Source organism: Spea bombifrons, chromosome 1, assembly GCF_027358695.1.
Source record: "Spea bombifrons isolate aSpeBom1 chromosome 1, aSpeBom1.2.pri, whole genome shotgun sequence".
In the NCBI taxonomy this organism is placed as follows: Eukaryota; Metazoa; Chordata; class Amphibia; order Anura; family Pelobatidae; genus Spea; species Spea bombifrons.
In genome coordinates this window covers 149,106,936-149,158,207 of record NC_071087.1, presented here as the reverse complement: position 1 = coordinate 149,158,207, position 51,272 = coordinate 149,106,936, and the positions used below count along the sequence as shown (strand labels likewise).

The window sequence follows — 51,272 nt, the reverse complement described above, 5'->3', positions numbered from 1 at the left end:
GGAAGATGTCAGGGAGAGGAGTTTGGAGCTTGCAGAGTTGTTAGATATATCTAAAGGGATGTTAAAGTCACCCAGAATAAGACAGGGAATATTAGTTGAGAGGAAGAAAGGGAGCCAGGCAGAAAGGTGGTCAAAGAACTGCGAGGTAGGGCCTGGAGGGCGATATATGACAGCAATTTGAAGAGAGAGTGGAGAGAAAAGACGGATTGTGTGAGCTTCAAAGGAACCGAATGAGAGGGAGGGAGGGCTTGGTATATTCTGGAAGGTGCAGTGAGGTGAGAGAAGGATGCCTACACCACCACCCTTTCTGCCATCAGGCCTAGGAGTGTGGCTGAAGTGTAGTCCTCCGAAGGAGAGTGCAGCAGAAGCAGTAGTGTCTTGGGAGGGGATCCAGGTTTCAGTAAGAGCTAGGAGGTTAAAAGCATGAGATAGAAAAAGGTCATGTATACCAGCGAGTTTGTTGCATACCGAGCGGGCATTCCATAGGGCACAGTTAAAGACGGGAGGGAGTTTATGGTTGGAGATGATAGGAATAAGATTGGTTAGGTTGCGCATGTTGATTGAGTTTGCTGGTTGAGAATGATAGGAATAGGACAGGAGTGGTAGAGCAAATGCAGGTAGGTTTCACATATACAGGTTAAGTGTTGAGGTACTGGGATAGCTTTGACAGCAGAGAGATTGGGAGGGATAGGATCTGGAATGCTTTAATGGGGAGTAGTGGGTAATAAAGGGCTCCACAGTGTGGTGCCCCCTACTGGCGTGATCCAGTAGATCCGGTACTTAACTGTCTATATATTAGAACAGCACTGGGGCGGGTGGGAGAGGGGCAGGGAGGGCAGGCAAAAACCCAGTTGATTGTGGGGAACATGAAGGTGGGTATTGCAGGTTGTGAGAGCTGTAATAGAGAGTGTTAAATAGTGTTAAAGTGGACGGGGGCAGTAAGAGGGCAGATATAGGAGATAAGGGGTCAGTGTAGCAGAAAGATAGAAAGTAAAATATAACACACTTAAGTAGTGACAGGCATGACATAAATTTTACCAAATAAAAACAAATAAAACAATCAGTGGAAAAATGCTGCAACTCCCAGTAAAGGCATTCCTAGGCCATAAAGCATAGATAGAAAAAAGGGTAATAGACAATTCAGGCACAGAAACAGGAAAATGATAATAACAATACAGAAAACAATAACAGATAATAAAGGAGATCTCTTGGTCCACTCTGTATACCTTGTAGCAAAGTATGCAGGTTTGCTTGGGCTTCAGTTGATTGTGGGGAACATGAAGGTGGGTATCATTATCGTTAACAAACGATAATGAAGCAGATCTCCAAATTCTCACTCTTACTCGCTATATCATGCTCAATGTCTCCCTCCCTTCCTCGCCGATCACTTCCGTGTCCCTGTCTCGTTTTCCATATCTCTACTTCTTCTTTCTTCTTGTTCTTCTGTCTTCTATCTTCATTTGCTTCTTCTCAGTATCAGCTCTGTTAACCAGACCCCCCAGAGTATTTCCATAAAAGGGCAGAGCCTCTGCGCACACCCACTCCCCTGATTGGAGGAATGGGGGAGAGGCTGTGCAAAAGGAGAGAGGTACACAGAAGTGGTCGGTGACGAAGGTAGGGAGACATTGAGAATGTGGAAGACAGAGTGAATGAGAGGGAGGGAGTGGCAATGAGAATGAGAGGGAGGGGTGAATGACAATGAAATTTGTTTCTGAATGGGAAAAGCCCTCTGAATTTTGTCCAAATTGGAAAGACAGGAAATTACATTTATGGATAAGATGGCTATAATGGATATGAGCCAAAATACGTATGGCCCCTTCCAGTGGGTGCTGACTGTGTTTCCAGAGGAGGAGTAGGTACAGCAAGCCTGGGGCTGTGCTCATGCTGGGCACTTGCCAACTTACCCCCATCTTCAACAATATCCTGAACCCAGTCACAAGGGTGAAAGAGATTTGGAGAGAGTGAAATGACCGTACTGGATCTCCCTAGATCTTAGACTGTAAAGTGTTAGGAGCAAGATCATTATCTTATAGTTATATCATGTTTTGATGTTTGTTAACTATTTTGTAATTCAGGTGAACTAATCATGTGTGTGGGACATGGTGCCAAAGGTGAAGGCAGTCACAACCCACACTATAAATTGACCATGTCATGACAGTGGCCCAAATCTATATGCTGTTATCAGTTAGCTTTATGACGCCACAAATATGACATCAATCAGGATCTATTTCAGAATTAACAAAATACAGGTTTTTTGCTCATTTCCAGGTTGAACTAAATAATCTGTGGCGTATGATGCATATCTCCCGAAGGGAGTTCAAAGTTCTGTGTATGGAATGGAAAATGAGACTACAAAATGAACACTTAAACTGATAAAAGAAAAGGGAAAAACACAATCATAATTTCTACAGGATAGTATAATCACAGCGGACATTGTAAATTTAATAATCCTAAAAAATTTTCCTTAGCCTTAGATTAAATGTCTATCGCTGTGAGTATTGGGATTTTGTAAAGACAATGGGGCCAGTTTTATAAAAAAGTGCATGCTAAATGAAGGAACTCCCCACTTCCCCTGCTATCACTTTCAGTTTTTGGCACATCACCAGACCACCCACTCTTGTCAATGGACCGCCTACTGATGTCAGTAGACCTGCCTACATCTCAAAAAGGCAGGGGGTCAGGGTAGCCGGAGCCTGAATGTTCCCAGGTGTGGTGATCGAGCCGTTAAAAGAACTAATTTATTTATATATATATATGCAGTGGTTTTGTTGTAAAATACTGCAATACAAATAATAAAAAACATATAAAAGAAAACTTTCCTGGTGATTTCCTGGCATGCCTGGGAACTCAATGGGTTTTGCCGCTTCTCCACATCACTAAGGGAAAACTCTGGGTGCAGACATGCGATACACCTCGCTCCCCGCCCACTTACCAATTAAAAATACAGTGTGTCATGGACTACCCGCAACATGAGCAGGGCTTTTTCGGTGATGTCATCGGGACCGCCTACATCATCAGCTGAACCTCCTACCCACATTCCGCAAAAGGAGGCTCCAGCTAGCCGGAGTCAGAAAGTTCCCAGATATGTATGATATATCATTCGTTTGACTATTATACAATGGAAGCAAATGCAATAATAAAAGGTGTAGAAGAGGAAAGGTAACATTTAGTAAACTAGAGTGACTGTAGTCCGAAGTGAACAACTTTACATATTGTGGTAGTTTACCATTTGTACCTGTGGACTGTGAGAGGCCTCTGATTTTTTTGTTAATTTGAGGTTCAGCTCAATGAAGCAAAACCTAACATAATAATAAAGCCCTGAAAAAAAGAGACATACAAACTGATTTACATATGCACATTAATACATTTATATTATATAGATTTATTAGGAAACCATGTTGATTTCATGTTTAATAATATATTTATATTATAATATACATACAGTGATTACCAGCCATGAGCAGTTTCAAAGAATTAACCCTTTATTACCACTCATCCACAGTTTCAGAGAATTAACATCTCTATTACCAACCATGAGTGGTTTCAGAGCATTAACGCCTCTGTTCCCAGACATAAGCAGCTTCAGGTAATAATCACCTCTAGTATCAGACATGGGCAGTTTTAGAGAATTACACGCTGTAACAGGAACGACCTGTACCCCGACTGGGTACACCCGCCAGACATTTCTTCCTTCACCCCATGGCTACCAGGAACATGAAACTTCCACCGTCAGGCAGGACTAGTGTCGAAGACAGCAGGAAACATAGCTCTTTGGGATCCTCGGCAGCACTGTAGTATACAGAAGCATAGCAATACAGTGCTTTACCGCCCTGCCAAGGGCAGCACTGAGGCTTACCCCAATAACAAGATAGAACTCATATTGAGGTAAAAAAGGAACTAGCTTTATAGAGGAAACAATCACCACCAGCCTCCAAGAGCCTTTCAATCGGCGGTGAGTTACGACCAGCATGCATCACACCATATGTAAAATGCAATATGCAGATCATTTGCAAATTATGCAACCAATACTTATTTACATAATCCTTCCATCAGAACCAATCATATTGGTCAGACAGGCAGGAGAAATGGGAAACTGGGATCTAGAGAGCTCTGGCTCTCTCACTGTTGCCATCCTGTACCCCTAATCAGGTCCAGGGCGACTTAGACATGAATCCAAGCAAGGGAACCAGATATCGCACTGCAATTAGTGTCCACTGTCGCCTGCTGGAAGTATGTAATGCAATCCAGGGGTCCACCGTCTATAACGGGAAATACAGCCTCCAGGCGTCCACACACTGTCACACAAGCAAACACACACAGTCATACACCCAGACAAATTACACACGCAGTGGTCTTCTTACCTGGTGCTGGCTGTAAATTACACTGGGCTCTAGTGAAGGAAAGACTCTCAGGCAATCAGAGTGGCTGAGACCTTCACTCTACACTCTCATTCCAGGACAATGCATTGTCCCGGACGGAGGCTTCTTGGGCACCATTGCATAAAGTGACGTGGCTTTCGAGAAATCGCATTGATTAAATATGCTCTCAATAGCTATTCTTGGAAGTAGAACCTAGTAACATCAGAAGAGTCTCCAGACAGTACCTGGTAACATCAGTGATTTGTGAGAATCTCCCAACAGCCTGGTAACATTATTCTGTGTAAAAATATTCTCACTGAATTGGTGACAAATTTGTTCTATGACAATTCCCAGACAAGACAGTTTGATAAACAAAATCTCCTGAAGGAACCTGGTAACATAAAAACTCTGTTATAATCCCCTTGACAATGGTAATGGTAACATCACACATCAGGGTTAATGATATCACATTAGAATACCAGTAATAAATACTGACAAATATATAAATATAAAAGTGGCAACTTATTTGTTCAGTATTTGTAGTATTGTGTTCCCTAGTTAAACAACCTGCTTGTGCGATATTTAGACTAAATAACTTGTGATTTCCTTCTAATATACGAGAATTTCCATGAAATCATCCTTGTCGGTCACCCATAATCTCTATTGTGGCCTTTGACCTGGGTGACTATAATCAAGAGACAGGAAACAGGTTGAAATGACATCATTATAAGCGGAAAAACCTATAAATGATAACTATAGTCATCGCAAGTGCTACGACAGTTCGGTATCAGAACATAACTTCATATCTTTTGAAGTTAAGAGTCCAAAAGAGTTCAAATGTTATCATTTATCAGGCTGGTGATATAAGAATGCATGGGATCAGATATTTTCTGATTCAGACACACTGGAATAGTATAGAAGATTGGCATTTTAAGTATGTTTAGGCTATAAAAGTGACAATGCATGACAGGAGATGTATATACAGTTAGCATGTATTTTTGCCCCTTAAAGTTGTCAGTTCGCGGCGGCCAATTCGCTTTGGTTTTATGTGGCAGCATCAGAATATTTCATAATCATTAATATTTCCATATGAAATGGAATTTTGGTGGCTGTCAAAGCAGGGCTGGACAATTTTAATCAAACAATCCAGAAACAACATCACAGATGGGGCACAAAACTGATCCAGTCGTGGTCTAAATCACAGGTTCCCAAACCTATTTGGCTTACCGCCAACTTTTCAGATAAAAATTACTCGATGCCCCATTGTCAATCTACCTGGATGGTTCTAGTGCCCCCCACTTTGGGAAGCACTGGGTTATAGTTACCTTGCATTTTGTGTGTTTATTTGGAAAAAAAACTTTAATTCTATGTTACATGAAACATGTACGAACGTTTTTTTCAATTTTTATTTCTTTATGCTTCCACCGTCCCCTTATTTTTATTCAACGCCCCCAATTGCACCCAAGACTACTACCGCCAGTATCGCCCACTTTGGGAAGCACTGGTCTAAATGCAAGCTAATGCCTTTGTAACCCTAAACAGCTGTATGCGAGATCACAAGTAAAACACCAAAAGAAAAATATTTAATAGGGGCCTAAAACTTTCAAATCAGAGCAACCGCGGGGACAATTACTGCCCTGCCCCTATGTATTCCATTGTGGATGACTATGAATAGACAGCCCAAACATATACAGGAACTCTATCAGGGGTTTATAGGAGTGTCCCATAGATTTAAGTGAATCACTTCCCCTCGCTACTTTTTTAAATCCCTTTCTTTGTCCCGTAACAGCAGATCTAGATTTCTGAGCGCCTCTTGTGTTAAAGATTTATTTTTAAGTTTTCATTGTTTCCATGTCCAAATAAACTCCTCATCCTATGCCAATTGTATATATACAATGTGCATTTTTTAGCCTTACGTTACTGAGAGAGTGTAAGCGGAACAGCCTCGCGGCAAAAATGATGTAACATGCATTACGTAACACCTCTCGCTAGTGGCGACACTGTGGCCAAGAGCTTCCTTGCTCTCTCAGGTAAGATGGTGCCCCTGCATAGTGAAACATATTTAAAACCAAAGTCTATTACCATCTATGTATGGTGGAATTAATCAGCTCAAAGCCAGCTCTCTACACTCTTTCTATATAAAATGTGCTATTTTATTGCTGGATGTACATTAAAGGAGGAAGCTCCCTCACAGGGTTGGCCCTACCATGGCCCTACTTTGCCGCCCCAAACGGCTTTTTTTTTTTTTTTTTTTTTAAGCGGAGGTGAGAGAGGGGCGCCTCTGCGAGCCCTCTAGCTCGGTCCCGGTGCCGGCTTGTAATGCTGAGCGCCGGAATATGACGTAATTTCCAGCACTCAGCAGTAAAGCAGCGCGCACCGCGACAGAGCAGGGAGACTCACCGCAGGACTGCTGAAAGGTAAGTGAATTCCAAGGAGGGGTTGTAGGGTAGATAATAGAGAGGGAGGGAGAGGAAGGATTGATAATGACCCCTGGCGTCGGCAGGGGGGGTGGCATTTTAAACTTCGCCCCAGGCGACATTATGTCTTGGGTTGGCCCTGCTCCCTCATGCACTTATATTACAAAGGCCCAAATGCAATAGGAACAATGGTGGCAAGAATGTCTCATCTGTTTATGACACTGTAAAGGTAATGTTATGCGATATCATATGACCTTTATTTAATGAGCTATTATGCAATCTTTATTGGGCTACAGAATTTCACTGCACAGACCTAGTTTGAGCTGATTAGTGTTAATGAAAATGTCCAGTTTTTATGTGTGTGTTTTTTTTTTATTTATGACCATATGAATTGACAAACTTTGCCCTATTCTTATCAAAGTGCTGAGAGGAATATATGAGCTGTGCATGTAATATCTTTGTGTATTTCGTCATAAAAAAGGCTGATACCAGTAAAAAAACAAACCTCAAATGCATCCTCAGTCACATGATGTCATATCCCATCACTCCATACCAGTATAACTGAGTCAGATGATTAGCTGTAAGGAAGAAGGTGATAGATAAGCTGAACAGCCTCCCAGCAGCACATGCATGGGATAGGCATAAGGCTGCCCTGAATCTCAGATGAGACCAAGGACTAATTAAGATTTAAATCATAACATAAAGAAAAAATGGACACACTATATCGGCTGATTGTCTCATCTCTGCTGTGAAACCATGGGGAGGGCTGAGGAGTTACTGCCACCCTGTTTCTGGTCTTCTTTCAAACTCATTACTCTCTATGCTAAGAAGGGGTGAGACTATGCAAAATAGATTGCACTTGTACCCTCTTCTGATCAGCAAGGACCAGTCGCAACCCCAATAGCAACAGTCTACATAAAGCAGAAAGGCCGAGAACACTCTTGATCTAGACCAAAAGGCTAAGAAGTGATCTAGTGTCCACACAAAGTTTAGGTTTGAGTTAGTACTATATACACACATTTTGTACCTGGAGTTGAATTGTTAAACTCTCCTGCAAAATCCCAGTTCACTGCATACATGGGTCACGGGGAAAAATCATGTTATGTGTCCCGTGTATCCATTTCTGAGGTTCAGCCCTAGAGGCTTTGGATTGGTCCCCCTTTTTCCATCTAGATAGGGTTAAGACTCCATAACCAAAACAGCAGTGGAGATGGACAGCAGAAGGAAAATGTGTATATATATATATATATATATATATATATATATATATATATATACATACACATACACATACACATACACATACACTATATGGACAAAACTATTGGGACGCCTGGCTATTACACCAACAGGGACTTTGATGACATCACATTCTGAATATATAGACATTATTATGTAGTTGGTTCCCCCTTTGCAGCTATGACAGCTTCCACTCTTCTGGGAAGGCTTTCCACAAGATTTTGGAGTGTTTCTGTTGGAATTTTGGCCATTCATCCAGTAGAGTATTTGTGAGGTCAGGCGCGGATGTTGGACGAGAAGGCCTGGCTCGCAATGTCTTTATGGACATTGCTTTGTGCGCTGGGGCACAGTCATGCTGGAATAGAAAAGGGTCTTCCCCAAACTGTTCCCGCAAAGTTGAAAATGTAGCATTGTCCAAAATGTCTTGGTATGCTGAAGCATTAAGATTTCCCTTAACTGGAAGTCAGGGGCTGAACCCCTGAAAAACAGCCTCATACCATTATCCCTCCTCCACCAAACTTTACAGTCGACTTGCCCATCAGACTTGTCACTCTACAGAAAACATTTCCACTGATCCGGAGTCCGGTGGCGGCGTGCTTTAAACCACTCAATCCGACGCTTGCCATTGTACTTGGTGATGTGAGGTTGCATGCAGCTGCACAGCCACGGAAACCCATTCCATGAAGCTCCCACCGCACAGTTTGGAACTCTTAAGCAATGGAATCAGCAGAGCTTTGGCGACTTTTACGCACCATGCGCCTCAGCCTTCGGTGATCCCGCTCTGTGACTTTACGTTGTCTTCCCCTTAGTGGCTGAATTCCTGCTTTTACTGAATGCTTCCACTGTAATAATACCACTTACAGTCGCCCGTGGAATATCTAAAGGGATGAAATTTCATGAACTGACTTATTGTAAAGGTGGCATCTTATCACGACCCATTGTTTTCACAAATGTTTGTAAATGCAGACTGCGTGGCTAGGTGCTTCATTTATAAATCTGTGGCAATGGGTCTGATTGAAACCTGAATTCAATAATTAAGAGGTATGTCCATTACTTTTGTAAAAATAGTATATATATATATATATATATATAGGCTAACATTCTTTTCCACCATCACCGTGGATGTGAAATGTCCTGGTTAATGTTTCCAGTGAGACCTTGTATTCCAGGAGTGGAACGCTATGATTGCAGACAGCACTGACACTTGGAAACATACCCTGTTCGGAACAGAAAACCCTCTTAAGACAACATTATGGTTTCTCGCCAAAGGTTAAACTTCATAATGTTCCCATATGTGGTGTACTGATTCATTTTCTGTTACTGCTTAGCTTTACATTCAGTGCCAACAGAGAAATGCCTTGGATCCAGGTGTCCTCTGCTTCCACATAATTCCACTTATTGGAAGCTACTGCCCCTCAGCACACTTTCCGTGACCTTTTCCTTGTGCGGCCAGCTTTATTTTTACTATGTCTGCTCAGAACCTTGGTTTAACCCCTTCAGTGCCATGGCACAGTACATGCTGTTATCCCCTCATGCCTTCCACCTCAGCCGCAGAACTCCCAACAGTTCCACCATCTCTTGCGCTGCTGAGTTAACTGAATTCAAACGTCAATTTTTTTCTTCTTATATTTTGATTCTTAACTGCTATCAAATTCTGTGTTCCTGTAGTTTGTTAAAATATTAGGTAACATTCCCATTGGGCCCTATTGTAAGAACAAGTACTATTCTATTAAATCATTGGGACCTTTCTATTGTCAGAGGTGAACAGCTCTCTGTGAGGATAATAATAAATTAAAGTGATTCAATAAAAAAATAATCTTTAGTGTAATCAAAAATAAAAATAATTTTGTAATAAATCTGCTCTTTTTTTTTGCAGTGAACAAATACACTATTTTCAGAAAGGTGTTGTACTAATAATTTGTTTTATTTAGCATAATCCTATAGACATAGATCCCAAATCTCCCAGGGTAGAGAAGGTTACACGAGTTCAACGTACTTGCTTGCACAGTTCAATAACCACACTTGGACTTCAGTAGGTTGAGGAGCTTGGCTCTGGAGCCCTTCCCATTAGGAATGTTAGGAGTTATGTATGATAGGGTGGGCATAAGGGGAGTGGGATCATTTGTGAGAGTGTCCACGGGAACAGCATCAGGCTTCCACATAGAATAAAGGTTAAGCCAGGCTGCCCGTGCCAATTCACTAAGAGTAATACAGAGAGTGTAGGCGCTCCTCCGATTGGCTACCCACCCCAACTTGCTTAACATTGTTAGTCACCATTCTCCCTCGCATACCATGGAAAAGATAGGCGGCCCTCTGATATTTTACCCCTTAATGGGGCATTGTTTTCAATGGGTTTAGGGACCGCCCATTGTCGTTAAGGGGTTAAGAAATGGTGAATGTTTACACATGCGCACTTATATTCCTTTGTTTCTCTATGTAATCCCTCCATGTTTAATGGATGTCTTGTATTAATTTAAAATCTGAATTGTTATCTACTTGTTTTATTCCCCACTTTGATCTATACTGGATAAAAGCCATGTTTTTTTTCCTGACAAACAATGCCTCTTGTTATCTCCCTTAACTATGTCTCGGTTAGTTCTTGCTGGGATACAAAGCCTCGCAAAGAGCTATTTTACTACGTCCACACAGCAGCCAAGCTTCCCCTAAAACCTGGAAAAGGGACAGCTGGCCTTTATGGAGTAGTCTGTACAACCAGTTTTCTCAGAAGAGCTGAGCTGTTTGGCGTTGGCCAAATGGTTTGAGAAGCACCGGGTTTGGACTTGCTTTCAAGCCTTGTTGTACCTTAATCCCTGTCCTGAGAAACATCTCCACTCCAGTCACTGTCCTGAGGCGCCGGCTCCACCGGGACCAGTATTTCTTCATAAATTGGAGAATATCATACCCATTAGACCTAAGGTAGAGGGGGTTACACCTGGTCTGATGAAAGGCCAAGCTGCCGTGTGGTGCTGCTCAATAACAATTTGTATAATACCTCTTTAAGGCTATAGCCTCACCACCTAAACACCAATACCTTTCCAACCCTATATATGTCCACATTAAAGACCATAGAACAGAGGGTTTTGTTAATAGGGGTCCTGTTCAAATAGATTATAGTTTATTCAATGTCTCTTCATGCCACCATGGTGTAAGAGTCTTTGAGGTTTATTCACTAAACCATGAGTTTGCAGACAAGTTCAGGTGAATTAAAGTATTTCAGGTTTTGACTTCATTATTTATACTGAGATGTAGGTCTAGATTTTCTAAGGCCAATATTGGCTTAAATGCAGCCTTTTAACTTTTCTGCTGATCCAGAAAGCCGATTCTCTGGAAACCTTTCAAAATATACAAAGCAGTTTCTGTTTTAGTTTTTTTCCCGCAGTCTTTGGTTAAAGTTTCTTTCTGTCTGGATGCATGTTTTTCTCTTTGAACCCTTCTATGAGAAAATTACTATATAAAGTGATTATTCGTTTTTATGGCAGACTAATATTAAGAAACTAAGACGAATGGAACATATCATTACATGCCCCCATCTAAAGTAAATGCTAATTACCAAAATCTCTGTCTGAAGTGAACTCCAACAATCATGTCAGTGAATGAGATTAAGGTCTTTATTCAATAGAAGGGAACAATCAGAATTGGCATTGTTTTTATTTTCACTGTTAAAGCAGTGAAAGAGAGATCAGTGAAAATTGTTTTCATGTGAAGAATATGTTCTGAACATTTTAATGCTGATTATAGACAATAATCCATAAATTATGTTTGCAAGGATTATAAGTAAATCATAAATCAAAGAAATAGATTTTTAGATCATCAGTGTGCCTCAAAAACTGTGTTGGCAAGTATATGTAATAGAGTGGATATGTGTGGTTATATGTATGTGTAATGTGTTAGAGTGTGTTTATGTATGTACATTACTGTGTAGAAGTTTTGGTCAGGTGTGAAAAAATACTGTAAATTAAGACTGCTTTTAAGAAAATAGACATATTAATAGTTTATTTTTATCATTTAACAAAATACAAAGTTTTCAAGTATCAATTCTTCTTAGAACATTTTGCTTAAAGTCAGTGATTTTGTAGGCATATAGGTAGGTGTATGATTAAGCAACTATACCAAACAGGTGCAAATGGTCATCAATTTAATATGTAGGCTGAAACAGAAACAACTGTGTAGGAGGAATAACACTGGATGAGGAACAGCCAAAACCACTAAAAAGGTGAACCGAAGACTAAAGTCTCACACTATGACTGAGCACGGCAGCAAGACACAAAGTAGTTATATGCGGTGCATGCAATAGGAGCTGCTCAAAATTATTAAACAATCCTTGCTTGTCTGTAGAGGTAAATTAATGCACAGCTTTCCTTACAGACCCTGAAATGGTTAATTTCCATTTGCATATTAAATATGCCCCTCCTGTAATTTTTTACTTTTATTTAATGTAGTAAAGTTTTACTTAATATAAGGAAGACTTACTTTAATGAGATGGTGGTGGATATGTGGAATGGCCTTCCAACAGAAGAACCTTGAGGTCCACAGGATCCCTAAGATTTCTACCTTTATTTAATGTAATAAAGTCTTACTTAATGCATGGGAGATGCATTACTGTAGGGGTGGTGGATATGTGAAATAGCCCCTCAGTAGAAGTAACCTAAGGTCCACAGAACCCCTGAGATTTCCAGCAGTGACATCAGCTCAGAATTGGCAGAAAACTGTGGGACCCTGGTACCCCCATCTACTGTCTGGAGAAGTCTGATCAGAAGTGGTATACATAGAAGATTTGGGGCAATCCTCCGGCATGTAAACTAGGCCAAGCGGCTCAACTAGTCATGAAAACACAGGAACCGGGGTGCAGAAAAATGGCAACAGATGCTCTGGAGCTTCTAAATGAGTCTGATAAGTCTACATTCAAAATATTTGGATGTAGCAGAAGGCAGTTTGTTCTTTGAAGGGCTGGAGATCAGTACATGAATGATTGTTTGCAAGCAACAGTGAGGCATGGTGAAGATTCCTTGCAAGTTTGGGGCTGCATTTCTGCAAATGGAGTTGGGGATTTGGTCAGAATTAACAGTTTCCTTGATACTGCGTACAGGCAGACACTTACAGGGACGTATTTGATTAGCCCTAAATGAATACTGCAACTTGAGAGCGATCTCAAACATACAGCCAGAATCTATCTTCAGCGTGAAGAAGAGCAAGGAGAGTAATGATATGGATCTCATAGAGCCCCGATCTAAACACCATGGAGTCTGCCTTGTCAGATATTTTAGCCTGGAAAACATGTATATTATCTTTTAGCATATTATACTAAACACAGAGCCACCCATCTAGTCTGCCCAATGCAGAGAAAAGAGGACAAAGCCCCAAAGTATACTTACTTAAAAGGGAGAATTCAGTGGAAGAGATGCTACTACATTGAGAGATCGCTGGGCAAGATAGGTATGAGTGAGCCAGACAAAGGACAGCAAGATAGAGTAGAACCTATACATGTGCCAGTGATGGATTTTAATTGGGAAAACTGGTGGACAAGAGGTAAGTGTTCACTTAACACTCCAAAGAAGAGTTTCTCCACCTGACTGGTGTGTCATGCAGCAGACTACCTGCTTTTAAGTAGAAGCTATGGCAAAGATATCTATTATTGGAAGTCAAGTTCTGTGGAAACTTGACAACACATTCCCTAGGCAACCTTTGTTACACTTCATTAAAACTTTTTTGCTTTGTAGGTCAGAATTAATTGTTGACTTTTTTGTAACATGAAAAAAATCTTCTTTCATTGTTTGCTCTAAATAACCTTTCCCATAGATCCTTGGAATTTCTTTTTTTTATTTTTAAACTTATGTACTTGATTTTTATTCTTGGCAGCACTTGACTAGATTGGCCTGATACTCTTTAATTCTCCCATAGGAACAATTTTAATCTCTGGTTGGGTGGGGCAGCCTTTTAAATCCATTTATAAGTTTTGATCTAATTGTTTAAATAAGTTTCAGTTTTTATTGTAGTTTTCCAATTTAGTAAAATGTAAAGCCATAAAAGACAATGGACATAATAAAGTTATATACGAACGCATTAAAATTACACATACCCAAGCTTTAAACAATGCTCCTCCATAGAGGGATTCTACATAGAACACCAAGCAGAATACATATAGGCTATTCAGTATTGTACATTTCATAGAAGATGAAGGAGAACGTGTGCTACCACAGGTTCTCTTAACCTTTAGTAAAATGACCCAGTAACACAGGTCCCAAAAGCAAAAGACACTGTCCATAACACTTACTCTTCATTGAAATTGTATGAGCTGATTCTACATTATCAAAAAGATTTTGCAATTTGGACAATGGTAAAATTATACAAGGAATTCTTACCTAGGATTCCTTTTCCTTGTCCATTTCCCAGTGGCACTAAGGAGAGAGATGGCTCTGCCTCAAGTAGTTAGGACATGAAAAACGAGTCAGGTAAATTTGAAGGCACTTCTTGAGATCTAACAAGTGGCGTTTTACTTCCTTGTACTTCTGTGGATTTGGACAAAATATTGGGAGGACAATTTCTTTGGACATATGATAGTCCGAGACAACCCTGGGAAGAAATGTGTTTAAAGAACTTCAGGAACAACCCCAAGATGGACAGAGCCTGCAACTCATATTCTTTCTTGCTGAAGCGAGGGCTACTAGAAAAGCAACCTTGAGGGCTAAGAAATTAAAATGTACTTCTTCAAATGAAGCTGTAGACATTTGTCATAGTACTATATTGAGGTCCCAAGCAGCAGCCAATCTGGAGTCTAGAAAAGCACTGAGAGTTGAAATCTGGACCTTAATGATAGCAAGGCTAAGGCTGGAGTCAAATCCCCTCTGAAGGAAATCCAGGATCTGTGAAACTAAAGGTTGAGAGATGTGGTAGGACTGAGACAACAGGGAAAAGGTTTTCCAAATCTTGTGATATTTGAGTGAGGTCACTGGTATTTCCGCTGGCCAGTAGGGTGTAAATAACTGCAGTGGAGAGACCTTTACGCGCTAATCTTTGTCTTTCAGAAGCCAAGCTGATAGGTACCAGGTGTTCAGTTCTGATCGGCAGATGGGCCCTTGCTGGGGAAGATCTCTTTGTACAGGAAAGTACAGAGGATGGTCTGTGGCTAGCATTAAAAGTTCCAGAAACACATCCTCTAGAAGGGTACCACCAGAATGACTGTAGCTTTTTGTCCCTTGTCTTTTTGATCACCTGGGAAATCAACTGAAGAGGCAGAAAACGTAGGCTAAAGAGAACTTCCAGTCCTCAGTAAGGGCGCCCAATCCAAGAGGATGGCCCTACCGAGAGAGAGAAGAAAGCTTTTCACCTTTTGTGTTCAGGTGGGAGGCCATTGGTTCTTTCTGTGGCCTTCCTCGCGATAACCCAAAAGATGTCTGGATGTAGCCTCCATTCCTCTTAGAGTATAGGTAACCAGCGGAGAAAATCTGCTCGTGTTCAGAGATCCCTTAATTTAGACAGCTGAAAGGCATCTGCTCCCTGCTACTCCATATGGGACTGGAGGTGTCCTAATGGGACTTAAAGCAGCTGAATAATAGATAGTACCCAATCATCGATACTCATTTATCGACCTCCTAAGGATGAAGGGCTGAGTTGACCCTGCCGGGATTTGAACCTGTGTTGTCAGGGTATTTACCAACTGAGCTCTATCACCGGTGACAGCACCCTCAAACACTCCTCACTGCCCACACAACCACATGCCAGCCCCTTTTCCCCCCAGCACACACTTTGTGACAATGCTCTCCTCCTTGCACACATCATCCAGCAGCCCCTCTCTTTAATGCACAACACACTATCTTCCAGCCCCCCTCCTTCTTTAACACAAAACTATGCAGCAATCTCCCCCTGCAATCAAGATCCAGTAGCCCCTTATCCTTTCAAACCCCCGCACTAAGACCTCCATCCATCTGATGGAGCCTTGGTGTGAATTGCCAGTTATGCTGGACATGGCATACAGAAAAAGTCCAACCACAGTGCCAACAATCATGGCCAACAGTTTATAAAAGAAAACTTTTATATATTTAGAGATAAACATTCCACATATAAATCCCCCTTTCACTTCATGAGTCCAATTTAGCTTTTCTACTTTCCACTTTCTAGAAATCTTAAGATTTCATACATTTGACTAAACATATTTTGGGTGGCCACATTGCTTTATGGTACACTATACTAGCATGTTAAGGGAGACCTCATATTTCTGTGGGCCAATTGCCAACACAAGCGATTGAATTGATGATTCACACAGTTCCATATAGGCAAGGAATACACAAGTTTATAAATAATTTTAATATTATACCGAGATAACCTTATGAGAACTGTAACTCCAGCTCCATCGGTAAGATAACACCACCTGGTGTCTGATCTTGTGTAGTTACATGGAACAGAGACTCACGAGTTCAATCTTTCAAAATGCATTCATCTGTTGTTGAGTTGAAGAACGAACCCAGCAGCACATGGTCTTCTCCACTGGGATATCTGACTACTGTACAGGTTCATAGGAAATGACTGAAAACACAGTACTGAGGTCAACTATCTAACAATGTTTCACTTCATCATCGTTTTACAACTAGTAGCTGATTTTTTTGTAAGTGCTGAAGATGTGTGGCAAGATAAGGACTCAAAACTTTATTTTTGAAGGTGAATCAGTAACAGAGACTTGACTGTAACATTATTCCCATGGCAATCCTTTGATCCAATCAAAATGCAGACTGGTAATTAATTATACATCGTCAGAATTTGGCAACCTTATGGAAGTTTTACTATATATATATTTTACTAGATGGTTTTAAGATGAACTGGTGAAAAAAAATCTAATATTGTTAAATTGTAAACAGGAAATCCACAAGTCTAATATAATAAACTGGTTTAAGCAAAGAGTTAATCCAAATAAATACATAATGCAATGAAAATTGGAGTGTCTGACAGTAAAATATAAAGAAATAATATAGCTAAAATTACTATATGAAATAGCAGTGTCCCCTCTTACATAAATTAAACTTTTCTGAAGTTTGAGTTTACTAATGCACCTTAAAATAGTTTTAGGATTTCATGCAAAATCCAATACCAGCACTACAGACTGCACAACGTCATAAGAACAAATGGGGTTTATCTGGGAGCCATTTATCTATATATATAAAAAAACACAGCCACGTTTGATGAAATGTAAAAGAAATTTAATAAAATTGATCCCTCCGGCTCTGACTTTGTACGCAAACATTTTGTGTAATCAAACACATTCTGTGCCACAATCTTCATCATCATCAGGACCACCTAGAAAAGCCCTGGAGGACCACTGGTAGTCAGCGGGCTATAAACAGAGCAAATGTGCAAAAAATACCCCAAGCCAACCAATATTATTTATTGTTTTTTATAGTGCTACCATATTTAGCAGTGCTGTACAATGGGCTAGCAGGACATAACAAGCATACACTTAAAACAAGGTTTTAAATACTAAAATAAGGGGATACTTAGGGGACTCAAGTCCGTCTTTCCTGTAGGGCAAAAATGACAGCCGGCATCATCAAGGATCTATACACCGTCTCCTATTTCCACCACTGTGTTTAGTGCCCTGCCTGTGCGTTAGGGTGTGATTGAGGTAGAGAATTTGCAGGGAAAGGTGGATGAAACTGAGAATAGGTCCCCCCTCCTGTGTCAAGTGGTTTGTTCCATTGGCACTTCCTGTCTGCAGCATGGCCAGAAAGTCTTCTCTGCGATGGGCTGTCTGTTTTGAAGGCCTCAGAAAGGCAGCCTGCTTTATGTGACCATTTAAAGCGTTTACGTGCAGATGAGAAGGGCTTCACCGCTTCATACATTCCTGCTTTCATATTGTTAGTGTTGGTCATCTCTGCTGTGACCATCCCGGACAGAACAGAAATGCTCAACGGTTTTCATTTCAAGTAACTAAGCTGTCGGGAAGTTTTTTGTGGGTCTGAGAAAGAATGGGGGCCCTTTAATGTGTATAAAAACAAAATACACCACGTATGATTGCAGAGCCGGACTGCGAAGCCCTGGCACTTTAATGATGTGCATGCAGCCGCGAGTGACGTTATAATCATGCAGTGCATGGCTGCATCCAACCTGCGGCCTCACAGTATAGATCAAGGGTGTCCAACCTGTGGCCCTGCAGCTATCACAGGACTACATCTCCCATAATGCTTTTTCAGCTAAGGAGCTGGCAGAGGAGTATGGGAGATGTAGTCCTGCAGCAGCTGGAGGGCCGCAGGTTGGACACCCTTGGTATAGATTATTATTGGCCAGCAGCCCACGGGGCATTCGGCTAGGACAGATGGAAACTGTTTACAGCACAGTCTGTTTAGAAGATGTTCTATTTTGAAATGTAAAACCTGTAATGTCGTGTTATAGGTTGTGATATCCGCTTCATAGACCCATGACAAAAAATAGCAACAAATAAAACAGTGCATACCTACTACGAGAAACACGGAATTCTCTGAAAGCAGCTTTATCGTTGCTAACTGTACTGCAGCTAATCTTGGATCCAATCATCACGGGAAATACAAAATAAATATTTGTTTGCATTGTTTACTCGTCTGCTGTATATGTGTATTTAAAAAAGACATGGCCTGGCACAGATCTGGCAATAAATGTAAAGTAGTGGGGAGGAAGAGCTAGGCTACATAATGACAGATGGCACTGAGTGGTCCTAAACCTCGTCCAAAAGAGCAGAATCCCTGTTTTTATTTATATTAATGGACACCTAAATTGTGCCGTGAATCATCCGTGTTTTGGGCAAAAAGGAGCCTCTACCCAGTAGCACAGTACATATGGATTTTGTTATGATCAAAGAATTTTCCCCAAAAAGTAAAATTAAACATATTTGCAAAGTATCCACCCAAGCCACCAAGCCACTTGTTAATAAAGTATTTACACAATTTGTTTACAGTGGAATATATGTATGAGATATGGGGCTAAGGAGTGATTTTTGAGAACTTACCATAATGTGTGTGTGTGTGTGTACATATATATGTGTATGTATTTATATATATTTATATAAATCACACTGTAAACATAGATAGCAAAGAGGCACCAAACAACCGTTTCCATATGACAAACACAAAGAGATGATGCTACGTTATATACTGCTTGGAAGATGCCAGGATTTTCAGTATATGGCAGCCGTAAGGGTTGCTATCTTGCCATCTTCACCATGGTAGATTTGAACAGCAGAGATTGTTGTTATAATAGTCTGTTGGGAGACACGGCATTCTGTCCATACCTCTTCAGTTTGTGGTCATGTAATAAGCCAAATGTCCAACTATAATGTGAAAACCTCTCTTTCACATAAAAAACTGTGAAACTAGATTACCCACTCCTAAAACGATCACACAAATGTGGAAAACCGCAGAAGGCCACTTCAACTCTTGGCTGCGATAAAGGGCAATCATATGAATCAGGGACGGATACACAAAAACAAAGGCAAGTCCGCAAGCTGCTCCTGAAAACCTAAGGCGAGAAAAAAATTCACAATAAATCTTCATATATTTCACACATACTATATATTTCTCAGGAATATTTTTTATGATCTACACGAGTATCATTAAAGGGACACAGCCATGAAAATGTATTTCAAGTTCTACTCCACTGAGACAGAACATTAACTGAGCTATCTAGAATTTAACTAAAACCTTAGCAGGTCTGTCCTTTTATTCGTTCATCTGAAGGCTGAATAAGATAAAAACACCACAAACCTGTAGGAGGAGTCCATCGTGACATCTATTGTGACATTTACAGAGACACTCCAGCCATTATATGCACCCCAATGCATCATTATAGCTAAGAGGTCTCTTATATAGATGCTATCGCCCTTGCAAATGCATGGGGTTTCTACAGAATTGCCCCATACGTGTTTGCCCCTTTGGGCACATGATATACTCACTGCCAGTACTGGCTCAGTGAAACCTCACCGTGGGGGTCTAATGCCTACAAGCAGCCAATAAATGGTTCAAAAATTGGACCATGGAAGGGATTGGAAGCTGCAGCTTCTCCCTAAGTACATTTTCTCCTTAAGCTATTCACAGAAAATTATTTTTTTTTAAAAAGCCAAATTTGACATGATTAATTCACGGAAGGGCTCGGACATTCAGCAGGACTGAGAATGATGCTTCTAATGCTGTATTTAGTTATCAAAGTGTTTAATTCTGCATGAGTAGGTAGAACAGTACTTTTAAGCACTTAGATGTTGTGTGCCGTATGTAAAAGCATTTTTATTTTTCCCTTGCATAAATTATCCAATTATTATCAAGTCACATTTCCTGTCTGTAAGAAATCAAGACTCAGCCCCCCATTTTTACCATATTTGTTAAATTATTCCCTTTTTCCATATTTGATGTACCCATACAAATTATACATTTTTCCAGGACAATAAAAGTCTTCAAGAGTTTATTAGTACAAATACATATAAAAAATAGAAAATAACTTTTGAACAAAAAAACCCAATTTATGTTCAGCAGCATTCCCCGATTATAGTAATACTTCTTATGCACAGAGATTTTATGCGTCAATCCCTTACATAGAACCCAATATTGTATTTTTTAAATGATTTAGTTGGGTATATTTGGTGCATGCGACTGCAGCAACGACTTGCCAGCCTGAATGCAAATCCATGCAACCCCCCACCTGCAAGAACAAATTAAACACACAAACATATTAAATATTTACCTAATTATTCCTCCAATGTTAGGGTAGAATCTGGCCATGACCACTCCAGCACCGACCACCGTAATATTTAGAGCCAGAACATGGACTATGCTGATAGGGGGAAAAAAAACTAAAATAAACTCAGGCTCTCAGAAAAGTGGCTCTGCTTACATACAAAATAAACTATGATATAGATATATTTGCAGGTTTTCACCAAAGTTTGGGGTTGAGCACCCCCTCCTGTCACACAGGTTCCTGGGGGCGCTCATTTCTTGCTTTTTTGTGTATGTTGGCCATTTCAGCAGCACCCCGGAATCTGAATGTGTATGCTTTTTAACGTGCGTGCCCTTTTCTATATATTTTTTTGTGCAGTAATTAACTGTACTGAAAAGGGGGCTCATGATCACCAAACCTTCTCATCCTCATAACAATAGGAACATCTCAATGTCCACAATACCTCGGATATGTTTTCCCAAAGACATGTCCAAGAAACTGGACTCTCACGAGATAACCTAACAACGGGTACACAGTCATCATTTGGAAAAGTAAAAATATTCTTGCGATAAATGCCAGGATATCACTGCTTGGGAAGTTATCCAGGAAATTCTAGAAGAAATATGACGTGAAACAGGTTACATACACGTTCAACAAAACGACGTCCCTCAGTTTAAGGCTGCAGTATACCTGATGCTGGCGTACGTTTAAGAGCAGGGACTTTGATCTATGTATTGTGCTACCTGAATTATTCACTAATGAATGGATTGTAAGATATATATATATATATATAGTGTGTATCTTCTACCTCAGTGATGTCGGATTTGCCGGTAGAATATGGGAGGTTTAAGTTATTTACAAAAGACCGTCTGCCCTGTATTGCTACCCTGTACTAACATGGGACAATGCCGTTCAGATGCAGCTGATATAATAAAATGGGTACTGGGTGACATTATACACTCAACATGTTATTCAACACGGAAATTTGTTGGTAGATAAGAGCCATTTATTCTATTGCATGTGGCTAATGTAGGAAAGTAAACACATAAATATGTTTGTTCCTCTACCTGCTGAATGCATTCTTTTGTCAATGGTGGAGAAGGAAAAGAAGCAAATACCATAATTCCGACATAGATATATGTAAAGCCGACCAGTAAGTAAGCAATGGAGAGATCTCTCACCTAAAAGACCAAAGGGATAGACAACCTTACTAAGATTCTTCTGTGAACGAAGATAGCATTCATAAAGTTACAAACAGCAATATATATATACACAGTCCAAAAAAAACTAAATGTTTGCTGTATAGGTGTGTTTTATATATGTGCAATGTTTAAAGTAGCCCTGCCAAGACTATTTAAAATACTGCGAAGAAGACATCTGTATAGTTACATAGTGGAGTTTAATCTACACAAAATAGCCATCGCAGAGCTGACCCAGATGAATGCAATAACAACATTTAAATAACATTTAATATTAATTAAGTACAACATTTCACATATGCACAATGATACAGTGTAGGGGAAGATTATCTTCAGCCATTGCAACCCGATGTTACGTCTTCACGATCACACCTTTGCTTCTACTAATTCTATAATACTAATAGAATTAGGTTTTGTTAAAAAAATACTTACATTATTGTCAGGGTTTCTGTTGTTCTTAAGTAGAGTAATGACACAATTGTGAATGAAGAATGCAAGTGTCAAGATGCCAGTAAGCTGAGGGAATGATGTCCTAAATTCTAAAAAAGGGACAAAAGGGGAAAATAATGTATTATCTGTCAGTCCTCCACAGCTAATAATGTCTGTTAACATATATAATACACATAACCGCATTTTAGAGATCATTTGCAAGTTTCACATTTCCACGTAGACAAGGGACTCAGTATAACGAGGCACTATATATATATATATATATATATATATATATTGATGTCTCACAAAGCCATGCAGATTTATTATCTGTTATTGTTTTAGTATTGCATTTGCCCCTTTTCTGGTTACCTTACCCGGCACAAAAAAATCTTGTATTCCAGTCCACTGAAACTGTAAGTGGAATCCAAGACGAGCAGCTTTTAACGTAACGAGTGATATCAAATACAGAACGGACACAGTGCCTGCAATAAAAACAGGAATTACTTAACAGCACAGCGGATACACTGATTTTGGAAAGATATTCCAATATGCAGTTATATTGACTACATGATTATGAAGTACTGTAGACAAGACTAAATGTAGAAGAACATTAACACCATCCAGGAGCAGGTGGGGCCGAAGATGGCTAGAGCCGACGGTAACTAGAGCTAGAAATGTCCTTGTTTTCCCATGAAAACATCTAGGTGGTCCCAAACCTTTTGAACGCTAGTGTATAGATCACATACAGAAAAGCTGAATTATCCGTGAAAACGATACAGAGCTTGGTTTTTATAGCAGACTCGGGACTTCCAAGAGTATTATGATCTATTTTGTGGTCCGTAACCAATGGTCTGTACTGAGATATTTACCCAAAACATTAAACTTGGCAAAGAAGGATGGAGACCGGAAGTTGAGAAGGGGAAGCAAAATGACGATCAGATAAAATGGAACAGTATCGGTTTTATTCCACCAGGTCTGGAACTGCTCAAAACCCGTGCCATTAGCCAAAAATATTTCCACAGATTCATTTGATGGTCTGGTGTCCCCAGGATCTGGACATATAACTGAAACGATAAGAAATATCACAAATGCTTATTGAATTACTTATAGGACACAAACAATGATGAACCCATGTTTTAAAATACCCATTACATAACATAGAGGCTTCTCAATCTGATCTTTACTGCCCCTAATTGGGTTTACAAAACCCTCCCCCTTCAACAAAATCCATAGATAAGAGATTGCCCATAAACATACTCATTGAAGTATAGCAGAAAGCTGAATTGTCGGACTGCCAATTCTTGGGATTACAAAATCTTACAATTACAAAAATTATGGTGGGTAAAGGTGATGGAAAATCCTTCTACCTAAAATTAAGGGGGTAGTAGAAGCATTACTAAACACTCATCTACAGACAAGCCAGAAGGCTTGTTTTTCCCTCAGAAATCTCATGGTGCTGCCACAAACACAAGGGAATAGACGACGATGATGACAACACGTACTGAAAATGGCAAGAATCATGTATTTTCAAATAGAGTTTCGTAAATAAGGATTACATCTCTGTGCAATAGAAACACAGACTTTGACCTCAGATAACAACCATTCAGTCCACCCAGTCTGTAAGCTCATAATATAGCGAGGGAGTATTCAAAACCCTACGTGGTTTATACTGAACACGGCTTCAGATCATTCCGATACGTACAGAAAAGGAACTACCCCCGTTATACATCTACCTATAATTTAACAGACCAGAATCACATCTCATGCCACACACTGTTCTTTATCAATCATGATATCTCATATTAAGCTATTCTTCTAATGGTCTGGTTTCTGGGCCCTTAGTTGAAGCAGCCAAATAAGTGGCAGGAAAGCACCCTCATAGAAATCAATAGGAGCACTTTCGGTACATGAAGTGTCCCTTTTATAAAAGAACAGATGTATAGATCAAAATAAGATTTCTCCAGAGGTACAGAATTAAGGATCTGAGCTACGTGGTTTTTCGCAAATAAAGACAATTTGTCCTTGTCATCTATACATTTACTTGTACTTCTGCTAGCAAAATCCTTGGATATGTTGTAATATAATGCACGCTTTATATAGAGGATAAACCATGTAAAAACGTGTGCCTTGTGTATTATAATATAATATATAAAACATATTAATACCTCGTCACCATTTGTTGTGACAAATACCCATATATATTACTCCACGTTTAGGTTATATGTCACAGGTTCCTAACATTTGTTGCCCTTCACAAAGTAAGTATCTCTTACCTTTTTCGCTACCGTTGGTGCTTAAAACGGCTTCAGTAACGTTGACATCATTTACATAATCTGTAATAATGTAACAATTTAGATATTTCAAATTAGTATCGGCGTAGATTTTGAATTTATACATTAGGTTTCTGTTTGTGTTTCCCCGCTATGTTGCATACTTACTATAAATAAATTTCCCCGTGTTAAAGAGGAAATTAGACATCAGTACCCAGTAGACAATCATTGCTCCAACAAGGGATACCAAGGAGAATAAGAGACTGGACCACTGGCCAAAAGAGCCAAAGTAGTATTGGCAAACATCCGGGAATTCCCAATTAGATGTATCTGTGAGGGCTGAAACAGGATATGTGCATATTATATGCATATATTCACATTAATGTACAAAAATATGAAAAACTTTGATATTTAATCTATTAAGTGCATTTAAGCCCTTAAGTGCATAAAAAATGGAGATTCCAACTCATCTTCACTGTATATCACCCAAAACCTGGCAGGTTTGTCCTTGATGCGGGCAGCAAGGCTATAATATATCTGACTGATTTAACACAATTTTTACACAAAGCCGACAAGCTCTTCTTGCAGGAAACTCAATGTGATATAATGGATCTTAAACCTTCCTGCAAACTCTGACTTTAGTGAATAAACCAAGTCAGAATGAGTTTTCTGTAGGAGATATTTACTACATTTCAGGTTGTCAGGGTAAACTCAAATTAAACTTAATGGAACTCGTTGGCATCAACTTGAGTCTCATCTTAAGTATTTACCAACAGCTGTGTTTAATCTGTGTTACCCTGGGTCCCTACGAGTCTTTTGAAACACTTAACACCTTGAAAACCATGGGAACTCCATCTCCTCCCAATGCTATAGCAGTTATGTATGTAAATAGTGCTAAAGCTCCCCATTAATTAAAGGTCAAGAAACCACGACAAAATAATATTCATTATATGTTTTTAAGTCATAGTGCATTGTGGCCCTTGAATAATTGTTGGATGGTAAAAGATCTTGGCTGGCTAGAGATGATAGTTAAAAGATGCTCACGTATTGCTCCTCTTGATTTCACAACCCTGTAGCAGCAGTAAAGAGTTAAAAGTCCCATCAGGAACAGCAAACAAACCCCAGTGGTGAATCCAGCCTAGAGCAATGTGAAAGTACGTGAGTTGTAAAGCATTTATAGGATTCGTTAACTTCACTTTGTCAAATTATTTTAGTAACTGAATAATATAAAAGGTTATGCCAAAGCTTTCGAAATGACTTCTAGTTGCAGAAATCTACAGATGTCCCTCTTCTCCCTGAACATTTCTATGCGAAACACTCTGCAGTATCTTTCGCTTGTATGTTTAAACTACAGCAGGACTGCCCTAAAACACCTGAATCTGATACTGTTCATTAATTCTAATTGTAACCTCATATGGAGAATATTTACGCTTGAGGATGGAAACAAAAGTATTTTATGTAACTTATACATCCACATCTGGGCACTTTAGATGCTGCATAAAACATTCTTACATTAAGTGCCGTGACTTTCTATGTGCAATATGTTTAATGATATTTATAGCCCCCTATAGCCCATAGAAAGACATGTCAAGTGTTCTGTTACCTGCTTTATTCCCCAGGGAATGCTGAGTATTGATGTCCCCATCATTGTATTCCAGATCATAAATCTGAAAAAGGAAAGAGATATCTGGGGTTTATGTAAATAAAAATAAATAAGTAAATAAAAACAGCTAGTGACAAAACTTACATTGTAACAATACTGGAGTTTTTTTCTGACCCCTCTGTACCATCAATTTTCAAAGCTGTTCCTAATGGGCTGTAAACATAGATTTCTTCGGGAGGGGGGATGACGTGGTCTGGAGCCACCTATAAAAAAAAGCATGAATAATAGCAGTAATAGGTTAGTGTTATTTAAAAATGTTTAATTTAATTTTGTTCCAATACATTTCTATTATCTGCAGCAATTGTGGCGGCTATCTTGTTAGTCATGTATTATTCTATTATTCCGTGGCCCTTTAGTGCTCATGCAGCTGTTCTTTCTTACCTCTCTCCTCGCTTTAGTGTTACGGACATAGTGTTTGCGCATGGCTGGACCTAGAGGTGTATGCACCACCACCACCCTAACTAGAGAGTATAAAGATCTGTTGTGCAGTTATTTGAAGCTCTCCTGCAACATGCTTGAAAGCGTGTTAGTGTCCAGCCATTTGGTACTCAATTGAACGCTGTTCCCCTTGAATTATTAAGAGTTTTCTATGAATCATCAGCGACGGCGTAGGGCCATTCCATTATGATGGCGCTATACAAAACAATAAATAATAATTTTACATTTTATATACATATTTATTTTATATTATACACAAAGGTAGTATGATGTTAGGTCATGGAAGATAGTTTTAGGAGTGGTTTGGAAAGGCTGGTTCAGGATATGGTATGAGGGTTTGTTTAAAATAGTTCAGAAAATTGGCTTAGATGTCATAAGAATATTATGCATCTTTTCACGTGTTCCATGAAAGACCATCAGAGGTCCCTATCTGTAAATTAGTCAATTTAATCTAACGAACCCAAATATAATCACAACACCTATAATCAGTTACTAACAGAAAAGCTGTTGTGGTCTCACTTTTATTAATCTGTTTTACACAAAAAGCCAAAATTTACGGATTTCAACAATATCTATTTCTCTAGAAAAAACTTACTTTCAATAGTACTTTTGCTTTATCATTTCAAACTACAATTTTAAGCGATTGGTCATTTCTTGATGCTTACCAAAGATCTCTCAGATGGGTTGCTAAGTTTACTGTAGTAGTGGATTCTTTTGTTCATCGCCGACGCCTGCATTGTAACTCTTGGAGGGTCCTGATTTACGCTGGTAATATACGATGGTTCAATGTGAAAAGGCCTGCAACAAAAAGGAAATCAATGGAGACTGAACATTTTCAGTAGGTTAAATATCAAAGAAACATGTCAGCCTTCCTTTGCCCTCCATAATGCGTCTCTTAAAAACACTCCAAAGTCTGTCCTCTGTGGTGGAGTTCTTATAGAAACAGGTGGTGTAGACAGAGCTGCTGAACCAAGTCATGGGGAGGAAAAAAAGCTCTTGAGTATGTATTCTGGTGAACAAGGGGGCCGTTGCAAAAGACCCTAAAACATACTAGTAGATACTCATGTATTTGGGTCATAATAGCACATGCTAAGGTCATTCAGTGTAGATAAGCTGGATAAGACTTGTAATTTTCTAAGGGAGACGATCAAGGAGATGTCTCTGAGGGATGCTGTGGCCTCTATCGGAGGTAGGGTTTTTCTCCTGGCCTGGGTTCCTGAACATTGCCGAGTTGCTGAGGCAGGAGATTGCGGAGAAACCGCGCTCAGTATATGCAGATAATGCAGCTGCGATGGTCTGTCATCGGACAGATTGTCCACCCACACCAGACCTGTGACATCTCTGGCAGCAGAATAGCAGACAGCCTAATGCTTATCAAAAAGTGTAAGTTTGGCTTAGGGGACATGCTCTGCTCTTACATTGCCCTAATACACAGAGACAATTACAGCCTGCTGTTGGTTAATGACTGGAAAATCGCCCCATTTCCAGCTGTTCTGGGGTCAGATGAGGTCGCCCTCTTTCAACTCTTCTTTTCATTTGTTGCACTAGGGGGAACCCAGAAACAGGATGGATCGCCATGCCAGGAGGAAGAAACACGACAGAGATAAAGACTTTTGGGTTAAAAGCAGCTCAGTTCCACTGATTCAGCTCCTTGGTAAGCAATACAGCCATGAAAAATTAGATAGAACTCATCAAACTCAGGGTGCTTTGATATAGTAACGGGCTATATGGCCGTATAGCGTGATGGAATCCCCAATATTTATTCATAAGTTGTGTTTTGTGAACGTTATTCGCTGGATATGCGTTGAGTTCTTGCTTTGTTTTGTACACTCTGGATTTACCTGTTTGTGAGGGAACACTAACTGGGGTAGTTAAACCGGACTTGTGGTCCGTTGGGCTTATCTATGCGCTCAGTAGAGATAACCACAAAGAAAATGATTCTAGGGTTCTCCAATGTCACAGAAGAGATGGTTTGGACTAACTGTTAGGGACTGTCGCAGACTAATCCCCATCTTGCTAAGAGACTATTCCATCACTGACAGTGTTGAGGAGGAGTATTAATACCCAGCCTCACTCTCCCGGTCCCTCAGCCCTTGGACTTTTGTCGTTCTACCCCTCCCCAATCCTCAGGTGTTATTCCTGCCGCAAGGCCACTTTATCTGTGCCACTGGAACCGTTAAATGTTTTTTTTACTGTATGTTATGATTGCGGTTGCTTTGTATTTTTTGCACAAAGTAGCAACCAATGAAATGAAGAATTGAAATCTACGTATGTATTTTTTAAATGTAAGGAGTACGAAGAAGCAGTAAAATGTCCATAATTCATTTGCATTTAAGTAAAAGAAAAAACAGCTTCTTCGCCTTTTATTGAGGTAAATTATTATCTACCTCCTTGATCTTGCATCTGCTGCATTGAAATGGTTCCTTGCACAGTCTTCATACAGCGAAGGGTACAGAAGAGGGCTGTCATCAGCATCCATAGCTTCGGCTTTTGATTTCATTCAGTGGTCAAAGCATAAAAGAAAAACGTCCCACCTGCAGAGGGAGCGATATGTCAAGCACATTATGTAAGTTAATTTGGAAATACTATCTGAGTAAAAGAAAGGCTACTGATGGTATACACACGTTGTGAATTCATTGCAATTCTGTCATTCAAAAGGTAATGGTTCCACAGAGGCTGTAATAACGACAAAGCTAATAACATATCGTACCTCAATGAAATTACACTGGACGTCTACAGCATCCTGACTTGAGCATGGAATGGTCAAACAGAGTAACACCCCTCTCACAAGGGGCTTTTCTATTATTCGGCGTTGTAAATCCAGCACTTGAGAGCCGCAAAACAGGCCAGGAATTCTGTGTATTCCTGAAAGAAAAAAGAAAGATGTTTAACGAAGATGCATGTGCTCAAGCGGACTTATCCAGAGACAAGTCCACCAAGTTCCACCTCCCTGTTGATCCTGACTCAGGAAAGTGAATTCCCTCCTGACTCAAAATCTGATTTCTCACCGGATCAACAAGCTACCACTGATCGTGTCCTTATAAAAGTCACATCCCTGCCTAAACCTTTCTTAAAAAAACATCCAGCCCTAAAAGCATCCATGATATCAACCACCTTACGTAATAAATGAGATGTACGTATTGTTCTTACTTTAAAGAACCCCTTTTCCTTCTCCGAGCCTGAATTGGTTTCTTCTTGTTCCTCATACAGTACTATTAAAACCATTTAGGCCCAGAAGTTTTTCATACCATAATGACAAGAGTTTTTTGTCATCTTTACCATGTTTGTTAAACTATTCTTCCCCTCTTTGATAATGCAATTTCCCTTTTCTTCTACACTGCAGGTACCATTGTTGAACAATAACCAAAATAATGTCCAGCAACATCCACTGACTACAGTAATACTTTTCTGTAATATAGAGGGTCACATCAATCCTTCACATAAAGGGATCCCTTTGGGAAAGGTCCCATATCTTACAGACACCAGTGATGTCACATTAACATCGGGGGGTTCAATATAAAGTATTTGTTTTATTTTCTTACTTTTTACAAAAATATTTTTTTTCATTTTTTATTTTAGCTCTGTTTTTCCTTCTACAACCTCGGAATCTCTCCTGCACTTATACAGATCAGCAAGCTCCATAGCCTTACATTGCTGATCTCAATGTGTGTGATCAGCCAGCAGGGTTTTCAGACCTTCTCGCTCTCAAGTGACCTCCAGATGGGTGCCAAATTTGACACTTATTGGAAGAAATCTCCGATCACGCCATCAGGTTTTCATATTGCAGAGATGCGCTTGCGCAGAGCACCTGGCTTCTAACATGAGAGTCCAGGTTGTCATTAGACAGACTGACCTCCTGTACAGCAGTGGGGAGACATCCCTTTCACTGCAAAAAAACAATAAGTCAGGGCAAGTGTAAGGGGTGGATGCACCTGTATGTTTATAGAGACGTGAAAGTTTATGAGGTCATCAGAGCGCGGCTGGTATTGTCACCGTATGTAGTCGTAGTATGATAATCATACTACCTTTAAGAAACCTTTTTCAAGCTCCGTAATGTGCTTTTTAAGAACAAGTGCCCAGATGTGTGCTGCATATTTAAGGTAGCAATGATCTGGCTATTTACCGTATTGGTTTGGATATAGGCCACACCCGCATATAGGCCGCACCCTAAAAGTTAGGTGCTTTTTTAATGAAAAAGGTTTCTGCCCCCCCTCCCGAGATATACTGCCACTCTGTCCCGAAGATGTATCCCCCCCCGAGATATGCTGCCACTCAGTCCCCAAGATGCCCCCCCCACACCAGACTTACCGGTGCAGACTCCACGGGGTCTTGCGGGGGACATCTACACATAACGCTTCAACTTCCGGTGCCGGCACTTCCGCCGTGGGAAGTACCGGCAAGGAAGATTGTTCACGCAGACGTTCACCGACAGCGGCGATGCGAGAAGAAACAACCTCCGCTGCCGGCACGTCTGCAAGATGTGCTTTAAAAATCTCCCGGCAAGGGAGATTGTTAAAGCACATCGAGCAGACGTGCCGGCAGCGGAGGTCGTTCACGCTCATTGCCGCTGCCGGTGAACGTCTGTGCGATGCGATTGGACAATCTCCCGTGCCGGCACTCCTCCGGGGAAAGTGATGGCAGGGGAGGCTGTCTGAGCACATCCGAGAGTAGGATACAGGTCCCCTGCACCGCTGCGGGGGATCTGTATCCTAGCCCCGCTGCCTGCCCGGCACCCAGGACTGCATGTCCTGGGCGTCGGGCGCTAGACCCCGAATATAGGCCGCACCCCCACTTTAAAGACTTAAAGTGGGGGGGGGGTGCGGCCTATATTCGAGCCAATACGGTAATTACCGTGCCATCGGGTCTAGGAAATAACTTTATCCAGCAGTTTTCACTCTTTGTGCTGTACCAGCCATTCACGTTTGCTGTAAACTTTTTGTGGCATTTATTTTTTAAACCTTTAGGCATCAGTTATTCATCGGTATACACTCCTGAAACACAAATACATCTGTCTTTCTTGGTCTTCACTTATCAATGTGCCAATTTCAAATTTGAGTAGGCCAACAGCTCCCTTCGTAAACTTTAATGTATTAGAGAAAAAAAAAAACATGGTTGGCTTGCATTACTGTCAATCATCCATTTTTGATTTTCACTTGCAGCTTTTATTAGCGCAAGTGATGCTGCTGATCCCTTTGATTTATATACTTTAAATCCCATTCTCTTTGTCTTTTTCTGACTGATCTAATAAACTACATATTTTTTTTAGTGTTAGTTTGACGATATTTCACTCATCTTCTGCGTGTCTTCCTGAGGGCATTTTATTTACCCCAGTGAATTGGCTTCATGGATAACATTAATCTACTGAAGTTGACCTTCCTAAAATTCAGTATTTTGTGAAACCTCTCATCCAGCTTCAGTTTATGAATTAATCTCCAGTGCCTCCATGTTATGGTCGCTATTCCCCAAATCCTCCCTTACATGAATAATGAAAAACCTCTGTGTTGGTTAGCGGATGCGGACAGGTCCGTTCTCGCTGGCGGCTCCACTAACCGCAGCATGCTATAGCACTAGAGCAGCTTTTGTGCTTTTATCTTTTGTCAGTTATTTCCTGGTTTCTCCTTTAGCGTACACGAAAAATTATTTTATTTCCGTGAAGTCTTTAATTAAAAAAAAATAAATTATATATATATCATTTTGAGTTAAGGAAAAAAAAGAATTTTTTTTTTTTAAAATAATGATTATTTTTTACCTCATCAATCTCATTACTTAAACACCTGTGCAAATTATTACCACTAGTATCAGGATATATTGTTTAATCGAAAAGAAGGCCTTGAGCGGTCCCTAAACCAGGGCTCGACAAATCCCAGGCTCCAGAGAATTTCGTCCTGGCGCCTAGGTGTTTGTCAGCCTGTTACAGCCACAAAAAATTGCCACGCGGGGGCGCTGCTGCTGTCTGCCCAGGAGTCTGGGGAGACAGCACAGCCCCTCCGAGCCCGCCCCCGAGCCTGAGATCACTCCCACGGAGTGATCCTGTAGGCTGAAAACGCGGTTGCAGGAAAACCAGCAATCGTGTTTTCAGCTTCCACAGGCAGCTTCAGGAAAGGAGGTTGAGTGTTGATTGGGTCCCCACACAAGTGTGGTGACCTGACACAACACCCCCCTGCTGCCTGATCGCTCCATGAGAGCGAAAGTGCAGCGTTAACCCTTTCAATGCCGCGATCGTGGCATTTTAAGGGTTAATTCCCGTTTTGTACGAGACTCTGCTGCTGCACTGACCTGGAAGCACCCTGTACAAATGTGTAAGTTTAGTAAGCGGGCTGATGATGATCAGATCACTCCTGACCAACTGTTGGTTTTAAAAAAATCCTGGCTCCTAACTTTCTTAGCAGGCGCCTAGATTCACAACAAATTTGTCAAGCCCTGCCCTAAACCCATTGAAAACTATGCATTTTGAGCCAGTACATGTATGGGCTGTCATTAAGGGGTTAACAAAGATATATCCCGTTTTCTTTACTCTGCCCTTACTAAAAACAAACAAAAACATTGTAATCCACAAATCACGAGAAACCAAGCATGTTGCGGTGATGTCATTTAAGTTCACCTGTTCACCACTAGCTCACCTGTTCTATCTGCTATCCAATGCAAAATGCTTTTCAGACATCGGGTTACCAATCTTTGCCAATTGATTATGTATTAATCAACTTCTAACACGTAGTTATGAATCTACCCCAGCTCCCCTTTTTATTCTACACCCCCTCACATCCTGGTTTAACCCCCTTAAGAATCCTTCTTTATGCTATAGGACCACAGCAATTTTTGTTCTCTCTTTAATCATTAGTTCCTTGTTTCTCATTTAACGTACCCAAGTAAAAAAAAAAATTTTGTTCCAAGAAGATTTTTATTGCAAAAAAACACAATTATATTTTCATTTTATTAAAACAATCAGTTTTACAAAAAATATATGAATTATCCACAACTAGTAAAAAGAGGAAAAAAAATATTGGTTAACTTGCATTGATAACCATCCTATATCATTTTCATTTACCGTATATTCCGGCGTATAAGACGACTGGGCGTATAAGACGACCCCCAACTTTTACAGTCCAAATATAGAGTTTGGACTATACTCGCCGTATAAGACTACCCCTCTACCCAGCGTACAACAACCAGCCAATCACGGCAAGCGATGTACCTTACCGGTGATTTGCTGGTTGATTTGCTGACATATACATACATGCACTGCCCTTACACACACACACATATATAATATATATATATCTATATATATATATCTACACATATGCCTGTCCATACATACACATTTATACACTGCCCTCACCACACACCCCTGCCTTTACACACACATGTATATGTATATGTGTATATATATATATATATATATATATACATATACATATATACATATACATATATACACACACCAGTGTGTATATATATGTATATATATATATACACACACACACACACACACCAGTATATATATATATATACACACCAGTGTGTGTGTGTGTGTGTGTGTGTATATATATATATATATATATATATATATATATATATATATATATTTCTCCCCCCTTTCTCCCTATCTCTTACCTTATCTTCTGTCTTCTTTCTTCCATCCAGTTGTGGGAGCCCGAGGTCTGGCACTTCAGACCTCGGCTTCCCTGCTCTCTAATCACTAGGCGCCGGGACATGACATCATCCCTGCGCTCGGCATCAATAGCCGGCGCCTAGTGATTAGAGAGCAGGGAAGCCGAGGTCTGAAGTGCCAGACCTCGGGCTTCCCTGCTCCCTCATCACTACGCGCCGGCAATTGATGCCGGGCGCCGGGACATGACGGCATCCCTGCGCTCGGCATCAATAGCCGGCGCCTAGTGATTAGAGAGCAGGGAAGCCGAGGTCTGAAGTGCCAGACCTCGGGAAGCCCGAGGTCTGGCACTTCAGACCTCGGCTTCCCTGCTCCCTCATCACTACGCGCCGGCAATTAAAGCCGGGCGCCGGGACATGACGGCATCCCTGCGCTCGGCCTCAATAGCCGGCGCGTAGTGATTAGAGAGATTGGTGGCTTCGTGGGAACCTCCGGCTTGGTAAGTACCCGGCGTATAAGACGACCCCCCACTTTTAAGAAGATTTTTTGGGGTTAAAAAGTCGTCTTATACGCCGGAATATACGGTAATTTTTCAAATTATTTTCAGGTTTTTATTTTAACCACTATCTAACCCTAACTAATTCCCCACTAACAAACCAATATACATTAGAAAGTAAATAATAAAAATAAAAAAACCTTCAGAACTGCATTTGTCGTCTGTATCGGTGCATGTGATTTGCGGCAGAAGAGATTTTGGAATTGCAACACAGTGACTGCTACAGATGAACTTCATCTTAACTCCCAACACATATCAAATTCCTACATTAAACATAAAGCTGTCCAACACTAGTAATCGGGGCTTATTTTAATAGGCTGTGGAACTTCAGCAGATATGTTATAAGGATGCCTAAACACATTAACCTTGTAACAACTTCACAATGTTCCATGCCTTGAAAATGTGTGCCATCTATACACTGCTACCCAATGGTACCCGGCGTCAAGAACTGCCTCGCCCTCCAAGGCAGTCTTCAGGCATCATCACTGACCAAACCCCCACGTCAGAAGGCATACGGCAGTGAGTGCTGCTGATCAGCTGTCTTAGAAAAAAGAAACATGGAACATGAAATATACCAAGTCATAGTAAGCAATAAGGCATCGCTGCCAAACACCACAAGGTGGCCTGCAATCGTACAAACGCATGCTCAGCATTGTAAGCTTGTTTTTGCATCTTCTTTCTGTAAGTCCATTGTTATGTGACACACTACATATGAACAGTGCTGTGAAATATCACGGTGCTATACAAATGAATACCGATATACTGCGCTATAGACACTGCACCTGTACGCCGTCCACGAGAGATGAGTAGCAAATATGCATGCAATTGGTTACATAAACCAGAACTTTGCAACGCATGCCCACCTTTCATTCTACCACAAAGCCCAATGAACATAAGAACATCATTCTACAACAATGCTGGGCTGACAACAGGCAGCAGCCATCCACGAGGGGTAACTGCCATAGCAAGAGGCGCCAATAGCAGGCAAAATCTACAACCCCTACAGTGCCAGCGATGCAGGGGATTTGTAACTGGCAGAGCGGGGTCTGATGGCCAACGATGTATCCTCCATGCAGCAGCACAAAGCCCCATTTAATATCAGCAGCATAGATTTTACATTTTCAGATACTTGGTGGATAATACCCAAGTACAGATATCAGCCTATATATGCAAATTTACTCGATAGAATATCCAAGATTTAATAGTATGCTACAGTAAACTATAATATATAATATTATACACACACAATAATATATATATTTTAAGGTAAAAGGAAAATGCATTCTGCGGTAATATCCTCCAACCCTATGAAAACAGTAATAAAGTGACTGGGAAGGCCATGTAAAAAGGAAGGACTGGGAACCTATAAAGGAAGCGATAAGATCTGTTCTAGACTGTCAGTGTACGGTAAAGATCAACGTTTTACATTCCTTTAGATAAAACTGAAAAAACCCTAACAAAGCAAAGTAAACAAGAAACCCGGAAAACACAAAACATCTTCAACGGCATCTCGCAGACCAAAGTTATGGCAACAGAAATACAGAATTGCTGCGTTTTGTTGAGTAATCAGTGTCAATTTGTACCAAAAGTATTTAATGCTGCGCTTCAAAAGATATAAACTCTACCAGTAATAAATCATATGAGAGGCACTGGTGAGAAAATAATCTCCCCTCCAACATCAAGGCATCCAAAGTACTGTCCTCTACAACAATCACCAGAATCATTTCCACAGCCCACCAGGCGCAAACTGCACCCAGCGCGACCCCACGATGACACCGACACACAACATTAAACCATTAAACAGCCTCGATGCCGCGCAAGAACACAAATCACCTCCTTATGGCTGCACTCACACACGCACTCAGCTGCAAGGCTGCACTCACTCACACACTCGACCGCAAGGCTGCACTCACACACACACACACACACACAAGTGCAAGGCTGCGCGCGCACACTCAACTGCAAGGCTGCACTCACAGTCAACTGCACTCACTCACAGTCAACTGCACTCACTCACAGTCAACTGCACTCACTCACAGTCAACTGCACTCACTCACAGTCAACTGCACTCACTCACAGTCAACTGCACTCACTCACAGTCAACTGCACTCACTCACAGTCAACTGCACTCACTCACTCGCGCAGAAAACATGCTGATCTCCCTGCTACAAATACACACAACTCACCGCTAACCTCCCAGCATCACACAAACCCCAGAACGTGTTTTCATTCAGAAGCACCCGCAGCCATCATCATTTACAACTTGTTTACACCAACAGCGGCACTGGTGACAACCCAATTACCTGACTGCAAACATACAGCACGGGGTGACACGGCTAAGACCGGCTCTATTTATTTACTTAGAACTCGCCCAGTGCGCCATACACCGTAAAGCAGAAAAATCTACTAAAAGCAAAGCCGTCTACCTTCCACTGTTACAAACTCACAGCAGACAGTCCCGCGAACCCGGTCACTTCCCTATGAGCGGCCAAACAGGATGCAGCTGAGTCAAGACGTGCTTATTTTGCCGCGGGGGTTGTCGGGAACCGTAGTTCATAGACTTGATTCTTACCTCCTGTGCGCTGACGCCAAATACTACAACTCCCATAATGCACCGCCAGGAGAAGCTGGGTCGTGCACGTGCAACAATTATTAGTCAGAAGAAGAAAGTGTTTGGTAAGCGAAGTGTAGTTCAGGTAAAATATGCTTAGTAAGGGAATGTGAAGGGCGGGAACAGGAAACAGTGAGGAAGATATTTAGTATGTGAGGAGTTTCAAAAATAAATGTCAAGTCTTTTGGAGTAATGTAGGCTTTAACCCCTTAAGGAGCAGACTGTGTTTAGCAGTAATTTTCCCTTCTCCTTTAGTGAACCCCACACGTTATATATGGTTTTTTCCAGTACAAGAAGTGTACCATTCTTTTGATCATATCATCTAATTTACTATACAAATCTCATCTACTACAAAACCTAATGAAAAAACCTGCTAAGTAGATTCTACTATTTGTCTGGAGTTTAGAAATACCAATGTTTTTTTGCTTTTTTCTGCACGTTAAATCAGTACAGGTAGGGCTTTGCTATTTCAAAACCATTTTTTGCAAATCTGGTAATTCTTCCCCCATGTGCTATTTCGGGTATCTTTGAAGTCGGCCAATGCAATTTACCCCATCAAACCACATATTTTTGAAAACTACACACCCCAAGGTGCTTCAAATGCTAGTATTTTTACCCTTTCCATGCACGAGATTCTACCCCCAGCCTTTGCCAAAGTGTGTGGTAATCATTTGTGTCCAGCAACATCTCCCGAGTACAGTAATACGCCATGCATGGGTTTATCTGGTTGTTTGGAGGCTACACCTTTTTTTCCATTTTGGTCAGTCTGTGCGTATGTCCTATTTGGGACATCTTTGAACCTGGCCACTAAAATTTACCGCATCAAACCATTCATTCTAGATCGCTTTATTAGCTTGTTTATTGCCATGACGTGCCAGGCATGTCATTGGTCGTTAACTGACTGTTTTCGTTAGGGGGCAAATTTATTACACGTTTAGAGTGGAAGCTCGTTTGAGCAGGGCCTTTCCTACTAGTTGTTTCTCTAAAGTGAACTTGTTTACTGGTTGTAATTTGCTGCTGAATATGACGCTGCTATTTAAAACAATAGGTGATAATAAACTAAATCTATTTTGTAATAATGCAAATAAACTGTAAGAAGCCCGCAGCGGCAGTTCTTTGATTGTAAACCAGCAAGCAGAGCCTTCTATGTCTGTATATAATAATATGTATTTTATGTTTATTATTGTTATTGGTAAGTGGGTATTCTCCATTGTTGTAACAACACAAGAGAATTTCATGGAACCAAAATAAAAATGTAATAGTTTTCTTCTTTGGGAACAAATGCATCACAAATATGATGCAATTGAGTCTCTTTCCAAATACACACTTTTTTTTTTAAGGGGAACTGCCATATTCCATAAAACTATAGTTAAATCAAGCAGCGAACACCATCAATCACTTGTGGTCACTTGTGGTATTTTTCTTGATTATTTCATTTTATTTAATCATGTTTATACGTTCAAGCTATGGTATCCACCAAGTCATAGCAAGAGCATTCCATTTTCCAGGAAAAGGTGGCGTTAAAGTTATAGCATGTATTGGCTAACAGAGTTTGATTGGAAGCTTCCAAGTACAGTTTGTTAGTGAGGTTAAAACAATTTCTGAGGTGATGGAGAATTCCCTCAGCAGTAAATTAGAAGGACTTGCAGAGAGATCTGACAGATATGATTGAGTTTGAGCATCTTTGATTCTTCTACTTCCTGGGAAGAGGAGTGTGAAGCTTCTGGTGCTGATGAGATTGTTCTGCACCCAAAGGGATAGAAAAATAGGGGAGGTCAAACTGATAAGCCCTACTTACTGGCCTCAATAGAGACAGCAAACGTATTTCCCAATATAACCTAACAAATTAATAATCCTCTCTCAGACACCGAATTACTATAACCGACTTATTTCTCCTAACACCTTCATGGATCTGGCATGTGTCAAACGGTTTTATGGCCCCTCTAGCCAGGGAGTAGACTGATCAAAGATGCTCTGGCTGAACCATATCTATCAGATCTCTGTAAATCAGGCTAATTTACTGCTGAGGAAATTCTCCATCACCTCTGTGTTTATTTAGCCTCTTTTTCAACTGTGCTTTTGTAATTAGGAAATTCTAATGCCTGAGGAAGGGACCTAACAAACTGTACTTGGAAGCTTCCAATCAAACTCTGTTAGCCAATAAATGCTATCAGTTTAATGCCACTTTTTCCAGTACAAACTTTTTGACCATTTTATTTCCCATGAACTGATCAAGAGGTTTGTACTGTGTTAGCCGTGGAATAGCAGGAGAAAAGTATTGTTAGCCAATAAATGGTATCATCTTAATTATACTTTTCTCCTGGTTTTCCATGAACTACATCAAGTGTTCTGTCCCCTCAAAGAGAGACATGCTTCTTAGACGTCCCCATTTTAGCTGATTATCACTAAGGCTTTTTACCATTATTACTGGTAGAGTCTCTGTGGTACTTATTGTCCACAATTTGGCCCCTGCAATCCCTGTTGAGCAAGGGGTTCCCAGGACCTTATCCTCAATTCCTTTTGGTCCACAAACACCCTCTGTGAGAATGGTACTGAGAACATTTCTATTAACAATTTAAGCAATTATTTGTTACCAGAAAATGCAAGATGTCCGTCATCATTCAGTGACTTGTAAGCTCTATTTGTACTTTAGAGATGGCTGTTTTAAAGACACAACCAACAAAACAGGTAAATGTATGTAGAGGGGTTACACCGGTGAACAGGTGGTGCAGCTGGCTTTTAGGATATTGTTACCAATCAATATCCACTTGGACCTGGAAGTAACATACAGTGCCAGGCATTAGTAAAATTCAATTTGTATATCTTTATTGCTCAAAGTGATATAACTTAAAACAGCTTCCATTGTATTACAATTCTTCATCCTTATTATTGCTTTACACACTACAACAGACAGTTGGCAAGTGTGATGTGTTAATATGCACTCCTCTCGTGCCATGTCTTCTAAGTATGCACTTGCGCCCCCCCCCTTTGGTGCCTTTGAATATTCTTTGTTATCCGTACAATATTAACTTATCATGTAGAGATGAGGAACAAACTGCGGTCCAACATATTTCATACTAGAGGTGCTTAATTGTAGGCATGCCTGTGGGCATCATCGTTGATAGAAGAGCATCAATGGAAGCGTCATTGTTTTGTTTCAACCGTTATGTGCTTTAAAAGGGTTAAGGGATATCTGAAAAAGTGGATTTGTTGGTACAAGTATATTACTTGGGTTACATTAGAATTTGGTTCTCCGCTCCTCTGCTGGGCAGCATGAAATGTTTACATTATTAGGAGCATATTATCATGTTGGTGTTATTCATAACTGTATGATATAACAGAAGTTATTTGAACACGGCCTCACTGTAAATGAAGTATAAATTGACACAAGTATGTGAAAGGCTTGGTTTACGCATTTATAGGGTAGGGTGCTATAGCTGATAATTTTAATAATTTCACAGAACAAGAATGTTTGCAAGCGGCGTTAAATTGTTCAGACCCCAGGCTGCAAGGCTAGTCCAAACAGGGCAAATAAGCTGCTACCCAGGGCCGGTGTTGGTAGAGGGTGCCACCATGTTTATTTCTATAATACCAAGCAAGTGCATGCAGGAGGGGACATAATTCACATGGGACGCTAGAATTGGCTAGAGTTGGCTCTTGGTCCAATGAGGTAGTTAAACCATCTAATGTAAACTATACATTATACATCCTCGGCCAGGCTCTTCAGTGCTGCAGGAATTTTCGCCAATACTTTACGCTTTTCTTAAAGTCTGCTTCTGGAACCTGCGCAGAAAATGGGACTCCTATTGCCACAATGCTTATAACAACTTTCCTTCTAGAAGCATTGCATACATCGTGAAACTCTAGACAGAAAAAAAGTTTCCTCCAAGAAAGTTTATGTAGGGCAGCAAAGGGCCCTTTTTATGACATAGGTAAAAGTTTTTGTTCACATCTATTCTGCAACTCACCTGCTTTTACCCCTTTTTTACCTCGCCAGGTGCCGGGACAATTTTTTGAGTTTTGCTATAGTTACAATTATAGTTACATTGCGTCCTTTTTGTCAGCGTACCTGAGGGCCAAGATTTAATTATTGTGCAAAGCACTAGTATTGTCGTGCTTCTGTTTTGGGGTGAGCCAACTGCTTGGGGAAATCTTTATGGTTTTCCTCACAGCGCCACATGCTATTGTATTGTATTGTACATAAATAAAAAATGAAATAAATTTGGGAAGACATAAAATTATCCACCCAGTGGTGGTAGCCCTTGTTTAAAAGGGGGTAAAGCAGGTCCCGCACTATTTTCCCATTAGTGCCCACAGATCCTGGGCAGCCAGGGGCATCAAAGTGACTGTCCTTTTCTTTGTAAATTGGATAGGAGACAGCATATCCCATACTGGTCTTGCAGAGTTTGTACAAAGTTATGCCATACCGTGAGCACTTTCATGGGATTTGCTGCTTGTAGCGCAGTCTAACCTTATAAAGGACCAGGGACTTATCAATGGCAACGTTCTGTTCTAGGGTATAAACATCAGAGAAAAAAAAATAATCAAATGGGCTTGGTGGGGGTGATCTCGGGGGCACTGGGAGTTTTAACCTAAGCAATCAAAATATCTTGTGCTGGTCATAATATGGGAGAAAACTGGGGTGAACAAGATGGGGTCTGTGTGCCAATAGGAGTGTATTGTGGGCTTTTTCACCATGCCAATGCCAGTTTTTTTTTTTTATCTCATGGTGCTCAGTGGGGTGCCAGGCCTGGCTTCTGGCCCCTTGGTAAGCTGCCTGGCACTGGACAGCATAAAGATTGGTTTGAGTTGTTAGGAGCAAATTTAAAGGTTGTCACGGGTCGTTTGAATGGTTCATAGCTTAAAACTTCCCGGATAATGCTTTAGCTGCCAAAAAGTTCCCAGAACTAAAGATAATAAGTTCCGAAGCTGGTTAATCATATTTCCAAGTGATTGTGTGACCAAACTGCAAGTTATTGGGAAAAATGCAGAGCATGTGTTTTGTACACATCCATGTGAGTACAGGAGTGGATATGTTAGTAGAAAAATATTGTAAAGAGAATAACCTCAACAATAGATGTCTTATGATTGTCGATAATTGTGCTCATCCCCCTGGCATTACAGAGTATTGCGGTAAAATTCATGTTGTGTTCTAGGTCTGTGGAACTTGACAAAGACGATGTTCAGAAGGTTTTGGCATCCCGACAGATGAAGAGGCGATGCAATTAAAAAAGGATATGAATTGAAACCGAACACAATAGCAAACGGCCCCAAATCGAAGTCGTCCAGGAACAATGCGTGAGATTTTCGCTTCGGTTGACAGTGAGGCAATGATTGTAGAAAAACATGACTTTTCACAGCTCCAGTTAATAGATGTACCTCCCCTATGATGTGGGGGTAAAAGGGGGGAATCTCCTTAAAACAATGAAGCACAATGAGTTAACAGACTTGAAGCACTACAACCCAGGCATCTGAATGATAATATCTGAAGCTTTTTCAATGATTCACTGGGTTCCTGAAGAGGACTCCCCGGGGCTCTCAGGTGCTAATGCTGAAGGAACCTGTACAGGTCTTCAGTCCTGGTGTTCCCACAAGATGACATGCTGGTCTCTAGATGGCTTCTTATTACAATATACTGCATTTGATATATAGTATAGTACAATAATGAATGATAGTTTTGTTTTTATAACTTCAGATGTACCAGCTCCAAGTGTGCATGCTTCATCTTTTGTTGTGAGGATCTTGTGTAAAGCTAAACTTGAAATTAAAAAGTAAAAGAAAGCACACAGGCTGCAGGAATAAACCAAAATCTGCTGCTAAACCGGTCTGTTTTCATGTCCAGTGTAAGATTAACACTTAGAAACCTGTTATTTTCCAGATTTAGGATCAACCGCCGATTACATATTTGCAAACTTTTGAGGCTTTTGTAGTCTCTTGTTTTGCATATTGTAGCTATCATTACTTATCTCACATTATGTCATTTGTTAGCATGTTCTTTCAAGTCTTTTCATTTTAGTGCTATCATGCAAATACAGCAACCAGGCTGAGTATCTTTATTGCCTGACTAGACAGTAAGCTTTTAATGCAATTTAGGTCTTTTTTTCAGGCAAATTATAGAAGTGTTTTTTTAAATACACTTATATTGCTCAGACAGTAAAAAAGATCTGTAGTGTGATATGCAAACTTCTCAATTGATGTCAAAGGTCAGACTTTCTATAGCAATTAACTAAATAACCAGGATAACCAAAATACAGACATCCTGACTCTTGTCAGAAGTGTTGAAAGACATTTGACACCTCCAGGAACCGTCCTGGCACTTCTGTCAGGAGCCAAGGTATTTACCATAACAATTCTGTATCAAAGTTTAGTCCATCCCTGTCTCCCTGGGTGCAGAAGCATTGATACAGGAAATCCCATGCTTGTTCTGACATTAGTCTGCATTATGTCTGTGCCGTGGTTGGCCTGTTTATCCCACGCTGGGTGTTTTTACAGGTGAAGGATCCACGGATCTAGTGGTTAAGTCGGGTATGGAATGGATACAGGTAGAATATCCATGGTGAGCCTTTTAGCCTTGCTTAGTGTAGCTCAAGATTCCCTTGAACCTGATTCGGCCCGAGGGAATCCGTGTGCATGCGCGGAAAGCGAGTGCTTTCCTGATGGCTAGTGGCTGTTTTAAACAGCCAATCCGTAGAATAAACCACTAGACTGAGGGGGTGGGAAGCTGCAGTTTCTCCCTAAGAAAAGTACTTTTTAGAAAAAAAAACTTCGATTGCTTCAGGTAAAATGACTCAAGTACATTCATTGTTTGGCTGCTCCGTGAGGATAAGTGTGTTAATGCGCAGCTACAATGCTCTGCTGTTATAGTGAATCCGGCAACATGTGACTTTGTAGAGCGCAACATTTCCCTAACACATTAACTGAGGAGAGAAAGAAGGAAAAATAAGTCTAAACTTACTAAAAGTTTATATTTTACCTATTTGTGTGTTGGCAAAACTGCCTCGAGTTGCATAAAGGTGAAACTGCGTGTCCTTTGATTTAAACTTGCATTAACTCTGACTTTTGATAGCAATATTCCCGATAACGCAGGTGTGATGTATGCTTCACTGCACACCCAAAAGTTTGGGAAGGCCTTTTCGGCGGCATATAACAGAACATGTGCCGTATGACATGCTCAGTTTTGTATAGCGGATGGGTGGTTTGGGCCGTGGGCCTGTCTACACACACTCTTAATATTGATGCACAGATGTTTATAACCATGTGAAAACTCAAATATATCAAATTCTAAATTTAAAATAAGGGACAGCCATCAAACACTGGAAGCATCAGTAATAGACTTAACACAAGGCACTGGGATAAGTAGATTGAGTTAGGAAAACAGCTTGGACGCATTTTTTTAAAATACTGATGTAACAAAAATATGAATCAATTAACCCTATGTTCTAACACAAAACCAGTAAGATATTAATATGGTGGGAATCCCCGTTTAAACCTATTCTCTAAACGTCCTATCGACTGGGGGCTACGACGAAGTGTCCATTCATTTGATTCCGTGTGATAGATAATACATAAGGTGCGTTAAGTATTCCCTTCATATGAAACGCGCGCTTTCACCTCACGTTCGTTCGGCACGATGCTTCCCTGTCTTTCGCGAAAAGCGGGAAAGCGGCTCGGCCTCTGATTGGCTAATTCAGGTGACGCACTTATTGCCAGTCTATTTGATGGTGCGCGTTCGGACGGCCCACGCCTAATACGCTCGGGTTTCGCGGTGCGTGTAGGGGTCTGCGGTTAGTGACACAGATAGAGGAAATAATCTGCGGTGACAGCAAAGACTCAAAGGTAGGAAGCCGCGTGCTTATCGCTGTGTGCGTTCCAACCAAGAACGCCTTACGCCAATTGATAAATTCGTGCGGTTGTCGAAATGCTTAAGTAACATCCAACTCGCCAGGCGCACATGGCTGCCTGTTGGCTCTATGAGTTTTCAGTTAACTATTCTGCTCCGTAACACGTGCCCGTTAACAGGGTAGTGTGCAGGCACTCCCTGGCGGATATTCTTGTCATGCACCGAGTTTAGATTAACAGCTGAGTCCGCAGTCTGTGTAATAAATGCATAACGAGAAAAGACGGCCTCTAAATGTTTTTTTTTCGTGCGGCGCTAACGCATACCACAGCGATGTACAGAGCTGGAAGCAGGGGACACCATCCAGTGTAACAGACCGAGTGCTCCAGCAGAACTCCAGTATACTTTCCGTTAAAATATGACGCATTGTTTTCTCGCTCTCATAAATAGCTATACGAACCGGCTGAGGCCCTAAAATCTCCGAACCATGGCAATAGCGTTCGCATTATATACGCTTTATATAAACCTATATGTGTGTAGGTTTTATGTATATGTATAGATATATGTATATGTATTGCAATGTTGGTTTGTGTAAATGTAGGGCCGGGCTGAGGCTGTGTTGCTGTCGGTGGCCCTTACGGTGCGCTTGTTGAGGCCATTTGTGAAAATATAATGGGAAGTGATATTAACTTGCGGGGAATCCAATTTTTACACTTATGATCTAAGGGTTTTCAGCAATTTTGTCATCTACACTTCAAGCATAATTACTGTCTTCAGGTTAGTTAGGGGTTCATGGCAGGTGGGGTTTTTTCCCCCACTGAAACACCTAATATGATGTATTATGACATGTTCTGTTCCACTTACATGTATTTAAGTTTTACTTAAATGTATGGATCTGCACTAAATACAGTATATTAATTGTATTGATCTGCATTTAACCCTCCCCTTCCAACCATTTGTGACAAGAAAGGGGCAGTTGTACAAAGTGAGCTGATGACTCCACGAGCAGGAAGCTAAAAAGACACTTATCAAAAATAAAAGAAAAAGTTTTTTTTTCTTCTTTGCCTTTCAGCATCGCAATCAGCAGATAAAGAGACATTGATCCAAACCAACCTCTGTCTGATTGGCTGATTCAATAATCACAGGCATGGAAGTGGCTCCTATTGGCTGCTGCTGGTCTGCCTGGGTCTCCGGGCGGAGCGCAGCACTGGTCCTGCAGCCCCTCCGTAGACAGTATTATAAATACATTATCCATTTTTTCATTACTAACACACATATTAACGCACGCACAAAGATTATTGCACGCATACTAACAAATATACTTATATCCACACATACCCAGTAACATATGGATACAAGTGTGTTCATGCGCGGTAAAATACACACGCACACGCACAATAACATAAGTACACGGTAAAATATGTGTGCACTAACATACTTATTCACAAACGTAAAATAGCTAGAGTTAGTACAAATAATGTATACAAATACAATGTGATATTCTAAAGTTTTTCCTGGGGTGCTGCACCCATATGAAGCATCGCTGCTGAGCTGATCCAGCAAGAGTCCGGCAACACAGTCCCCTTTTATCATCCCGTGTACTTGTGTCATCAAACTGTCCATTATACATAATACAAATAGCACACACATTTCAGAGAATTTTTTTTAAGCATGTGGCAAGTTGATAGCTGTTTTGTTGGTGTGTGTTGTGCAGTAGCGCGAGTGTGTGTATAGTGTTAGTCATTTGTGACCCTATTGAGAGTGTGCCTTGACGTGGCGGGTGAGCTTAATTATGCTTTGGCCAATTCATATAACCAAAACCTCTCATTTATATTATGTTTATATATTTGTTGCCAACTTTATTAGGGTAAGAAGCGCAGACAGTTTTTGTTTTTAGTCATTTGTGTGTATAATGAAATGCACTGTAGTGTTGGTGCATGTATGGGCACTGAAGAAAGTTGTGTTTTTTATGTAGTATTGCCCCAATAAACATGCTAAAACTGCTGACTGGGGGTAATATATGAAAATAAATTGGGGAAGAAAAAAAAGTTGACTAGTTAAAAGTAATTTATTTTGGCTCCTGGAGCCAAACCAAGTTTATCCACCCCTAGTATAGTGTTGGCGCAAATGTGTATATTTTATATATGCATATTGCCAGTCAGTGTGTGTGACTGTATGGCATTAGTATGTGCCATATAGACATGATTAGACATGTCTGTTAATGTATTTTCTTAGCGTGTATAACTGTAAGTTGTTAGTCTGTAAGTGTATGTTAAAGTTTATTCAGTAATTAGTAACTTAATTTACTAATGTAATGTATTTATCAACTTATTAAAATGTTATCACTAATTTATCAATGTTTTATCATTAAGATGTGTTTGCCAAATATTTAATGTATTGGCGAATACTTTATTTAAAATCAAAAATATTTACATATATTTTGTGAGATCTATATTTTCTTCAGAATGGTTCATATTTCTTAAATGTTATGTGTAATATTTTCTATTTAGGGGACCTATGGTGGCGCATCACCTTTAGAGGAGAAAATGAAGGGCAGCAATATGACCAAAACTTAAAAAATCTGAAAATAAAAACTGACTCCTAAGTTTTTTGGCAGATGAGCATTTGTTCATGTTAATTGCAGACCCTAACATAACTTTCTCTGCTATTTTATATTGATTTCTGTTTTTTAAGATGTTTTGTGATTTGTGCAGAACTTTGTTAGGATGCCTTAGGAGTTATCTTTTCAAACTCCACCTAACGCTATTTCATCCATGTGTGTGACATTCATGATTTCTTTTAGTTAAATATGTCCGACTGGGAAGAAGATGATGAGACCTCCGCTCCGACCTGTGGCAAAAATTTAAGCAACCAAGTAGGTCCTTACTAAAAGTGTTATTGATTTGTTTGCGCATTCACGCTTTGACTTTTTGACCCCCACATTGTAGCATTCTGCCTACATCACAGAGATACAGTGAGGGAATTTAAACATTTATGGGACCAATTAACCCCTTCAATCCCAGGGGTTTTGGTTTTTGTCGGTTCAGCGATTATTCTCTTTTCCTGTGAATAGTGTACCCATGTAAATTATATATTGTTTTTTTCAAGGAGATATAGAGCTTTCTTTTGTTAGATGATTAGCTGAAAATTTAGAATGAGAAATTTATTAAAAACTAGTGGAAATTAGAAAAAAAACACCTAATTTTTTATAAATTTTCACTCTGAATCCTCACAAAATTAGGTAAAGTGATGGAAAATCCCCTCCAAGTTTATCGATTCAGGTCCTGATTTCAGAAATACCTAAGTTATATAGATTTTCCGTACTTTTCCAGCACTTATAGGGAACATACTATAAGGTGTACATTATTCGTGGAATTTTTATGCTTATGGCTTAACAGGTTTGGGGGTTGTGAACGGGGGCAGGAGGGTTATACTGGGATGTAATGTTTTTTCTTTTTTTTATGTTTTTTTTTATATATTTTTTGTATATATATATATATATATATTAAAAATGGTTAGAGGTCCTCTTAGGGACCTCTTGAACATATTATTAATGCCAGTGATGTCACAATGACATCACTTAGCTCACTTTATTGTTTTTTTATTATTTTTTTAAATCGCTAACCTTTTTTTCTCTGTTTCAATTCTAGCATAGGAGGAGGGTGAGAAACATGGTCTCACTCTCCTCCCTGCAATCCCCCTGCACCGATCACACTGTGACCTCTATGCAGCATCTGTGCCTCATCGGAGGGATCGGATGTCCCCGCAGGGGATATCCTGTCCTCCGATGACCTTCCAGGTGACGCAACCCAGAAGGGAATGCCCGATCAAGCGATTGGCATTTAAAAATGTAACAGTTTTCCGGCTTGCATGCCGGAAGCTGTTACAGGAGATCGGACAGCAGAAAGCCGGCGATGCCGGCTTCTGCTGTCAGGGGGGAGTCCAGGATGTCAAACGACTGCCTTATCTCCCGTGCAGCAGAAGGGGTGTGTCCTTGCTACTGCAAGAAGGGCAGGACGTACCGGTACGTCCATAGGGGGATTCTTGGGATGTGTTTTTTGGGTGTACCAGTAGTGAAGGGGTTAAGGTCAGTTTTTACATCAGAAAAACGGGCAGATTGGATGGTCGAATGATTCTTATCTGCCATCAAAATCAAGGTTATGTTTCTATGTTAACTCTAAACATCGGAGGCAAATTTTTCTTTTAAGTAAATGTTTTCTTTTTTCATTCTAGGATGTTGATCCAGTAGACAATCATAGAAGTTCTTATGGTAAGTTACGGTTTATCCATTTGTAAAGTACTGGAGATGACCTTTGCAACATGCTCACAAGACCCTGACTTCAAATGAGGAAGCAATCTCTGGAGTAACACAGGCATCATTTTATGATGGGACACTCCAGTCATACCAGTCATATACATTTTAGCCGAGAGGTCCCTGTCCCTTTAAGTTTGCATTGTATCAAGTCCAGAATCCACCCATAAATGTTTGCTTATTTCCCACCTCCCTGCTAGTTCTGTGTTTGGCCCAAGAGGGGAGCAGCTACATGGCTGTAGATTTTAACCCCTTCAATCCCAGGGGTTTTTGGTACCTCAAAGCCCAGAGCAATTTTGCCATTTTTGGGGTATGTCGGTTTAGCGATGATTCTCTTTTCCTGCGAATACTGTACCCATGTAAACTATATATTGTTTTTTCAAGGAGAGATAGAGCTTAGTTTGATACCATAGTTGGATGATTAGCTGAAAATTTAGAATGAGAAATTTAGTAAAAACTAGCGAAGATTAGAAAAATAAACTATTTTTTTTTTACATTTTCCCTCTGAATCCTCACAAAATTAGGTAAAGCGATGGAAAATCCCCTCCAAGTTTATCAATTCAGGTGTCCTGATTTCACAAATACCTAATTTATATAGATTTTCCATACTTTAAGGGGTACAATTTTGTATAATTTTTATGCCTATGGCTTAACGGGTTTGGGGGTTGTGAACGGGGGCAGGAGGGTTATACTGGCTAGATGTTATGCTAGGGCAATGGGATGTAAGGTTTTTTTAAGAATTTTTTTTTATCTTTTTTTATATATATATATATATTTTTATTTTAATTTTTATACATTTTTTTGTATTTTTTATATATTTTTTTTACACAGTAATGGTAAGGGGACCTCCTGAACATGCCAGTGATGTCACAGTGACATCACAGCTCACATTATAATTTTTTTTAGTATTATTTTTAAATCACTAACCGTTTTTTTTCTGCTTTTCTCTTTCAGGACGGGAGGGGGAGTGAGAGAGATGGTTTCTCACTCCCTTCCCCGCGATCCCCCTGCACCGATCACACTGTGATCTCTATGCAAGTCCTCACAGACCTGCATAGAGATCGTAACGTCTCTGCCTCATCGGAGTGCAGGATATCCTGCAGGGAATGCCCGATCGCGCGTTTGAAATCAGCGCGATCGAGCAGTTAGCAATGTAACAGCTTACCGGCTTTCATGCCCAAAGGGCGGGACGTCCATAGGGGTTTCTTTGTGGGCGTTTTTTGGACGTCCCGGTACGTCTATAGGGGAACGAAGGGGTTAACTTGGGTTACTTCTGTGTGAGTACTTTAATATGCATTCTTCCAAAATGGAAATGGGGGGGGGTTATCAACCTGACACAAAATTTGATGCCATGGTACACATGCATAATGTACACATATACGAACATACACAAAAGATAACAAAATTGCACAGCCAAAAACCTTGTTTACACGCACAACCCAAATTTGTTGGCTTAGGAATGGGTAGGCAGGTGGCATCTCCACCCCCCCCCAGGTCTACACACACTATGTCTGAGTGCTAGGTAGGTAGACCTGGCATCCCTGCTCTCTAACCGTTACCAGGCGTGCCAACCTTGATGGCAAAATAGTTTTCCCAAATGTTTTTTTGATTGCATACTAATTAAATGTTTTTTTTTTTCTATTCAAGAAAATAACTTCAGCAGTCAAA

The 51,272-nt window shown here is 40.4% G+C and overlaps 1 protein-coding gene across 1 annotated transcript; it reads right to left on the bottom strand.

Moving 5' to 3' along the window:
- Positions 1 to 19,179: 19,179 nt before the first annotated feature.
- Positions 19,180 to 29,209, bottom strand: SLC38A9 (solute carrier family 38 member 9). Its single transcript, XM_053448048.1, has 14 exons — positions 29,067 to 29,209; positions 27,345 to 27,477; positions 26,326 to 26,444; positions 26,182 to 26,245; positions 25,623 to 25,716; positions 24,747 to 24,917; positions 24,582 to 24,641; positions 23,178 to 23,372; positions 22,683 to 22,790; positions 22,309 to 22,415; positions 21,745 to 21,858; positions 21,141 to 21,289; positions 20,705 to 20,794; positions 19,180 to 19,489 (listed from the first exon to the last, which is right to left on the bottom strand). The coding sequence occupies exons 1-14, from the start codon at positions 29,177 to 29,179 to the stop codon at positions 19,324 to 19,326; spliced, it is 1,683 nt and encodes a 560-aa protein (XP_053304023.1). The 5' UTR covers positions 29,180 to 29,209; the 3' UTR covers positions 19,180 to 19,323.
- Between the last annotated feature and the right edge of the window lie 22,063 nt (positions 29,210 to 51,272).

Coding starts and splice junctions, on each gene's coding strand:
- SLC38A9 (XM_053448048.1), bottom strand. CDS start 29,179: ATGAAATCAAAAGCCGAAGCTATGGATGCTGATGACAGCCCTCTTCTG. Junction 27,478..29,066: donor GCAGATGCAAGATCAAGGAG/GTAGATAATAAT, acceptor TTTTTGTTGCAG/GCCTTTTCACATTGAACCAT. Junction 24,918..25,622: donor GAAATCAAGAGGAGCAATAC/GTGAGCATCTTT, acceptor ATCCTGTTTCAG/CCCTCACAGATACATCTAAT.